At 42.6% G+C, this 72,089-nt stretch overlaps 1 protein-coding gene, 1 long non-coding RNA gene and 2 other non-coding genes across 4 annotated transcripts; 2 read left to right on the top strand and 2 right to left on the bottom strand.

Moving 5' to 3' along the window:
* Nucleotides 1-16,660: 16,660 nt before the first annotated feature.
* LOC133825409 (uncharacterized) lies at nucleotides 16,661-19,348 on the bottom strand. Its single transcript, XM_062258359.1, has 4 exons — nucleotides 18,041-19,348; nucleotides 17,707-17,806; nucleotides 17,472-17,595; nucleotides 16,661-17,363 (listed from the first exon to the last, which is right to left on the bottom strand). The coding sequence occupies exons 1-4, from the start codon at nucleotides 19,346-19,348 to the stop codon at nucleotides 16,661-16,663; spliced, it is 2,235 nt and encodes a 744-aa protein (XP_062114343.1).
* A 629-nt stretch (nucleotides 19,349-19,977) lies between these two features.
* On the top strand, nucleotides 19,978-20,084 carry LOC133827880 (small nucleolar RNA R71). Its single transcript, XR_009890530.1, has one exon. It is a non-coding gene; the product is annotated as a small nucleolar RNA R71 (small nucleolar RNA).
* A 21,112-nt stretch (nucleotides 20,085-41,196) lies between these two features.
* On the bottom strand, nucleotides 41,197-44,039 carry LOC133823426 (uncharacterized). The gene is made up of 2 exons (XR_009888333.1): nucleotides 43,681-44,039; nucleotides 41,197-41,455 (listed from the first exon to the last, which is right to left on the bottom strand). It is a non-coding gene; the product is annotated as an uncharacterized LOC133823426 (long non-coding RNA).
* Nucleotides 44,040-53,724: 9,685 nt separating this feature from the next.
* LOC133828042 (small nucleolar RNA R71) lies at nucleotides 53,725-53,831 on the top strand. Its single transcript, XR_009890688.1, has one exon. It is a non-coding gene; the product is annotated as a small nucleolar RNA R71 (small nucleolar RNA).
* The last annotated feature ends 18,258 nt before the right edge of the window (nucleotides 53,832-72,089 follow it).

Genomic DNA, 72,089 nt, shown 5'->3' with positions numbered 1-72,089 from the left:
GTACAATTTTTCTTAAGTAATCATTATAAGATCAGGTCGAGGTGCTTGGCGTGTTCTTCCTGGTTTTGCGAGTATACGAGTATGCCGTCTATAAATACGATCATGAATTTTTCCAGATACTCACCCTGTACCCTATGCATAATATCCATGAATGTCGTAGGTGCATTGGTGAGTGCAAAAGACATTACCACGAACTCATAGTGGCCATACCGAGTTTGGAATACGGTCTTGGGAATATCTGATTACTTGACCTTCAACTGGTGGTACCCGGACTTTAAATTGATCTTCGAGAATACCGATGCTCCCTAAAGTTGACTGAATAGATCATCTATTTTGGGCAATGGGTATCGATTCTTAATTGTTACCTTGTTGAGTTCGAGGTAGTCTATACACATCCTCATGGAGTCGTCTTTCTTTTTCATGAATAGTACCGGGGCTCCTCATGGAGAATGACTCGGTTGTATAAAGCTTTTATCCAGACAATCTTGTAATTGTACTTGTAGTTCTTTGAGCTCCACCAGCACCATCCAGTACGGTGCCTTTGAAATAGGTGGGGTTCTTGGAATTAACTCGATCACAAACACGACTTCTCGGTCTGGGGGTATCCTTAGAAGATCCTTAGAAAATACGTTAGGAAATTTGTGCACCACAGCTACCTCTGTCAGTTGTAGCTTAGCCTCTTTATCCTTGTCTATTACGTTTTCCACGTACCCGATACATCCATTGTTCAGTAGTTTCCTCGCCGTCAAGGTGGAGGTCATAGCAAAAAATTTCTCTCGAGTCGTGCCATGGAACACGAACGGTTCTTCCCCAGGTGGAATAAAAGTCACCTTCCTTCATTTGCAATTCATCACCACCCCGTATTTGGTTAGCCAATCCATACCAAAAATAACATCATACTCATGTAAATCTAACTAGTAAGTCCACGGTCAACTCCCGGCCTCCTATCCAGACTGGTATGGCTCTAACCTAAGACCGTATCATCATATTCTCTCACGAAGGTAAGGATACACCACATATATTAGCCATAGGCTCAGGATTCGTATCTATCTTATCAACATATGATGCAACAATAAAAGAATGAGATACACCAGTGTCCATCAATACATATGGTGAGTTATTAGCCATAGGAAGCTAATCTGACACCATATCAGAAGTCCAAACAACTTTAGCACCCTGGGTGAGTGCATAAACTGGCAGTGCAACTCATATTGGCTTTGGTTGGTCGTGTCTTTCATTTTGACCATGATTCGGGAAATGCCTAGAGAAATGACCTGGCTTTCCACAGGTGAAGCAGTTGTTGTTGCACTCACCTGGGTGGCGTCAATTGCATTTGTTGCATTGCGGCCAATAGCTGTTCTCTCTCCTTGGTTGCTTGTTGAAGTTTGAACTTCGGCTTGGTGGCACCATTCTTTGTCTATTATTTCCACCATTGGGAAACCTAGAGTTTCCTAAAGTATTGATCTTCCCCATTCTTCTATTGTCCCTGGATGCAAACCTCCTAGAAGGGTTGCTCTAGTTACTAGGGTGTCTTCCCTGGTCATTTGAGACATGTGCTCGTTCTTCATCCACGTAGGGCTCTTTCTTCTCTTGTACCAGCCATGATTCTTGGTGGATTGCTCGCTCTACGAATTCATCATAAGTATCCGAGCTGGTCTTCCTGGTATCCACAAACTAAGGTATCTCTCCTTTCAACCCCTTCATGAATTTTCGTACCCAGTTGGCTTTAGTGTTTACCAAATCTAGAGAAAATCATGAGAGTTGGTGAAACTTGTGCACATACTCTTATTCGCTAGATGACCCATGGACCAGGTTGGAGAACTCAACCACCTTCTGATTTATCACCAAACGTTGTAGTACTTTGCATTGAATAGGTTCAGGAATTCTGCTCATTCCATTTGTACAACATCACGCCCCTTCCTAGCAATATCCCACCAGATGCAGGTGTCCTTCCTCAACATATACACTGCACATATTATCTTTTCCCTTTCGGTTGCTGCCACAAAATCAAAGATTCTCTCCAGCACGTTGACCCATTCTTATGCCATTAGGGGGTCTGAAGTCCCTACGAACACGGGTGGATTTTGCCTGCTAAACCTTTCTGAGATCAGTTTTTGTGGTTCTGCTCTAGGTACATTCGGTGGCGTATTTGCTCCCACCGATGGGACTTCTTGCGCTGGGAATTCATATTATTCTGGAACGTCCTCTTGAGGTGCTGGGGGTGTGGGGTTGTGTGGCACTTTATGAAATCTTTGCATCAATGCCTAAAACATCTGAGCGTTCACTGCATTCTACTCATGCATAGTCCTTCTCAGATCCTATATCTGAGTTGCTAGATTTTGTTCCGGTTGTGCTCTTTGTCCTCGGCCTTGACCCCTTCCTCTAACTCTGCCACGACCTACATCTTGGTCAACGACCGCTCTTTTAGCTTGGTCTGGTGGATTAACAGCTCGACCTCCCCTGGCATAAGTGTTAGGCACCATCATGAGTCTCTATACAACAATGTTTACAACATTTGAGTATACAAGTTTCCCACACACAAGGAAAAGAAAAAAGGAAAGAAAAAACATAATGATTTAACTCAAAATAGTAGTCATAACATTTATGGATAGATCATGCCATAAAGATTTAGTTAGCAGAACAATAAATACAAAATAGAACCCTAGCTACATGTCGGGTTTCTACATCAACCTGCTACAACTATACAGAAGTCCTACAACCTAGTAGGTTTGAAAAGTCTTTACCAAAAGTATCAACAAGACTCTCACATCATAACCTATTCTATACTATCCATCAGCATATCCAGCTCTATGTCGGTATCTTCATCAGTCTACTCAGGATCCTCCTCTGACTGTACTACCATGCTTCGAGGTATGTTATCAACAACAGAGTTAGGCCAATCTAGCTCGATCTGGATACGGAAGTCATCCAACATGTCACGAACCAGCCACCAACGACTATGACAAAACCCTAACTATGCAAAGCCACTCAGACAAGAGAAGGCATATAGCGCTCTCTGTCGCTCGGGTGTGTTGGTCCTATCAAAGACTTCTATCATGTAATGCGTCCATTTCCAAATGGCACGTCAATACAGTCGATCGTACTCGAATTGTTGAGGGCCCTTGTCGTGAACTAGTCTATAATAATCAATCCCATGCATAAGGATCACGAGTAGGTTCCCTATCACAAGATCACCTAACTTTGGTATATTGGCCATAACCTATAATTTATAGGATTGAGGTAAATAAAAGAAAAAATAGGAAAGAATGTGAAAAGACAGTACTTACAGTGAGTGTCTGTCTAACTTGCAAAATGTACATGTGGGTTTTTCTACAGAACCGATTTAGCCCGGTGCTTTGATACAACTTGTAACAACTCAAAACATACAAAACCAAAAATCATGCGAAAATTTAAAATATTCACTTTAACTCATCATACCAAAAATCCATATAAAAAAAACTTTTAAAAATGTTGTGTGCGCACACTTTTTGTTCAGCAAACGAAAATACAAATACTCATCCACAGAGTTATAACAATGTAATTATCCAGGAAGCAATAATGAGCTTTCAACTTTTTCTTTTCAAAATGGTGATCCATCAAAAACCTCCCCAAGTCAGGCCACATGTACATATCTGCAAGCAGACTCTGGTGCTCACTGATCCACTTTGCCTTTGCAATTACCTACAACATGAAAAATTAGGTAAGTGGCAATGCTTAGTAAGAATAGGCTTAACCAATATACTAAAACCCATTAACGAGTCGACCTAAGGTAGATATAGCTACCATTTACTAGGGTATTGGAAATGTTCAAACCCTATCATACAATTTCACAGGTAATAATCATAACAAAAAATAAAGCACTTTGGTTGCACCCAACACCCAATTTTCATACGTATCATAACAACCTGCACTTAGAAAATCCCAGACATTCAATATAAATAACCATATCCGAAATAAATACTTTGGTTATTTCTAAAAACCAAGTTCACACATATCAAAATAACCTGCACTCAGAAGATTCCCAGAACATTCAAGATATATAACACATATCATAACTAATAAATAGACTAACCGGAAGGGATTAGGGCCTCAGCCCGATTCCACCATTAATGACCTAGCTCCAACTCGAACTATATTACCATTGTCCTGGCTCCAACCCGGACTATATATTTTTACCATGTAATGGCTCAAGCCCGGACTATATTACGCTAAGGTTCTGGCTCAAACTCAAACCTACTTACCATTTAGCCACATAATGCAAAAGCATTGCAAGAGTAGGTACTAAGCATACCATGGTCATAACGACCCAAACCAAACTAGTGTAGTCTACTACTACAAGCACACACTAGTATATTCATGTTATAACCAAGAAGGGAAAGGCTAACTTACTTGGAGTCTTTAGTTTCCAGCTAGATCCATAATACCACTATTCGCTTTTCCTTTTGGTGGTTATAGTAATTAGTACAGTGTATTCGGATTAAACTATGACATATTCTTATAACTAATATTCTACAATACTGCGTGCAATAAACTCTCAGAGACTCTATGTTGTACCCTCTTATACACTTCATAGTGTGTAAGGCCGGGTTTTCTTTTCAGTCTTTAAGTTATTGTAGGAAAACCAGCCTCACCGTAACACGCTCTCTGTATTGTGTGTTTTATTATTCTTTCAATAAAGAACTCTCTTATTTGATAACTTGTACTTTGGTTTTAGAAAATGGAGTTTTAACAACTCGCATCTTTAGAAAAATATCATAACTAATCAATCTTTTAGGAAGTTCACCGCTTTCTATCATATACCAAAATAAAACTTTTTGACCCTTTAACTATTATTATCTGACAAAGTTACCCTTTGTTCATAAATGTCCTTCATAACCTAAACTCCCCTTTTTATAAAAAATTTATTGATAACCTAGAATCTCTTTTTGTGGTATTTTTGAAAAGAAGGGAAATTGAACACTAATTTATAAAATGGTAAAAATCACAGTTTAGTTAACTTAAGTTAATTTTGGATTGGATAAACATCAAAATCTTTAGTTACCTTTGTAAAAGAACCATTTTTCCCATTTCTAAAATTTTACTTTCACTATTTTATTTAAAGTGAAAGTCTCATTTTAAACTTTTGCCATAAGTTGAGTTTTTTTGGCCAAAGCCCTTTAACTATTGTTTATGTATTATGTGTCACAAGGACAGAAACTAGATATAGGTTAGGAGAGCTAACCTCCAAAACAAATCAATTTTTGTTATGGTTCAAAGTTACTACTTTTCAGATTTTATGGCAAACTTAAAAAAAAAATTTCTCTTAAACCATGACACATTTTTCTCCCAACTTTTACAGGAGTCCCGATACATATCTCAACTAAGCTTCTTCAAAATTTATTAATTTTTTGGATAGCAAAACTTATTCAAATAATTAAAGCAATCTGGGTAGTGCTTGCTGCCTAGAAGTTTTTTTCCAGATTTTAGGGCAATCTTTGAAATAAAATTTCTCTTAAACCATAATGTATTTTCCACTATAATTTTATAGGAGCCCTTATAAATGTATCTAATAACATCCTACCAAATTTCATAGCTTTTATACTAGTACAACCCGTTCAAAAGATAAAGAAATCTGGGCAGTGCATGCTACACAGAAATTTTCCAAATTTGCATCACAATGCCAAAAAGAGCATAACTTGGGCTTAAAAATACATTTTTGTGATTTTCCAAAGCCTAACATCAAGTACTCTCAAGGCACTACTCAACTACAAAAATTATTTTCACAAACAAGGCATAGGGTGCAATCTGACCCGTTGGAATCTAGGGCACGAATTTTTGCAGCATGAATTATTACTCACACTTAACCGTAACAAGCATTTCTAGCATAATTCCTAGCCACATGTATGCATGTAATTCATCATATCACACATTCCAAAGCTTAAGCATAAAATAGGCTCCGAAAACTATTGACATACCCTATACAACAAAATCTGCATAAATCATCACAAAACTCAAAGAAATAACCATATATTTCTACCTTTTGAAGCCCTATCTTGGAGATGTAGTCCTTAGCTCTTCAAAAACTTCCTTTTGTGCTCTACACTCTCAAAACTGAGCCCCAAGTCCCACTTGCTGATTTTTTAAGAAAGGAGTAGGGTAGGAAGAACTTAGATGAGGAACAAGAACATGCAAACTTACAAAAACTTGTTACCTTGCTTTATTTGATCACAAAGATGCTAAATCTTTGAGATCCAACTAGTGAAAGCATCTCTTGAACCCTAGAACACAAGATCAATGTCATGCATTAATATTAGATTACATGCATGCACAAGGAAATCCTATAGGGTTTCAGGTTTGCTGGGAAAGAGAAGGAAATGCACGAGGAGTTTTATACTTACACTAGACAAGGATTTCTTCTTGAACTTCTTCCTTCTCCAATGGAGATGATGAGTGTAGATTGCTAAGACGGGAGTTTGTTGCAGCAATGGAGGTTACGAATAGGGAGGGTTTCAAGTTTTGGGAGAGAGTGATGGAGATGAAGTGTTTGAGAGAAAAACAAAATGATTAAGCTCATAACTTGTGAATAGGGTAAAAAAAACTTTATATTCTTGGCTCCTTGGGGTATGTGACTGTGGATGCCAAAAATCCACCTAGGAAAAGAGGTCTTTTCCCTTATTGAAGTAAACGACTAAGAGGCAATGAAGGCATCAAGTACGCGATAGAGGCAGAAGGTTATTTGAACCAAGTTATAAATAGACCTCCCCCCCTCATACGAGGGGGTTGGAAAATTCATTATACACTCAGGCTGTTAAGGAATATACGAATATTTACTCCATTGTTGATCTACACTTATTTTTCCTCAATTCTATTCTAAGTTCTTATTTAGTTATCTACATACTAAGCTTTGAGTTTTCCGACCTAACATCGCTGACGATTCTCACCGTCAACGGTTTAGCGGCGTCTGTAGGAAGGACGACTATCAAGTCATTGTTCTTCCATCAATTTTGACAAGAAAAAATGTCAAGGCGTTCAAAACCCCTACGAGAATCTCAGGATGCTGAGAATCACCTTGGCGGAGGCCAACTAAAAGCCTCCGGAAGAGACCCTCCGCCACCTGAGAATGGAGGCATACCAGAGGAATATTCAACCCTAGGAGAGGAGAAGGAGGCGTCACTCCCGATAGTCCAACCTAGGGGAGGTCATTGTCAGCCATCTATGACCCGAGTGGGTGGCCTGAGTATGCACCCTCCTCCTCAACCACCAATTTCATCACGCTCCGACTTCCGGGATCCATGCCCCTCCTTGCACAAGCCCCACAACAGTTTACAAGTGCACTCCATGAGTCGCAGCTCCAGAACTCGCTTCTACGAGAATGATATACCTAAGTTGCGCATAAAAAATATAAGACTGGAAGCCACAATAGAGAACATGCAGGAGGTGTGAGTGACCTGCTACAAGGAAAGTCAAGCATTCCCGTGGATGGTGAAAAAACGAAGCTCTCCACTAGTTGTACCCATCACCCAGAACGCAAGGAAGATTGTACACCAGTGGTGAAACCTGGCACGAACCCCACCTACAGGAAGTGCGAACCCATTACTACCCCCACAAGAGCTTCACCTGACTTGAGGGAGAAATTTAACTCGAGAGGGTCTGAGGTAAAAACCAAACCCCCCAGTGGGGATGTCAATTTAACCCACGGGGTAGGGTCCCTGTGAGCACCTACCCCTAAAGGGGCAAGGGCGGGGAACATGACTCCCGTCCTGAACCCGCCATGTTTACATTATAATTTATATTTTTAATATAAAGATTATTAAAAATATATAATATAATAATTTATATAAAAATATATATATTTATTAATGTTATAATTTATTATTTTTCAATTATTTTATATTAAAAAGTATTAATTATTTTATTTTATTTTATCAATTATAGAACAAAATTAAACATTTTTATTAAATGGGTACCCAATGTGGCCCTGACCCCGAGATGGGGCGAGGACAAGGGAGCCTTCCCCGACCCCGCCCCGCCGTGTTTACATCCCTACCCCCCACAGCTCCCCCGAGGGACACAACCAAATCAAGGGTTCAGTTTGAGAACCCGCAAGACTCCTTAAGCAAAAAGAGGAGGGAACTAGACATCGAAATGCAAAGCCCTCAAGGCAAGATTATCACTGCACCTGGGGGGCACAAATATGACGAAGAATTTGGCCATGATTCGCCATTCACAAGGGAGATCCAGGTTAAGAAACTCCCCACCAGCTTCAAAGAGCTTCGTATGACTCCGTACGAGGGTACTACGGATCTAAAGTATCTCTTAGACTCCTTCAATACCTTGATGAGGTTAAGGGGGGTCAACAACAGAGCAAAGTGCCATTGCTTTGTCGTTACATTTAAAGGAGTTGCGTACAAGTGGTTCAAGAGGTTAAGGCCAGGAACAATCAAGTCATGGCAGTAATTCTCTGGCGAATTTCTTCAGCACCACCATGCACTCTGTGATTATGTTATGCCTATTACTAGCCTCGCTAACATAAAACAAGGTGAGAATGAAAGTCTGAAGAGCTATATCCATAGGTTCAATATGCAAGCAATAAAGTTGGGAAGTTCAACTAAAGAGAAGCTCAAGATGGCTATTACAGCCAGAGTTTGTCCAAGAAGCAAGTTATGGGGTAACATGCTCAAGAGAGAGGTTACAAACTTAGATGGCTTCTTCGAAACAGCACAGAAGTATATAAGTGTGGAAGAGGGCCATAAGAACTTGCATGTTGAGGGATGCAAACCTTCCTCCAATAAACCTTCTAACAATACATCTGAAGATTCCATATAGAAGAGAACATCGTGATAGAGGAGTAGCTGATCAAGTTGAAAATTGGAAGAGGACTAGAAAAAGGCTTCAAAGAAGAAGCTAATAGGATTTATCAAATCATTCCAATTGGCCCCCATAAAGATCCAAATAAGTCGCCTAGTTGATTCCAGAGATCTGGAATTGTCAAAACATATCAGAGAGAACAAAAAAAAAAGTACTTGGCAAGAATGATCCGACAAAACCACGTAGGAGGTATTAGATCCGACCTTAACAAGCATCCAACCTTGTGCAAAATAGGTGCCTAGCCTCAAGAGCCTCAACAGGCACCTAGCCATGTGCAAAATAGGAGCCTAGCGTCGCGAGCCTCAACAGGCACCTAGCCATGTGCAAAATAGGTGCCTAGCCTCGCGAGCCTCAACAAGAATCCAACCTAGTGCAAAATAGGTGCCTAGCCACACGAGCCTCAACAAGCACCTAGCCATGTGCAAAATAGGTGTCTAGCCTCACAAGCCTCAACAGGCATCCTATCATGTGAAAAATAGGTGCCTAGCCTTGCAAACCTCAACAGGCGCTGTAAATGTGGAAATTTTTCCCTTGTGAATTTTATTTACAAGTGAAGCTCTATGCTACGAGGCATCCTACATGCTACTTATTGCACGCACCAGAGAACAAGTATATCACACGGCGTTGAAGGAATTGGGCTAAGAGAGCCACCCTCGCTATGCAAGGGCCCTTGGCCACTTGCCAAACTGAACGCCACCCTCGCTATGCGAGGGTCCTCGGATGGCCATCTGCGTACGCCTAGTCCCCTCAGGCATCGGGCCTCGCCTTGCCTGCACGCGGGAGAAGAAGACCAGCCACGCTACACGAGGCACCCTCGCTATGCGAGGGTGTGGCCTTGTTGCGGCGCCCATGCTGCGAGCCTCGTGTCCATGTGACCTGCATAAGCCGGCCCCGACCCCTGGCGCCTTGGCTTCTCAGGATACGCATAGGTTGAAGCCTCCTTGACATAGGCACGGGGACCACTTAGGGGTACCTTATTGGTATGCCAAACGAACATTGGGCATTGAACAGGGATTGATTAGGACGACCGGGTACAGTACACGTGCGCTGACACGGGCCGTACGGTTGTGAAGAACAGAGGCACGACCCTGTGATTTGTGTCTGAGGAGTAGTGGCGGTACGAACCTGTACAAAGAGTAGTGGTACCACTTGGACACCCCCGACCATACGCCAGAGCCGATAGTACTATGTCCTAGGCCACAACTCTGACACCATCAGGGTAGGCACCACTACACCCTGAACCACTACACTATCAGAGTACTGTTGTGTAAATTCGATACGCAAGTGCACGTAATCGTAACAAGTAATAAAGAGTAAGTGAGATCGTTCCCACGAGGACTGTATACTAAGTACCCAAACTTAATTCCTATTTCTATTTGGCTAACAATAATTGAGTCACAATAATTAACTAAAATTGTAAAACAAAAATCTAAAATTAACTTCAATCACTGAAAATAAATAACGTTACGAAAATTCAATGGATTAAAAACTAGGGCAATTAATTTCATCAACCTTCCTCTTTAATTTTCCTTAACACAAATCTTACTATTCAATTCTTCTCTTGTGATAGCAGGTCAACAATAATAACTTATATTCGTACTAGGATATATATGTCTCAATCTTATGCAAAATTTCTACATCTCTGTGATAAATAAACATAAGATAGGCATTAAGATTAACAACCCTAAAACTACACAGACCACACAGGTACTCTCGTCCTAATATGAAATCTATGTTTATTCAATTACAGCATATTCAATTCTCACTTTTCAGATTTCGAATCCAAACCATATATTTCATGTTAATGGTGATCAATCATTCACAAGCATTATGTTCGAATTGAATAAATCACAAGATAAAATTGAAATCATAAAACTTGCATTAATTTAAAATAAAGGTTCAGGAGAATCCATTAACACCCTAGAAAATTAGTTTAGTTCATGATCAAATCCATAATAACAACAGAAGAAATAAAAGACATCCAAAATACAGAAAGTCAAAGTAGAAAAGAAGAAAAACTGTGATGAGTTCTTCAATTCCGCTTGCAATCCTCTACAATGTGTCTTCAGCCGTCTCCTAGGGTTAATCCCCTTTTAAAACGTCATTAAGAAAGCTTTTATAATCCCTAATTAATTATATGCGAAAGGACAAAATTGCCCTTGAAAAATGCCCTAAATTCGGCTTTCGTACGGACAGGAGCCGCGGCGCTGCTCAATAGAGTCGCGGCTCAAGTGCAATTCGCGATCCAAATTTCCTCTCTGACTTCAAGTAGCGCCGCGGCCCCAATTGATAGAGCCGCGGCTCAAATTGCCTTTTAATTGCTGCCTTCTCTGTAACTCTCAGGGCCACGGCGCTAGTGCATAGAGCTGCGGCTCAAATTGCATTTTTTCACCAAATCTTCAATTTGATCCCCGATTTCACTAACTTCCATTCCTTAGCCCGTTTAACACCATTTCTTCAAGAATTAAGCACTTTTCCTTCAATTTCAAACTTTTTCCTTCATAACCACACTTAATCCTGAAAACACAATAAAAACCGGCATAATATCGCACAAAACCAAATAAAAGATTAAAATTGCCTCTTAAAACATGTCATAAAACCATACCAAAACTAGTCCTAACAAATTCCCCCAAACTTATCCTTTACTCGCCCTCGAGTAAAGAATACAACTAAGACTCTATAAACCTAAACAACCCAAATTGACAACCATTAAAATAGCCTCAAAATTCATGAATGCCATATGCATATAATTCTATAGAAAAGTAACGTACCACTTCAAAAATTAATCCAGAATTTCAATCAAAATACTTCATCAATTCACTGTAATTCATCGATATTCATGCTCATTCACCCATAACCAATAAATGTAAAGAATTGAACCAATCTATGCATACCAAATTCTCACAATCAATCCACTCAACACGATTATTCCATATGCTTGCTATACTTACTATTCTCCACTAATGTAAACAAATACACACTTAAAAATCAATAGGACTTTACAAAGCTTGTAATAGATGGCTTAGGTAAAGGTGGATGAGAAGACATTTTAGGCTCAAATATACCATAAGCATTCAAACCAACCAACCTATCCCATTAACTCAACTTCACATCCCATTGTTACTCTTTTTCTTTTCAAGATTGAGAAGAGTTGACTATTTATTCATCATATTTTTTTTCAAACTACATTCCCCCAAACTTAGATTTTTCAGTGAATAACTTAAGGAATGTAGTTTATTCTGAATTTGTAATAATTTTTTTTCTTTTCTTTTTTTTCTTCTTCAATCTCTCTCTTTTTTTATATATCACTGAGTAACCACATATTTCTCCATATGTCCCTTAAACATTCACTCCCCTTTTCAATCAAAAGATATGCTTTATGCTCATGGTATAAGACAAAGGAAATAATGAATATACGGATACAAGTATAGGCTCAAAACATGTGTTAAACAATGAAAAAGGTCAACTTTAATTGAAAATAGGGTAACTAGGGATAAAAATATATAAGGGTTAGCTTGAAAGGCTCAAACGTTCCAAAGATGGCCTATATCCTCTTCTTAAGTGTGTATTGTTTAGGATTTCATCTCAAATAGCAAGCAAGCAAGTTCTAGAAAAATTTCAACTTGTACAATCCACAATCCAAAATTCATCATGCATAAACAGAGTTCAATTCCCACATTTACAACTATGAGCAATAGTTCAAACAAATATCCAATTAACCATAGTGAAGTGACAAAGTATTTCAATTAAACACACGGATTTTTTTTTTTTTTTTTTTTTAAATGCACAACTTTTCCTACGGATTATAAAACACAGCAATCATTCAATCTCACCGGCAAACAATTATCAACTGGGTTTACACTCTAACAACACCTTGAAAACTAGACTCAAACAACTAAAACTGACTAAAAAAAAAAAAAACTAATAACAAAGCTAAAAATAACTCCCTTCCCCCAAACTTAAGACTAACATTGCCCCCAATGTTAAACTCAAATAGTAAGAAAAGACTTACCGGAGACTCCATAGCAAAACATTTAAAAAGGAGGAGGTGGTGGAGGTGGATACCGTGGTGGATACGGCAGGTACAGAGGTGGGGGTGGAAAGTAATCTTGCCCCGCATCATTCAAAGACCATCGATTGACCAGAGTATTCAAACGATCCATATGAGCAACATCATAATCATATCGCTGACCCATGTATTGATGCAGCATTTGATGTTGTTGAACCATATACTGATTTTGCTGAATAATGTAATCCAAACGACCCTGGGTATCTTGATCACTGGACTCAACTGGACCACCCAGTAGCAGCGGTGGATCCAGTTGCATCGGGTCAGCAGTATTATCATTGGCATTGCCCGTGTCATTCCCACCATTTCCATCTCCTCCAAGATCTGGATCTTCTTCTTGTGGAACTGCCGCAGCACGATTCCGAGGGGGAGCTGGGACATACGGAATAGGCAACGGATACTTGGATATCTTCACTCGAGTAATGGGAGGTTTCGCCTTCAGAGTCACATCGTTGTCATAAACTGGTACCTCGTAAGTAAGGCATAAATCAGTCAAAAAGTGGATATGAGGCAGTCCAATAGTAGTAGAACCACTCAGAACATGATTGATACTTTCACGAATTCTACGGCCAACATCCACATGAAGCCCCTTCACTAAAGCATAGACTAAATAAATGCGTTCCATATTGATGGTCGAAAAGTGCCCAGATGGCATCAACCGACTACTAACAAAGTATAGCCATGCTCTAGCTTCCTGGGTAAACTGACACAAATGTAACCCAGCATACTCATTATGAGTAATTATCCACTCCGCTCCAGGGAATGAAATTGTATTAAGAATTTCAGCATGATCAATTTCACCCCCAACTAACACCTCGTATTGTTCTTCATTCCCCTCATAACTAGGATTACCATAGAGAGCATTCAATGCATCCGCAGCAGTTGGCACCCACACACCCCTCACAAAGCACTTCTTTCTACCCTTCATTTCCGGATAATTAGCATAAAATTCATAGCAAATAGAAATATTTGCTCGAACGATATCCTTGTCTACAAACCCTTGCCATTGCCTTGCCGCTATATTTGCCCGGATGCGTTCATTGAGTGGGTCATTTCCATATGGTTCATTGCGATACTCAAAACCCCTTTCATGAATGACCGACTTAGTGCACAACTTGAGATATCTATCCTGCGCCTTCTTATTCACAAACGTCGCAGCATCAAAATCTGAGGGGGCTGGTGGAGGAGAAGCATCCCGAGCCCTTGACGTGGAAGCCTTACCCTTATCTTTAGTCGTATTTCTAGTCTTAGGTGCCATTATTTCACAAAAATTGGAACAAAGATCCCAAACAATCAGACTTAATTTGGACAGCACCTCTCCTTAATTTCTTAACTTCCCAAATTATCTCAATCACCCAAATCTTCCAACAATATACCAGAACACAGCCAATATCAACAATGCTCAAATCTATTTCTCTCTACAATTCACTAATCAATATCCATCCATGTACAATGAAAACAGTAGATAAATCCCACTTACTTGATAAGAAATAACTGATCTTGAATAGTAGAGATGCCCAAAATGCCAAAACTTTTCCAATACTTCTCCAAGATTCGAAAATTAGGGGTTAGGGTTTTCAAAAATGGGGATGAAATGTGTTTTAGAGGCAACTGAAGAAAATGTAGGCTGTAGAATGGAAGAAAAGTGAAGAAAACTTGGTTTAATGGAAGCTTAAGGGTGGAATGATGGCTAGGTTGTGATGGCTATGGTGGTTTGGGAATGAATGGGTCGGAGGAGAGGAAGAAGGGAAGAGAAAAACGGAATGAAAAGAGATTTAGGGAAGAAATTTAAACTGAAAAACCCTTAAATACGAATCTGGGCCCATTTGGCGTCGCGGCTCAAATTCAGAACTGGGCGAAGGCTAGGCTCGGGTTTGCTTTAGGGCCGCGGCGCTGTCCAATAGAGCCGCGGCTCAAATGCCCAATTTTTCTTGTTTGCTCTCTGACTTTTGTAGAGCTGCGGCTCCAAAGTATAGAGCTGCGGCTCAAATTCATTCCAGAAAAATTCAGCGTTTCTGACTTAGATAGCGCCGCGGCTCCAAATCCTAGAGCTGCGGCTCAAATTCCCTTTTCTTGGTGCATCCCTTCCTGATCACATTAGGGCCGTGGCTCTAAATTTTAGAGCTACGGCTCAATTTCAACTGTTATGATATAACTCCTTTTTTTCACGATTTTCACGGTTCTAATTACAGAAGCAAATCAAAATAACATCAAAATAAAATTGTTCAACTAAAACTAAAAATAATTACATAAAAATTTAAAATACGAAACATAAGCTTGAGATGCCTCTCAAGGGCGCTGTCGTTAACGTCATTTAGCCGGACGCTGGAGTCCTCATCACTGAGGACGCAAGATAATTACCGACTTAGCTTGATCATAAGGACCTCCCAAGTACGGCTTAAGTCTCTGCCCATTCACTTTAAAAGTTCCATTTTTCTCGCTGCATACTTCTACTACTCCATATGGAAATACTTTCACAATTGTATACGGCCCGGACCATCTAGACTTCAATTTTCCTGGGAAGAGCTTTAATCTTGAATTAAATAATAACACCTGCTGCCCCGGGTGAAATTCCTTGTGTACAAGATTCTTATCATGCCATGCTTTAGTTCGTTCCTTGTAGATCTTCGCATTTTCATATGCCTCATTCCGGAATTCCTCTAACTCATTCAACTGCAACATTCTCTTTTCTCCCGCGGCAGACATGTCCATGTTTAGCTTTTGCATTGCCCAATAGGCTCGATGCTCTAACTCAACTGGTAAATGACACGCCTTGCCGAAAACCAATCTATATGGCGACATACCAATTGGAGTTTTGAAAGCTGTCCTATACGCCCATAATGCATCATCAAGTCTTTTGGACCAATCTTTCCTCGAGCTTTGCACTGTTTTCTCTAAAATAATCTTTACTTCCCTATTTGAGATTTCTGCTTGGCCATTGCTTTGAGGGTGATAGGGCAAAGCAGTTCGATGTCTTACACCGTATTTAGACAACAATGCATCAAATTGCTTATTGCAGAAATGGCTCCCTTCATCACTGACTATAGCTCTAGGAGTTCCAAACCGAGTAAAAATATATTTCTGAAGGAAATTGAGAACCGTTTTACCGTCATTAGCTGGTGTTGCTGCTGCTTCAACCCACTTGGATACATAATCGACAGCTAACAATATATAAAGATTGTTATATGACGGCGGAAAAGGTCCCATGAAGTCAATTCCCCAGACATCGAAAAGTTCCACTTCCAAAATTCCGGTCAAAGGCATTTCATTCCTCCTTGTGATGTTACCAGTGCGTTGGCAACAATCACATGCCTTGACAAAATTATGAGCATCTTTAAAAAGACTAGGCCAAAAGAATCCTGATTGAAGTACCTTGGCTGCTATCCTATTCCCCCCAAAATGCCCTCCACATTGCAACGTGTGACAGTGAGACAATATGGAACACATTTCCTCTTCAGGCACACAACGACGAATGATCTGATCGGCACAATGTTTGTAGAGAATCGGTTCTTCCCAATAATAGTGTTTTACTTCAGAATAAAACTTTTTGAGTTGTTGTCTAGACATCTCCGAAGGAACTATGTTGGCCGCCAAGAAATTCACATAATCAGCATACCACGGGACACTCACCTCTTCTCTGATGGCAAATAATTTCTCATCGGGAAAACTGTCATTTATTTGTACTTCTTTCTTACCCGGTGTCTCTGTAACCCCCAACCTTGATAAATGATCAGCTACCGAATTCTATGTTCCTTTTTTATCTCTGATCTCAATATCAAACTCTTGTAATAACAGTATCCACCGTATTAATCGAGGCTTTGCATCTTTCTTTGCCATGAGGTACTTTATTGCCGAATGATCAGTGTACACTATGACCTTATTTCCAACGAGGTAGGGTCTAAACTTATCAACTGCAAAAACTATTGCAAGCAGCTCCTTTTCAGTGGTGGCATAGTTCAATTGAGCTTCATTCATTGTTTTGCTTGCATAATAAATTGTATAAAAGACCCTATCAATTCTCTGACCCAAGACGGCCCCAACTGCATAGTCACTGGCATCGCACATCAATTCGAATGGAAGGTCCCAATTTGGTGCAGCAACTATCGGTGCAGAAATCAACTTCTCCTTTAACATTCTGAAAGCTTTTAAACAATCTTCATTAAAATCGAACTTCACTTCATTCATTAACAAGGTCGAGAGAGGCTTAGCAATTTTGGAAAAATCTCTGATAAACCTTCTGTAAAATCCAGCATGCCCAAGAAAACTTCGTACTCCTTTTACTGACACTGGTGGGGGGAGATTTTCTATTACTGAGATTTTGGCTCGATCCACCTCAATACCTTTACTAGATATTTTGTGCCCAAGTACTATTCCCTCCTTGACCATAAAGTGGCATTTTTCCCAATTTAACACCAAATTTGCTTTTTCACATCGGTTTAATACATTCCTTAGATTACCCAAACACAGATCAAATGAAGAGCCAAAGACCAAAAAATCATCCATGAAAATCTCAATGCTCCTTTCCACCATATCTGAAAATATAGCCATCATGCACCGTTGGAATGTTGCTGGTGCATTACATAACCCGAATGGCATTCTCCTGAAAGCGAACGTGCCATAGGGACATGTAAATGTAGTTTTCTCTTGGTCCTCTGGTGCGATGGAAATTTGATGATAACCTGAGTAACCATCTAAAAAGCAATAATACTCATTGCCTGCCAACCTATCCAACATCTGGTCAACAAAAGGAAGTGGGAAGTGATCTTTTCATGTAGCCTTATTTAACTTACGATAGTCGATGCAAATGCGCCACCCGGTCACAGTTCGAGTTGGGATTAACTCGTTATTTTCATTCTTAACTACTGTTATTCCACCTTTCTTTGGCACCACCTACACTGGACTCACCCAAGCACTATCAGAAATTGGGTAAATCACCCCGACGTCCAACCATTTCAAAATCTGCTCAAGTACAACATCCTTCATAGCTGGATTGATCCTCCTTTGGGCCTCTATAGATGGCTTGCTTTCTGCCTCCACTAAGATTCGATGCATTACTGTTGAAGGACTTATTCCTCTAATATCCGCCAATGTCCATCCAATGGCCAATTTATGATCTCGTAAAACCCTCAACAATTTCTCCAATTCAGTTTTTGAGAGATCAGCTGAAACAATTACTGGCAAGGTCTCATTCTCCCCTAAATACGCATAACACAAATGCTCAGGAAGAACCTTTAATTCCAATTTCGGTGGCTGCTGAATGGATGTTAATGGTCGATCGGTGGCCTCTGCCAACTTTTCGAATTTCTTCGTATACGGGTGGTAAGAGTTAATCCATTTGACATATTCTTTCATCTCATCATCATCTTCATCTTCCTTCCCACCAGTCAACACTGCCGCTAAAGCATCACTACTGACCCTTCTTTTCAAAACTGCTTTATCTATCACATCCACACTGTAGCAACTGTCACTAGCCATCGGATACGTCATTGCCTTGAAGACACTAAACACCACCTCGTCCCCCTCAACTCTGAGTTTCAGCTCTCCCTTTTGCACATCTATTAGAGCTTGTCCTGTTGCTAGGAACGGTCGCCCAAGAATAATTGGGACATTTGCATCCTCCTCCATGTCCAGCACAATAAAATCTGCAGGGAAAATGAACTTGTCGACCTTCACTAGCACATCTTCAATAATCCCCCTCGGATGAGCCAGTGATCTATCGGCCAATTGTAGTGTAACAGTTGTTGGCTTTGCCTCACCCAAACCAAGTCTTTTGAATACCGATAGAGGCATGAGATTTATGCTGGCTCCTAAATCACATAGTGCATGTTTACACTCAAAGTTACCAATTGTGCATGGGATTGTGAAACTTCCAGGATCTCTTAACTTCTGTGGAAGCTTCCTTTGCAAAATAGCACTGCACTCTTCGGTCAATGCCACAGTTTCGTAATCCTCCATCTTTCTCTTCTTTGATAAAATATCTTTCATAAATTTAACGTGACTGGGCATCTGCTCTAATGCTTCTGCGAAGGGTATGTTGATATGCAGCCTCTTGAATACCTCTAAGAACTTTGCAAACTGCTTGTCAAGACGGTTCTTTTGGAGTCTCTGTGGATATGGAATTTTTCTGTGATGATCTATAGACACCGGAGGTACCACTTCTCTTGCTGGCGGAATCTCTTTAACCTTCTCTTCACAAGTCTTCTTGTCCTCTTCATTGGGTGCCTGTTGATCTTGCTTCTGCTCGACGCTCTTTTCCACATTTGTTCCCTCATACACTGTTCCACTCCTCAAAGTAATCGCTTGACACTGTTCGTTAGGATTCCCCTTTGGATTTACCTCAGTAGTGCTTGGCAAGTTCCCTTGAGCTCGGTTTGCCATAAGCGTAGCCAACTGTCCAATCTGAGTTTCCAAGCTCCGAATTGATGATCTCATTTCAGTCATAAATTGAGTCAACACATCGGCCTGACCGTCTTGCTTTGCTTGCATCGGTTGCTGTGCAGGTCTTACTGTTTGCTGCTGAAAAAAACCAGGAGGAGGTCGAGGATACTGTGGTTGATTCTGTTGAAACTTTTGCTGACTGCCCTGCCCAGTTGTCCATGAAAAGGTGATTCCGCCACCCTGGATTGTAATTCATGGAATATGGGTTGTTGGAAGGTCTTGGGAAGTTCCCTATTTCTTGCACTTGCTCCATAGGCATATCATTAAAATCCCTATTCGTGCATTGTTCAAATAAATGAGGCCCCCCACATAACTCACAAATAATCTGCATTTGCATCACGGGAGCCTGAGCATGAATGTTATTCTGCTGTAACTGTTTAGTTAATGTTGCCACTTGAGCAGACAACATTGAAATGGCATCCAATTCATGCACTCCAGCCACCTTCTTATTGGTTTCTCTTTCTGATGGCCATTGATAGTTATTCATGGCCATTTCCTCCAACAGATCATAAGCTTGGTTAGCGCTCTTACTCATGAACGCTCCTCCAGACGCTGCATCTATGATTGTACGAGTAGTACCACACAAACCATTGTAAAAAATATGGACTAACATCCATTTTTCAATTCCATGATGGGGACATTTTCTCAACAGCTCCTTAAACCTCTCCCACGCATCATACAACGATTCACCATCTTTTTGGTGAAAATTGTTGATTTCACCTCTATACCTTGCAGACAACGATGGTGGGAAAAATTTTGCTAAAAATTTCTGAGTTAGCTCCTCCCATGTTGTGATAGAATTGGCTTCCAGAGAAATAAGCCAACTCTTTGCTCGGTCCCTCAATGAAAACGGGAAAAGTCTCAATCTCACTGCATCATTTGTCACTCCGTTCATCTTGAATGTGGCGCAGAGCTCTAGGAAATTAGCCAAATGTAAGTTTGGGTCTTCCGTTGGCAATCCCCCAAACTGAACTGACGATTGTACCATTTGCAAAATAGCAAGCTTAATTTCAAAATTATTAGCCTCAACCGTTGGAGGTCTAATGCATGATTGTGCCCCCGTTACAGTAGGTAGCACATAGTCCCTCAAACTTCTTTGCATTGGTTGCAGAACTGGTGCAACTCCTATTCCTCCAACATTATCCGCTGCTATCCCAGCATTTCTATTCTCATCGTTACCATGGGAAATATTGTCAACCCCTCTGTTACCTCTGTTCTGAGCCATTTTTTCTACCCTTTTCTGTTTCCGATTTCTTCTACAGGTTTTCTCAATTTCCGGATCAACAGGCACCCTTGACTCAGACCCTTGTCGTCGCATAAACTATATGAGTACCTGAAATCACAGATTGCAACAGAAAACCAGAATGAGAATGGTAAGAAAGAAAGAAAACCAAATTAGAAAAAGAATTAATTTCTTGATATTAGTAAAAACAGTCCCCGGCAACGGCGCCAAAAACTTGTTGTGTAAATTCGATACGCAAGTGCACGTAATCGTAACAAGTAATAAAGAGTAAGTGAGATCGTTCCCACGAGGACTGTATACTAAGTACCCAAACTTAATTCCTATTTCTATTTGGCTAACAATAATTGAGTCACAATAATTAACTAAAATTGTAAAACAAAAATCTAAAATTAACTTCAATCACTGAAAATAAATAACGTTACGAAAATTCAATGGATTAAAAACTAGGGCAATTAATTTCATCAACCTTCCTCTTTAATTTTCCTTAACACAAATCTTACTATTCAATTCTTCTCTTGTGATAGCAGGTCAACAATAATAACTTATATTCGTACTAGGATATATATGTCTCAATCTTATGCAAAATTTCTACATCTCTGTGATAAATAAACATAAGATAGGCATTAAGATTAACAACCCTAAAACTACACAGACCACACAGGTACTCTCGTCCTAATATGAAATCTATGTTTATTCAATTACAGCATATTCAATTCTCACTTTTCAGATTTCGAATCCAAACCATATATTTCATGTTAATGGTGATCAATCATTCACAAGCATTATGTTCGAATTGAATAAATCACAAGATAAAATTGAAATCATAAAACTTGCATTAATTTAAAATAAAGGTTCAGGAGAATCCATTAACACCCTAGAAAATTAGTTTAGTTCATGATCAAATCCATAATAACGACAGAAGAAATAAAAGACATCCAAAATACAGAAAGTCAAAGTAGAAAAGAAGAAAAACTGTGATGAGTTCTTCAATTCCGCTTGCAATCCTCTACAATGTGTCTTCAGCCGTCTCCTAGGGTTAATCCCCTTTTAAAACGTCATTAAGAAAGCTTTTATAATCCCTAATTAATTATGTGCGAAAGGACAAAATTGCCCTTGAAAAATGCCCTAAATTCGGCTTTCGTACGGACAGGAGCCGCGGCGCTGCTCAATAGAGTCGCGGCTCAAGTGCAATTCGCGATCCAAATTTCCTCTCTGACATCAAGTAGCGCCGCGGCCCCAATTGATAGATCCGCGGCTCAAATTGCCTTTTAATTGCTGCCTTCTCTGTAACTCTCAGGGCCGCGGCGCTAGTGCATAGAGCTGCGGCTCAAATTGCATTTTTTCACCAAATCTTCAATTTGACCCCCGATTTCACTAACTTCCATTCCTTAGCCCGTTTAACACCATTTCTTCAAGAATTAAGCACTTTTCCTTCAATTTCAAACTTTTTCCTTCATAACCACACTTAATCCTGAAAACACAATAAAAACCGGCATAATATCGCACAAAACCAAATAAAAGATTAAAATTGCCTCTTAAAACATGTCATAAAACCATACCAAAACTAGTCCTAACAAATACCTGTGTACGTCCCTGTCGTCTGGGACTTGTTTGTATCCAGGGCCAATAGAGCCCCCCTATATATAGGCCCCAACCCCTCAGGTTAAGGGGTTGGAAAACTGAGTGTATGAAAGAGACTTAAGGAATATATGATCCTGGTTTTCATTGTTGCTTGAGTTTTCTTCTGTTGATTCAAGTTCTTTCTATCTGATTCAAAGCTTTCTAAAGTATCGAAATCTAAGTTTTCTAACCTTTAATCGTTGACGAGTTCTTACCGTCAACAATTTGGCGCCGTCTGTGGTAACGTAAGCACCAAGCTACTGTTCTACCATTACTTCCGGCAAGAGGAAATGCCAAGACGTTCGAAGCGACTCAAGGAGCCACGAGAGGAGGAGGTCCACCTTAACGGAGTCCAACTGAAGGCCTCCATGAAGGACCCACCTCCACCCTGAGACGTGGAGCCCCTAAGGGACCCTGAGGTTCGCGAGAATGACAGGGAGGCATCATCACCGGCCATCCCGCCCGGTGAGAGCCCTCCAAGAACAACTACCGCACCGCCCGGGAATGCCAACAAGTTCCCGCCTCCCAAACCACCGCAGATACCGAACTCCGGCCGGCAAGATCCGGGCCCCTCGACGTGTATGCGTGATAAACAACCTCGGATCCATTCTGTGAGCTCGAGTTCTAAATCTAGTTTCTATGAAGAGGAGATTCGTGAGCTGCACCGTAAAAACCAAAGATTGGAGACCACCCTAGAGAACATGCAGGAGGTGCTGAATGGCCTGTTGCAAGGTAAGTCGAATGTGACCCTGTCCAAGAGGAAAGAGAAGGGTCGGGAAACCACTGTCCCGGTAGACGACGGGAGGACCAGACACTCCACTAGTAACACCCCCAGGGAGAAGCAACATGAGCGTCCTGGACCATCGAGGCCACCCCAGGGGCCAAGGCAAGGGAACAACGGTGGCTCTCGCAACGACATCGAGGTCACCTCAAAGAGGACGCCCTCGGATCTACGAGAGGAGCTCAACAAGAAGAGGGCGGATAAGGGGACTACCCCTCCTACTGTCCCCCGGGATGGCAAAGGAAAGGAAGATGTCAACTCGTCCATGTTGAAAGACTCCCTGAAGAAGAGGAGGCAAGACCTCGATACAGAGATGAGGAGTCTGCGAAGTAAGATTGTCACCGCATCTGGAGGGCAAAACCTTGAGGAGGAGTTCGACTATGAATCACCCTTCAGCAAAGAGATCCAAGCCATCCGACTCCCAGCCAACTTCAAGGAGCCTCATATGACCCCGTATGAAGGAAGCACCGACCCCAAATACCACCTAGACGCATTCAATGACTTTATGAAGTTGAGGGGGATAAGTAGCAGGGTTAGATGCCACTGTTTCGCAGTCACGCTGAAGGGACCCGAATACAAATGGTTTAAGAGACTTCGACCAGGATCCGTCAGGTCTTGGCAACAATTTTCAGATGAATTTCTCCAGCAGCATCATGTCGTGCGTGATTATACAATGCCGGGCACCAGCCTCGCCAATGTAAAACAGGGTGAAAATGAGAGTCTAAAAAGCTACATCCACAGGTTTAACATGGAAGCAGCCAAAGTGGGGAGCTTGACCCGCAGAGAATTGAAAATGGCCATCACCGCTGGGGTGCTTCCGGGAAGAAAATTGTGGGATAATATGCTCAAAAGGGAAGTCACGGATCTAGATGACTTCTACGAGAGAGCGCAGAAGTATATTCGTGTAGAGGATGGCCACGCGAACTTGAAGGCGGGAAAGTGTGAGTCCCCTGCAAAGCCCCCAACTAATGAAGGGTCGAATGGTGCAAAGAAGAAGAGGGCGTACGAAGGGTCGAGGGATGATCAACATAGAAAGCCCAAGCGGGGAAGTGACTATAGGCAAACAGCTTATACTTTCTATATGAGCCTGACGGATACAAGGGAGCATATCTACCTCACCAACGAGAAGCGGGTTCCCTTCAAGAAACCCCCACCAATGAGGAAGGATCGGTCCCAGAGGGATCCCAATAGATACTGTCAATACCACAAGGATATTGGTCACACCACAGCAGAGTGTATTCATTTGAAAGAAGAAATTGAGGAGCTCATCCACAGGGGGCACCTAGGCCGATATGTTAGGAAAGAAAGGCCGAAGTCAGAGGGCGAACCGGTGACGTCTCAGACGCAAAGAGGAGCTCCAGAGATTCAGGGAGAAGTGAGAACTATTTTCGGAGGACCGGGGTTCGGCGGAGACTCCCGCAGAGGGCGAGATCGATATGCTAGAGAAGCCAGGCGGAGTCCACCACCCTGTGTCATGAGTTTGGAACAACGACCCCCGAAAAGCTTCAAGGGAGAAAATGACTCGATCACTTTCACTGAGGAGGACGCACGGGGGGTACACTTCCCCCGCAATGATCCGCTGGTGTTGACAGTTCAGTTGGAAAATATGCGCGTCCATCAAGTCCTAGTGGACAACGGAAGCTCGGTGGACATCCTATATCGCCCTGCCTTGGAAAAGATGGGACTGGGCATTCGTCATCTAAAGCCCTGCCAATCTTCCCTATACGGATTCACGGGGGACTCAGTGCAACCCCTAGGAATGATCGAACTGACACTCACCATGGGGGAGCAACCCCGGAAAACTACAATCATGGCTAACTTTGTCGTAGTAGATTGTGCATCAGCTTTCAATGCGGTATTGGGGAGACCATCCCTAAGAGAATTGAAAGCCATAACTTCAATATATCACTTGGTTGTCAAGTTCCCAACTCCAGGAGGGGTCGCTAGTATGAAGGGAGAACAGAAAGAGGCAAGGGAGTGCTACAACACCTCACTCCGTGCACCTGTGAAACCGCGGGAACCAATGGCTATGGTGGTACATGAGGAGCTACGTGTGCCCGCGGGGGGTCCGCAGGAGCTGGACCCTCGGGTCGTGGATGAGTCAAGAGCAGAACCAGTGGAGGAAGTAGAGGAGGTTACGGTGACGGAGGAACCGTCAAGAAAATTGAAGATAGGGAGAAGCCTGCAAAGCGACGTGAAGGAGGAGTTGATAAAATTTTTGAAGGATAATATAGACGTATTCGCATGGAGTCATGAGGATATGGTGGGTATAGACCCCAATGTGATGTGCCACCATCTGAATATCTCCCCAGAAGCAAGGCCCGTCAGACAGAAGAGGCGAGCGCTAGACCCAGAAAGATACGCAGCATTAAAAGAGGAGGTTGACAAGCTGAAGGCCAACGGGTTCATCCGTGAGTCTTTCTACCCTGTGTGGGTGTCAAACCCAGTACTCGTGCCGAAGCCAAATGGGAAGTGGAGAACTTGCGTCGATTTCACGAACCTGAATAAAGCTTGTCCTAAGGACAACTTCTCACTTCCAAGGATAGATCAGCTAGTAGATGCGACGGCGGGACATGAATTACTGAGTTTCATGGACGCCTACTCGGGATACAACCAGATCCCAATGAACCCAGCAGATGAAGAGCACACGTCATTCATTACGGACAAAGGGCTCTACTGTTTCAAGGTGATGCCCTTCGGGCTGAAGAACGCGGGTGCCACTTATCAGAGGTTGGTGAATAAAATGTTCGCTAACTAGATAGGGAGGAATATGGCGGTGTATGTGGATGATATGTTAGTGAAGACCAAGGACGCGACAGAGCTCAACAAGCACCTTGGTGAGATGTTCGACACACTTAGGAAATACCGGATGAAGTTGAATCCCGTCAAGTGCACCTTCGGTGTATCCTCAGGGAAATTCTTGGGCTTTATGGTCAATTCCAGAGGCATCGAGGCTAATCTTGATAAGATAAAGGCACTAATAGAGATGAGCTTTCCGAAGAACAAGAAGGAAGTGCAATGCCTAGCGGGGAGGGTGGCGGCCCTTAATAGATTTATCTCAAGGTCCACCGATAAGTGCCTCCCCTTCTTTGGCATCCTCAAAGGGAGCAAAAAGTTCGCTTGGGATGAAAAATGCGAAGAAGCATTTTTCAAGCTAAAGGAGCACTTGGGGAAGCCACCCCTGTTGGCGAAACCTGAGAAAGGCGAGAAGCTGTACCTATACTTGGCAGTGTCTTAGCATGCCATCAGCACAGCCTTGGTTAAAGGGGAGAAGAAGCAGCAACAACCCGTGTACTATATCAGCAAGCATTTGGTGGACGCGGAGAACCGATATCCGGAGATTGAAAAATTGGCCTATGCGTTAGTTGTGGCTTCGAGGAAGTTGAGGCCTTACTTCCATGCGCACACAATTGAAGTCCTGACGGATAGTCCTTTGAGGCAGGTCTTGCATAAACCTGAGACCTCAGGGAGGCTGATGAAATGGTCGATCGAGTTGAGTCAATTTGACATTGTGTATACCCCAAGAGCTTCCATCAATGGACAGGTGCTAGTGGACTTTATAGTAGAGTTCACCCATCAGCCGAATGGAGGAAGAAATGAAGAAAGGGAGCAGCCTGTCATAGAGGAAGAGTGAGGGGGTTTAGAGGAATGGACTTTGCATGTTGATGGGGCGTCTAATGAAGGAGGATCCAGAGTAGGCATCATGATGACCGGGCCCGAGGGACACAAAATGTATTGCGCGATCCGTTTCGAGTTTGAGGCCTCCAATAACGAGGCAGAGTATGAGGCGCTCCTGGCTGGCCTGCGTTTAGCCCAGGAGCTGAGAGTGACGCGCCTCCGTATCTTCAGCGACTCTCAATTGGTAGTGTACCAAGTAAAGGGGGAATACCAGGAAAGGGGACCCAAGATGGCAGCCTACTTGGAGAAGGTGAAGGTTAGTGGGATATAGCATAGAGCAAATCCCCAGGGAAAAGAATACCCATGCCGATGCACTCGCGAAGATGGCGTCCACGGTGATATCTTGGAGTCAATACCCGTGGAGTACCTACCCAAACCCAACATCGAAGGCGCAGATGTGCATATGATTAGTGTCCCAAAGGAGTCGTGGACCGAGCCAATCAAAAGGTACCTGGAGGAAGGAACCTTGCCTGCAGACAAAAACGAGTCCCGGAGGTTGGTGTACAGGGCCACTAGATACACCCTGATGGATGGGGTCCTTTACAAAAGAGGATTCTCCATGCCACTCCTGGGGTGTGTAGAAGGGGAGGAGGCGTTGAAAGTGTTGCATGAGATACACGAGGGAGAGTGTGGCAACCAAGAGAGCGGACTGTAACGCCCTGGCTACCCCAGAACAGTTACGGTGAATGGTGGACCGAAAATTTGACTCATTGCCTGAGTCCTTTGGTCAAAAACGTGCTCTAAGTGTAATTAACAGGTTAAGGTATAAAACCAATAAAAAGGAAATGGAGATTTTATTACAAGCTGCTCTGCAGAGCTAAACAAAACGTTTACAAGCTGTTCTCAGTACAAAAAGGTCACTACTGTTGTAAAGTTACAATCCCGCCGACCTAAGCGGCAAAAATAGGGTAAACCCCCTAGTTCCTCTGAGAACACCTTGACCGTGGTGGTCAAGCGGCTGCATACGTACACACCACCACATCAGCTCTCCACTCAAGGCTAGGTGAGCTTCTCTTTCCCTTTACCTGCACCACATAGCACCCATGAGCCAAGGCCCAGCAAGAAAACATAACACTTTATATAAACATTGTCAAATGATTATCATTATAATCACACTGAGCATAAAGCTTTCAAACAAATGAGTAAACACCACATGAGGTCCTGATAAACCACACTGAGTGACTGCCACGCATGTCACTAATTCAGATGGGAGAGTGGCTGCTGAGTAAGCCACTAGCCTCCAACAGGTTCTGATAACCGTACTGAGTGACTGCCATGCATGTCACTAATTCAGATGGGAGAGTGGCTGCTGAGTAAGCCACTAGCCTCCAAGCGCTTATTTCATTCATCGACCCTCGAGGTCGATCTGGCATTAATGCTCTTTGAGTCATTCAATGCTAGTAGTCGATTAGATCTAATCTCTGTTGGCTTGCGTGTCTTACGCAAAGGCCGTCCTGACTAATAAGCCAGCTCAACGTGATCAGTGCCCAGTTGTAACGCCCTACTACCTTAGAGCCGTTACTAAGTGAGTTCAAAACAGAAATTGTGCATTTAATTGACTCAAAGTGGTTTCTAAAACCAAAAGTGTGATTAAACCAGAGTTTAAGGCTGTATTCTTTTAAAATGGTCAACTTCATTGAAAACGTTAAATATAAAACATCTGGGATCCCAAAATAAGGTTTACAAAATGTTTACAACTCAAAAATAGATTTACACTTGATCAGCTATCAAAAGAATGGTTAAATACAGCCATATACAAAATGCCCCCAACCAAAGCAGTCGGGCAGGCCGAACATGTACGCGCCACCCCCACGCTCTCCATACTCATGGCCGGTTGACTGACTCCTTGCTTTTACCTGCCACAGGAGCACCCGTGAGCCAAAGCCCAGCAAGAAAACCCAAATAGCACATAACATAAGCAAATCAAATAGCTGGCATAATTCACTGACACATAGGAAAAACCATCATAATAAACAAGTACGGCCATGCCGCCCCAAGGCCTTACCAAAGCCTGGAGTTTCGGTTCTCACCGCGAGGATAACTCATGTATCCCTTGGGTCCCACCCTGAATATAAGCATCCCATGTGCTGTGTGTTACTTTCGGCCCTACGGCCACCCCGGCTTACGCCGTACTCGGCCCTTGCCGTTCATTTCATCATAATCACACATATAGTACATTCAAAATAAACATTCACACACATCACGGTTCATTTAAGGTTAAGCATTTGCACGTAATACAATCCAGGGCCATGCCCTACAATCACACAGTGGGGCCATGCCCTAATCTCGGGTGTTACGGTTTTCTTACCTGTAATCCGTGCTTTCTGATGCACCACGGTCACGAGCACGGTCCTCTAGCACGAGCCTCTCCGAAATCCTAGTCACAACACACATAAAACACTTTTAATACTAACCAAACCCAAAACCACTTCCCGGGACCAATCCCGCACTCTCGGGACCTCTAAAACCTTAAAACAACACCCCGGAGGCATCCCCCGAACCCCCGGAGCTAAGACCTAAAATTGCCAAAAAAAGCTATCCTGAAAATTGCCTTGTGCCGCGGCACCACATCCTTGTGCCGCGGCACCCATCAGACAGAAGCTCCCTTGCCGCAGCACACAAAAACCCTGCCGCGGCACACCTTCGCAGACCCAAAATTCTGGGTTTTTCCTGCAATTTTTCCCGAGCTTTAACCTCTCCAAATCACCCCAAACCAAAACCTAAACCCCAAAACTCAAATCCAAACCTCATATGAACAATCTAACACCCCATAAACACTAGAATCAAATCCAAAACATCAACACACACAAGATCCACTCCTTTGATTTCAAATTCAACAACCCAAACCAAAACCCATGAAAATCTTAACTCAAGCATTAAATTCCTCAACCAACACAGAAAACAAACTTAAATAAGCATAAGATCCTTACCTCAAGAGTAGAATCCACCCTAAAAGTTCCCTTGATCTCCTTCTAAGCTTCCCACTTCAGCCCCTTCTACACCTCTTCTTCTTTCTTCTTCTTTGCCCTAGCCTTTCTCTCCTCTTCTTTTCCTTCTCTTCTAATTTTATCAAAGCCACAAGTGAACCCAAATGCCCAAACCGTACCCCCTAAATCCCAGCTGCAAAATGTCTATTTGCCTTGCCAAAAGACCAAATTACCCCTCCTTACTAATCCTTCTAAGCTAAACCTTCAAGGGTACTTAAGTCTTAACACTTTCATTTCAATTCTACCACTTCCTATCTTAAAACTTGTTACTCACAGCAGTTACAAATGGTTACCAAAATACCAATAACTAATCACTCTTTCTAAACTCAACTTATAAGATTCCCAAAGTACCCCTAGGCTCCTCCCGAGCCGGGTACAACATCCCGTTGTGACTTTTAGACTAACTGGCTCACTAGGACCGTCTCGATGCGTGCATCCTGATAAAAACATCACACTCACATGGCACAATTCACATAGTACAATTATCACAGTTATGCCCTAACATGGCCAAGTTACAACCATGCTCATTCTAAGACAATCAGTTCTACATGCATACTGATTCACATAGTCATGCATCTCAAATAATCAAATAGTCATATAACGTGCAATAAATCATAATGATGCATTAAACTTAATAAAGTCACACACAAAATCCCATCATGCCCTCCAGGCACACTACTCCAGGCCCTTAAGCCTTAACACTGAATTTGGGTCGTTACACCAGTACCACCGCCGAACCTGACTAATAAGTCACAGCTTCGCAGCTGATACTAGCACCCTTGCCAAACCCGACTAATAAGTCAGTTGTAACGCCCTACTACCTTAGAGCCGTTACTAAGTGAGTTCAAAACAGAAATTGTGCATTTAATTGACTCAAAGTGGTTTCTAAAACCAAAAGTGTGATTAAACCAGAGTTTAAGGCTGTATTCTTTTAAAATGGTCAACTTCATTGAAAACGTTAAATATAAAACATCTGGGATCCCAAAATAAGGTTTACAAAAATGTTTACAACTCAAAAATAGATTTACACTTGATCAGCTATCAAAAGAATGGTTAAATACAGCCATATACAAAATGCCCCCAACCAAAGCAGTCGGGCAGGCCGAACATGTACGCGCCGCCCCCACGCTCTCCATACTCATGGCCGGTTGACTGACTCCTTGCTTTTACCTGCCACAGGAGCACCCGTGAGCCAAAGCCCAGCAAGAAAACCCAAATAGCACATAACATAAGCAAATCAAATAGCTGGCATAATTCACTGACACATAGGAAAAACCATCATAATAAACAAGTACGGCCATGCCGCCCCAAGGCCTTACCAAAGCCTGGAGTTTCGGTTCTCACCGCGAGGATAACTCATGTATCCCTTGGGTCCCACCCTGAATATAAGCATCCCATGTGCTGTGTGTTACTTTCGGCCCTACGGCCACCCCGGCTTACGCCGTACTCGGCCCTTGCCGTTCATTTCATCATAATCACACATATAGTACATTCAAAATAAACATTCACACACATCACGGTTCATTTAAGGTTAAGCATTTGCACGTAATACAATCCAGGGCCATGCCCTACAATCACACAGTGGGGCCATGCCCTAATCTCGGGTGTTACGGTTTTCTTACCTGTAATCCGTGCTTTCTGATATACCACGGTCACGAGCACGGTCCTCTAGCACGAGCCTCTCCGAAATCCTAGTCACAACACACATAAAACACTTTTAATACTAACCAAACCCAAAACCACTTCCCGGGACCAATCCCGCACTCTCGGGACCTCTAAAACCTTAAAACAACACCCCGGAGGCATCCCCCGAACCCCCGGAGCTAAGACCTAAAATTGCCAAAAAAAGCTATCCTGAAAATTGCCTTGTGCCGCGGCACCCATCAGACAGAAGCTCTCTTGCCGCGGCACACAAAAACCCTGCCGCGGCACACCTTCGCAGACCCAAAATTCTGGGTTTTTCCTGCAATTTTTCCCGAGCTTTAACCTCTCCAAATCACCCTAAACCAAAACCTAAACCCCAAAACTCAAATCCAAACCTCATATGAACAATCTAACACCCCATAAACACTAGAATCAAATCCAAAACATCAACACACACAAGATCCACTCCTTTGATTTCAAATTCAACAACCCAAACCAAAACCCATGAAAATCTTAACTCAAGCATTAAATTCCTCAACCAACACAGAAAACAAACTTAAATAAGCATAAGATCCTTACCTCAAGAGTAGAATCCACCCTAAAAGTTCCCTTGATCTCCTTCTAAGCTTCTCACTTCAGCCCCTTCTACACCTCTTCTTCTTTCTTCTTCTTTGCCCTAGCCTTTCTCTCCTCTTCTTTTCCTTCTCTTCTAATTTTATCAAAGCCACAAGTGAACCCAAATGCCCAAACCGTACCCCCTAAATCCCAGCTGCAAAATGTCTATTTGCCTTGCCAAAAGACCAAATTACCCCTCCTTACTAATCCTTCTAAGCTAAACCTTCAAGGGTACTTAAGTCTTAACACTTTCATTTCAATTCTACCACTTCCTATCTTAAAACTTGTTACTCACAGCAGTTACAAATGGTTACCAAAATACCAATAACTAATCACTCTTTCTAAACTCAACTTATAAGATTCCCGAAGTACCCCTAGGCTCCTCCCGAGCCGGGTACAACATCCCGTTGTGACTTTTAGACTAACTGGCTCACTAGGACCGTCTCGATGCGTGCATCCTGATAAAAACACCACACTCACATGGCACAATTCACATAGTACAATTATCACAGTTATGTCCTAACATGGCCAAGTTACAATCATGCTCATTCTAAGACAATCAGTTCTACATGCATACTGATTCACATAGTCATGCATCTCAAATAATCAAATAGTCATATAACGTGCAATAAATCATAATGATGCATTAAACTTAATAAAGTCACACACAAAATCCCATCATGCCCTCCAGGCACACTACTCCAGGCCCTTAAGCCTTAACACTGAATTTGGGTCGTTACATCAGTACCATGCACAAATGAGCAATACATGCTAAACATTCTATATTCAGTCCATGTCCATATTCTCGTAATCAACATGCTTCGTGAATATCCACGCATGTCACATTTGGGGTGCAGTTTTCTTACCTCTGGTTCGAGCAAGAACGAATAAAAGAACAACCCTGAGAACGATCGACTTTTTGGTCCCTTAGCGGTTACCTGGTCATAACCAAATCATGGGATTTCATCAATAAAATGAATAATAAAAGGTTCCCAAACCAAAACCTAACCTCCGGGACCTCAAACACTACTCAACCGGGTAGTAGGTTCAATCCCAAGGCCTTAGGCTTGCATCCCCGAACCAAAAAGCTAATTCTGGCCAAAAATGCCTTAAGGGTCGCAGCCCTCCTTGGCCATGCCGCGGCCCGCCCCTCAAACAGAGGCGCCTAAACCCAGCAGCTCCCAAGGGCCGCGGCACACCCTGGCCATGCCGCGGCGCAACGCCCATTTCAGCTAAAACCCCTGTTTTTCTTCCCTTGCGTTTTCCCTGGAAACCAACCCTTCAAACCCAATTTAAACACCACCCAAACCTCTCTCAAACACCCATTTAAACCTCCAAACAACACCCATAACTCTCCCCCAACATAACCCAAGTAAAACACCTCAAGAACTCCCCTTGATTCCAACTTTCCATACCAAAATCTAAAGCTGAAAACTATGAACGAAAACAGAGCATACATGGAAACTAATGGCATAAATCTTACCTCAAGTTCAGGTTATGGTGCTCTTCCACTGTGGAACACTCTCCCAAAGTATCAAGGCTTAGCTCCCAAGCTCAAACCTTCAACAAGTTCACAAAACTCACAAGGAAGAAGAAGCAAGAAGAAGGTATGGGAAGAAGAAGAAGGGAACTCTGTTTTGGGTTCTGTTTCACAGCCATCTATACATCATATATATCCAAAACACAAATGACCATTATACCCCTAGGTCTTTAAAAAGTCTCTAAAGCCAATTCAAGGGCAATTTTGGTATTTTCCACCTACACCGTTAATCATAACTAACGCTTCCCAATTCCCGTTAATCTCAATATCCTCAAACTTCAATATTTCACATCCCGCTACCTCTTTAATGCCCAGTAACACTCTAATCATTAAAACACCCCGAGACTCACCCCAAGCCCCGAGCTTAAGCCCGTTATGACCAAACCGATATTTAACATTCCTTGATCGTCTCATGCCAAATGGCTCGAACAAACCCACATCATAATGTGGTCTCAAATTATATCACCAACATGCGAATAAATAATCAATTCACCCTTAACGGGCCAAATTACCATCACACCTCTGTAATAATAAATATGGACTCACATGCATGCATTTCACATCATATCATAATATAATCAACACATACATGCATTTTATCATTTAATAACATAATTAAGCAGGTATGGCCCTCCCGGCCTACTGTTCATGTCGTCAAACACATCGGGGAATTCGGGGCATTACACGGACCCTCCACAGCTAGGAAGGCCATGAGACAAGGATACTACTGGCCCTCCATGGAGAGAGATGCGCATGACTTTGCCACGAAATGCGACAAATGCCAAAGGCACGCCAACTACCCTCGGAAACCCCCAAGTGAACTGATCATCATGACCAGCCCCTGGCCCTTCGCTATCTGGGGAATAGACTTGATTGGCGCTCTTCCTGCAGGCAGGGGTGGAGCGAAATACGCGGTGGTGGCAGTGGACTACTTCACTAAGTGGGTAGAAGCAGAACCCCTCGTGCAGATAACAGCCAAGCAGATCACCGCTTTCGTCAACAAATTCATTGTTTGTAGATATGGAGTACCCTACAAAATTATTTCTGACAATGGTACCCAGTTCGAGGGGGGAGCTTTCGAAGAGTATTGTAGGGGAAGGGGCATAAGGAGAAGTTTCTCTGCAGTGATACACCCACAGGCCAATGGACAGGTGGAGGCCATAAACACGATCCTTAAGAAGAACTTGAAGGCTAAGCTAGAAAAGATGAAGGGAGCCTGGGTAGAGGAGCTACCAAATGTGTTGTGGGCTTACAGAACCACCCCACGCACGACTACTGGGGAGTCCCCATTCTCCTTGGCCTATGGATGCGAGGCCGTACTCCCGGTCGAGATGCAGGTTGAGTCCCGCAGGGTACAGGCGTATGGAGATGAGGCCAACCGCGTAGCTCTGGCTGAGAGCTTGGATATGCTTGAAGAGAAGAGAGAAAAAGCACAAATAAGGGTGGCAGTATACCAATAGCGCGCCGCAAGGTACTACAATTCGAGGGTGCGAGAGAGAACTTTCAGAGTTGGCGACTTGGTGCTGAGGAAGGTACTTCCTAACACGCGAGACCCAGGAGCAGGAGTGCTGGGGGCGAACTGGGAGGGGCCCTACCAGGTTGCTCAGTGCATACCCTCGAACACCTATAAGCTGGCGCGCATGGACGACACCGTCATACCTCGAGCGTGGAACGCGGAACACCTTAGGAAGTATTACCAGTAAGACTTCCACTCCCAGCGCAAGCAGTAGCTGTGTTTAGTTTGTTACAGGTTAGGCTATCTTAGTAGACGAGAATCAAAGAGGTTACCTACATAACCTCCCAAGTAGATGTAAGCCTTTTGTAAATGTGGAAATTTCTCCTTGTGAATTCTATTCACGGGTGAAGCTCTATACTACGAGACATCCTAAAAGGGCGTCACATGATGGTGAGGAAGTTGGGATAAGAGAGACACCCTCACTAGGCGAGGGCCCTCGGCCACTTGCCCATCTGAACTTCACCCTCGCTATGCGAGGGTCCCCAACTGGTCTTCCGCGTGCGTCCCGTTCCATCAGGCATCAGCCTCGCCTACACTCGGAGGAAGGATGTCAGCCTCGCTATGCGAGGGTGAGGGCTTTGTTTTGGCATCCGTGCTCCTAGCCTCGCGACGTTGCACCCGGAAGGAGAAGAGGCAGCCTCGCTATGCGAGGGACCCTCGCCATGCGAGGGACCCTCGCCATGCGAGGGACCCTCGCCATGCGAGGGACCCTCGCCATGCGAGGGACCCTCGCCATGCGAGGGACCCTCGCCATGCGAGGGACCCTCGCCATGCGAGGGACCCTCGCCATGCGAGGGACCCTCGCCATGCGAGGGACCCTCGCCATGCGAGGGACCCTCGCCATGCGAGGGACCCTCGCCATGCGAGGGACCCTCGCCATGCGAGGGACCCTCGCCATGCGAGGGACCCTCGCCATGCGAGGGACCCTCGCCATGCGAGGGACCCTCGCCATGCGAGGGACCCTCGCCATGCGAGGGACCCTCGCCATGCGAGGGACCCTCGCCATGCGAGGGACCCTCGCCATGCGAGGGACCCTCGCCATGCGAGGGACCCTCGCCATGCGAGGGACCCTCGCCATGCGAGGGACCCTCGCCATGCGAGGGACCCTCGCCATGCGAGGGACCCTCGCCATGCGAGGGACCCTCGCCATGCGAGGGACCCTCGCCATGCGAGGGACCCTCGCCATGCGAGGGACCCTCGCCATGCGAGGGACCCTCGCCATGCGAGGGACCCTCGCCATGCGAGGGACCCTCGCCATGCGAGGGACCCTCGCCATGCGAGGGACCCTCGCCATGCGAGGGACCCTCGCCATGCGAGGGACCCTCGCCATGCGAGGGACCCTCGCCATGCGAGGGACCCTCGCCATGCGAGGGACCCTCGCCATGCGAGGGACCCTCGCCATGCGAGGGACCCTCGCCATGCGAGGGACCCTCGCCATGCGAGGGACCCTCGCCATGCGAGGGACCCTCGCCATGCGAGGGACCCTCGCCATGCGAGGGACCCTCGCCATGCGAGGGACCCTCGCCATGCGAGGGACCCTCGCCATGCGAGGGACCCTCGCCATGCGAGGGACCCTCGCCATGCGAGGGACCCTCGCCATGCGAGGGACCCTCGCCATGCGAGGGACCCTCGCCATGCGAGGGACCCTCGCCATGCGAGGGACCCTCGCCATGCGAGGGACCCTCGCCATGCGAGGGACCCTCGCCATGCGAGGGACCCTCGCCATGCGAGGGACCCTCGCCATGCGAGGGACCCTCGCCATGCGAGGGACCCTCGCCATGCGAGGGACCCTCGCCATGCGAGGGACCCTCGCCATGCGAGGGACCCTCGCCATGCGAGGGACCCTCGCCATGCGAGGGACCCTCGCCATGCGAGGGACCCTCGCCATGCGAGGGACCCTCGCCATGCGAGGGACCCTCGCCATGCGAGGGACCCTCGCCATGCGAGGGACCCTCGCCATGCGAGGGACCCTCGCCATGCGAGGGACCCTCGCCATGCGAGGGACCCTCGCCATGCGAGGGACCCTCGCCATGCGAGGGACCCTCGCCATGCGAGGGACCCTCGCCATGCGAGGGACCCTCGCCATGCGAGGGACCCTCGCCATGCGAGGGACCCTCGCCATGCGAGGGACCCTCGCCATGCGAGGGACCCTCGCCATGCGAGGGACCCTCGCCATGCGAGGGACCCTCGCCATGCGAGGGACCCTCGCCATGCGAGGGACCCTCGCCATGCGAGGGACCCTCGCCATGCGAGGGACCCTCGCCATGCGAGGGACCCTCGCCATGCGAGGGACCCTCGCCATGCGAGGGACCCTCGCCATGCGAGGGACCCTCGCCATGCGAGGGACCCTCGCCATGCGAGGGACCCTCGCCATGCGAGGGACCCTCGCCATGCGAGGGACCCTCGCCATGCGAGGGACCCTCGCCATGCGAGGGACCCTCGCCATGCGAGGGACCCTCGCCATGCGAGGGACCCTCGCCATGCGAGGGACCCTCGCCATGCGAGGGACCCTCGCCATGCGAGGGACCCTCGCCATGCGAGGGACCCTCGCCATGCGAGGGTGCTACCTTGTTGCGACGCCCGAGCCATGCCCATACCGGAGGGAAAAAGACTAGCCTCGCTACGCGAGGTACCCTCGCTATGCGAGGGTGTAGCCTTGCCACGGCGCTCTTGTTGCTAGCCTCGTGTCTATGCGATCCGCATAAGCCAGCCCTGACCCTTGGCACCTTGACTTCTCAGGACATGCATAGATTGAAGTCTCCTTGACATAAGGCACGGGGTTACTTGGGGGAACCTTGTTGATATGCCAAACGAACATGGAGCATTGAACGGGAATGGATGAGGACGACCGGGTACGGAACACGTGCGCTGACACGAGGTGTACGGTTATGGAAAGAACAGAGGCACGACCCTATGATCTGCATCTAAGGAGTAGTGGCGGTACGGACCTGTACGAAGAGTAGTGTTACCACTTGGACACCCCCGACCACACGCCAGAGCCGACAGTACTGTGTCCTAGGCCACGACTCTGACACCATCGGGGTAGACACCACTACGCCCTGAGCCACTACATTATCAGAGTACCTACGTACGTCCCTGGGGTTTGGGACTTGTTTGTATCCAGGGCCAATAGAGCCCCCCATATAAATAGACTCCAACCCCTCAGGCTAAGGGGTTGGAAAACTGAGTGTATGAGGGGAAATTTTAGAAATATATGATCTTTGTTCCATTGTTGCTCTGGTTTTTTCTATTGATTGAAGTTCTTTCCTCTTGATTCTAAGCTACCCTTACTATAAAAATCTTAGTTTTCTAACCTTTAATCGTTGACGAGATTTCACCGTCAACACCTTTTATATGCATATCGTTGTAATCTGACTGCTATGAATGAAAATGTTCACAACTTCACATGTGATTTTTCTTTTTCATGCGAGCATCAACCGAACTGCCTACTGAAATAAATCTCACCAAACACTTAGGGAGTAGGACAGGAGGCATGAGCAAAAAAAAAAAAATCTCTTATATTCAAAAGGATTAGCTACCCTTATGAATATCAAGGGAACAGTTTAAAATGATGACCTCTAACTAAAGGCCGACACCCCAAGGGGTGAGGCTGTAAGGAGGGAATCACCTGATAAGTCTAGATCGGCCATTAAGCCGGCTAGCCCAAAAAGGGTCTTACAAGGGACCCTTGGAAAAAAAATAGTACTATGTATAAGGACGAGAAGGACGCTTCTCGCAGAAAGTAACAAGCGCGCGCAATGAATATAAAAGGACCCCAACAGCCCAACGGGTTAATGTGTCCTTACAAGTATAATCAAGGTGCACCAGAAAGATTATCGCCATCAGATCAAAGAAAAATATGTAATCCACGAACAGCAGTAATAAGAGGGACTTACCAGAGCCCCTTAAGTTTGAAAAAAAAAATAATAATAAAGAAAGAGAAAAATAAAAGAAAGGGCACCACAAGAATGCTTTGGAGGAGGATAGAACCCTTGGACTCTTGAAAAGAAGTTGGAGAGCATGCCACTAGACTAGGCAAGTCTTGGTGTGGAGAAGTGGCTTCAAGCCTTGGGGGTATTTATAGGGAAAGTCAATGCTCCCTAGCCATTGGATCTATCTCCCTATGAATGGCGGAGATCAAGAGTATGAGTGACCTTGGGATCCGCGACTGAGGATGATTGGTCCTTATGCAATCTTAGGAACTTTCATGGATCCCCCAAGTGTTAGGTGGCTGTTGTGTTCCTTTGGACACCAAAAAGAAACACAACTCCAAACCTCACCTCGTACTTCTTCGAGCGACGTTGGGAAAATTTCCAAGGCTAAGTCCCCCAAGGTTGGCCGTACCTGTCAAGCGAGAGAAATAGAGAGAGTCTACAAGCACACTTAAAAGTGTACTTATAGACTCGGGGGGAAGTGTAAATGTGGAATTTTTTCCCTTGGGAATTTTATTTACAAGTGAAGCTCTATGCTACGAGGCATCCTACATGCTACTTATTGCACGCACCAGGGAACAAGGATATCACACGGCGTTGAAGGAATTGGGCTAAGAGAGCCACCCTCGCTATGCGAGGGCCCTTGGCCACTTGCCAAACCGAACGCCACCCTCGCTATGCGAGGGTCCTCGGATGGCCATCTGCGTACGCCTTGTCCCCTCAGGCATCGGGCCTCGCCTTGCTTGCACGCGGGAGAAGAAGACCAGCCTCGCTACGCGAGGCACCCTCGCTATGCGAGGGTGTGGCCTTGTTGCGGCGCCTGTACCCCGAGCCATGCCTACACCCGAGGGAAAAGGGCCAGCCTCGCTACGCGAGGAACCCTCGCTATGCGAGGGTGTGGCCTTGTTGCGACGCCCATGCTGCGAGCCTCGTGTCCATGTGACCTGCATAAGCCGGCCTCGACCCCTAGCGCCTTGGCTTCTCAGGATACGCATAGGTTGAAGCCTCCTTGACATAGGCACGGGGACCACTTGGGGGTACCTTATTGGTATGCCAAACGAACATTGGGCATTGAACGGGGATTGATGAGGACGACCTGGTACAGAACACATGCGCAGACACGGGGCGTACGGTTGTGATGAACAGAGGCACGACCCTGTGATCTGCGTCTGAGGAGTAGTGGCGGTACGGACCTGTACGAAGAGTAGTGGTACCACTTGGACACCCCCGACCATACGCCAGAGCCAACAGTACTATGTCCTAGGCCACAACTCTGACACCATCAGGGTAGACACCACTACGCCCTGAACCACTACACTATCAGAGTACCTGTGTATGTCCCTGTCGTCTGGGACTTGTTTGTATCCAAGGCCAATAGAGCCCCCCTATAAATAGGCCCCAACCCCTCAGGTTAAGGGGTTGGAAAACTGAGTGTATGAAAGAGACTTAAGGAATATATGATCCCGATTTTCATTGTTGCTTGAGTTTTCTTCTGTTGATTCAAGTTCTTTCTATCTGATTCAAAGCTTTCTAAAGTATCGAAATCTAAGTTTTCTAACCTTTAATCGTTGACGAGTTCTTACCGTCAAGAGGCGCCTAGCCATGTGCAAAGTAGGGGCTTAGCCTAATGAGCCTTAATAGGTGCTTGGCCAAGTGCGAAACAGGCGTCTAGCTTTGTGATATATATATATATATATATTAGTACTTATAATACGTATATGTGAGAGCAGTGAACCTTATGAGACAACATTTGAATCTATAAGGAATAGCTACCCTTATAAAATCTAAAAAAGTCAAAACACTACTACAAAAATGGGCTTTCCTAAAAATTTTAACAGTCGCTATTGACAACAGTCGACTAACTGTCGTATTTGCATATGTCGGCGTAGGGGTAGCTACGTCGACAGTTAAACACTGTTGCTATTGCTGGCAACGCCCACAATTAATAAGTGTCATCATTACTAGCTACACCGACAGTTATTAGGCGTCGCCGTTGCTGACAACGCCGATAGTTAGTAAGTGTCACCGTTACTAGCAACGCCGACAGTTACTAGGTATCGCTGTTAATAGCAACGCCGACAGTTAATAAGCGTTGTCGTGCTAGAGATGTCGATAGTTATTATGTGTCGTCATAACATTAAATTTATATATAAATAATAATTTTTCGATATATATTTTTTAAAACTTTTTATTATATTTTTAACAATTGAAGTTTCATATAAATTTAAATAAAAAAATTACTCACATAATTAATTATTATTACCATAACTTGTAAAAAAATATATATTTAACATGATAAAAATTCATATACATACAACATTTATTCATACAATTGAAATGTAAATAATACATCAAATCCCCATGAGACTAAATAATTCTAAATAAAAATTCATTATAATATTATAAATCCATAAAGTTCAAAATATATAATACAACAACATAATTCCCTTCTCAAAATCAGTGCAAACTCAATCATATTTCTTTTCTCAATATTCTTCCTAATAAATCCAGGTATCCACCTTAAAAGTCAATCCTATGATATTCCCTGCACCAATAAATTAACGACTTCAAATTATAATTAAATAACATATCTTACCATAATATATTAACGAATAACTGAGAGAACCAACAATAAAAATATGTAAAATTAGTTGATTAATCCATCTTAGATATTATTAAACAAAAACTGACCTTGTAAGAATGCCGATAAGGTTTGAGACAGTTGAGAGACAAATGATGTTGTGAATTACAGTATAACAAAATTCTCAATTTAATAATAAAATATCCCTAATTTAATCATCATAAGGATTTCACAAAGAAAAAGAATGACTTATTATGGGCATTTATGACATTTTGTATGCCTTTAAAAATATAAGAGCACAATAAGTCCTATAATCACCAACATAATAAGCATACTCATTATTTTAAGGCAAAAAAAAAAGAATACCACCCTAAGTAGAAGAGAATCAACAAAATTAATAGATATTTATATTTATATATATAACCTATTATAAATAAGTCTGAATCCACCATCCTAAGCAGAAGAGAATCAACAAAATTAATAGATGTAACTCCAATATGAATTCTAAAACTATAAGAACATGAAAGAATACAACTATGAAGAAAAACACAATAGAATTAAAAACTTGTAATAGCAAACCTCAACCAGACACTAGCCTAAATAGACTAGAACAACTTATCACCTATGTCTAATACAAATAAGTTGGAGGAAAAATCCTTTTTCCTGAAGTCCAATTAATAGAAAAGACAAGTTAAATTAAACTTCAATACACCAAAAGCAAGTTGAAACTCACAAATCAATAGGAACTTTCAGAACTAAATCAAACAACTTATTGAAGAAACACTATGGATAAAAGAAGTTACCATATGAAACATCTTTATACCTTAGAGATAATGCAGGACAAGAAGATCTACCAATATGTTAGTATCATAATTTTTATTTCAAGCACACAAACCTATTGCCAAGTAACAAACTAAAAAATAGATAAGCTTCATACAAGTTACACAAGTTTCAAACCATACAAGACACTAATTAAGAAAGGACATAAAACCAACAATTGGATTCGTTGGCCTTCTTCCATCTGTAAATTAAGACAAAAAAACATGTAATTTTGAAACAAAACACTATCTTTGGACAAGGAAGAATAAAGAAACAAAATAGACTGGATTTAAAAGGCTGCAAATTTGGTTAACATAGAGAGCATATAACCACAAAAATAACAATATGCTTAATATGAAACACTAACTTATATTTTATATTGATCTAGTAAAAACAAATATTGTACTCCTCCAAAACATGTTTTAAACTTCAAGAATGAGATTCTTGATTACTAGACTTTGGTTCACCCAAAAAATTTAGTACAATGAAAACTAAAATAAAGTCAAGTCTCATATAATTGGAAAAACAAAGCATGTGGCACTAACACCAATATAAGCAATCAAACCACACTAATAAATGTATTTACTTGTATATATAATATCAATCTTGCAAGTATATAGAAACACATATGAGAAATGATCGCGTATATAAAAGTTTCCAGCCCACCAAATCCATTAACTAATGCAATGCTTTTCAGATAGGATCAGAAATTTCTTGCAAGTAGAAATCAAAGCTATAAACAAAACCCAAAAATAAGCATGACAATACATACATAAATATTATAGATTAAACCACACCGTGCATTGAAATAAAGGCCCAAGCGGCCATGAAAACACACAAATTACATAGCAGTAACCAATAAAAACCCACTAGCACCAACAACTACCCAATGACTCAGACTTCCACAGCGAACAAAATGAACAAGTGCCAATATAACACAACCGCCTACCCTTCATCAAACTACAGTGTGGGAAACTTACCCAATACCTTCTTGATTAGAAAGATCTCACATAATAAACAAAACTAAAAATAAAATGAATGATGCAGAATAGTACCAATTTCCACATAAAGATTTAACATACTAACTAATCCATAGAAGCAGCATCTAGCCAAATAATGAGTGTATACATCTATGATCGACACACCCAAAGACCAAAAGGAAAAAAAAATTAAAAAATCAAATACCCAATTTAGTTATTGACTTAAAATTTAGAAACAAAATCCAAAATCAAATACCCAATAAATCTATACAATCAAAGAACATATCTTTAATTTCTTCATCAAACTAACAAACTCTAAAACAAACAAACAATTATTTATTCTTCATTATATATATAAGAATGTATATAACATCATAAAAATAAAATTACCATGGTCGACATAACCTGGTACTGTGGTCCTTTGTCGTCCGATAACCCGCGTTCCCATTCCCCTGCCGCAAGCCTAGCTCGCCGTCTACCCCTCCACTATCCATCCCATCCCCTGCCGCAAGCCTATCCTGTTGTCCTCCTCTTCGAGTCTTTGACCCAGGAAGAGTGTTGCCTTCGAATAGAGGACATCAACATAGATGGTGAGAGAAGGAGGCAGAGAGAAAATGAAATGGGTATGAGGGGAAGAGAGAAGAGAACAGGCAAAGAGAGAGGAGAGGGAGGCGGCTGGTTAAGAGAGGCAAAAACTTTGTGGGAGAGAGAATAGGGTTCTAATTTTTTTTTAAATAATAATAATAATAAAAGATTCTGATAAAAAAATAATAAAAGATATATATATATACATTTAATTATATAGAGAGAGAAAAAAAACGTGGGAGGTAAGAGGTCTAAATTTTCATTTTTTTTTGAAAAAATTTAAATTTTGAGATAAAAATTATTATAAATACAAAAGTTAATAAGATGAAAAATTTAAAAACTAGTTTTGATAAATAAATCATTTTTATAAATATATATTTACATAATTTAGATTATTTTTAAAATTATACTATTCATTAATCTTTTTACAATATTTTTCCAATTAATAAAACAACTATTTTTTTAACTAATTCAAATTTTATAAATATGTTAAAGAATAATATAGTTAATTTTATAAATATGTTAAAGAATAGTAAATTTAAATTTCGATATAAATATTTTTATAAATACAAAAGTTAATAATATGAAAAATTTAGAAACAAAAAAAATCTAGTTTTAAAAGTTTTTAATAAATACATAATAATTATAAATATATATATTTACATAATTTATTTTATTTTTAAAATTATACAATTCATTAATTTTTTTATAATATTTTTCCAATTAATAAAACAACTCTTTTTTAACTCATAAAAATTTTATAAATATTTTAAAGAATAATATAGTTAATTTTATAAATATGCTAAATAATAATAAATTTAAATTTTGATATAAAAATTATTATAAATACAGGAGTTAATAATATGAAAAATTTACAAACTAAAAAATCTAGTTTTAAATTTTTTTAATAAATACATAATTTTTATAAATATATATATATTTACATAATTTAGTTTATTTTTAAAATTATACTATTCATTAATTTTTTTACAATATTTTTCCAATTAATAAAACAATTCTTTTTTAACTTATAATTTTTTTATAAATATGTTAAAGAATAATAAAATTAAATTTTGAGATAAAAACTATTATAAATACCAAAGTTAATAATATGAAAATTTTAGAAACAAAAAAAATCTAGTTTTAAAAGTTTTTAATAAATACATAATTTATATATATATATATTTACATAATTTAGTTTATTTTTAAAATTATACTAGTCATGAATTTTTTTACAATATTTTTCCAATTAATAAAACAACTATTTTTTTAATGAATACAAATTTTACAAATTTGTTAAAGAATAGTATAGTTAAATTTATAAATATGTTAAAGAATAATAAATTTAAATTTTGACATAAAAATTATTATAAATACAAAAGTTAATAATATGAAAAATTTAGAAACAAAAAAAATATAGTTTTAAAAGTTTTTAATAAATACATAATAATTATAAATATATATTTACATAATTTATTTTATTTTTAAAATTATACTATTCATTAATTATAATTTTTTATTTGAATTTTGGCGACATTTTATGACTTTCGGCCTTGGACTTTTATTAACTATCGACGTTGGGGTCAATAGCGGCAACGTTTAACTATCAGCATTAGTCTTGAATTAATTGTCAGTGTTGGGGTCAATAGCAATACCTTTTAACTGTCTGCATTGGTCTCCAATTAACTATCGGTGTTGGGGTCAATAGCGACACATTTTAACTGTCGACATTGGTCTCGAATTAACTGTCGGCGTTGGGGTCAATAGCGACAGTCAAAAGCAACAGTGACAGTTATTAGATGTCGGGGTTGGTCTCCATGCCTACAGCTTTTAACTGTAGGTGTAGAGTCCCGCTAAGCAATTACGATAGTTAACTCGTGATTGGGTGTCGGGAAAGCTCAGTTTTGTAGTAGTGAAAGGTCCCTCAATAGATACCTATTCACGAGCAAACCCATCTTTCAAAGGGACCACGTCGTAGAAGACGAAAAGGGAGCCCGAAGAGATCCCCAAGTGTAGATCGACTAAGTCGCCTTACCAAGGGAAAAAGGGCCATGAAAATAGGTGTTCGTAGGTTTCACAAGGACCATCTCCTTATAAGGGTCCCGACTCGAGGGGAGATCACCTCAAAAACCAAAAAAGTTTCTCAAAGAATGTGCTTATGAAAAGGGTCTCAAAGAAGACGCTTGCAAAAATAGTACTATGCCTAATGATGAGAAGGTCACTTCTCGCAAAAAATAAAACGTACCTGTAAAAATTTATAAAAGAATAGCGAGAGCCCAAAGGGCAAACATATCCTTACAAGTAGTCAAGGTGCACCAATAGACACGAATCACACATAGTAGAAAGGTCCCAGAGGGAATCCTTTCAAAATAAAGGGGTGCTAGTAAGAGACCCGCGTGCATAAAGGCACATGATAATGCTCTATCACGAGATAAGGAAAGACCTAGCGGGACTCGTTAAAAGTTCCTCATGAAGAAAACACGAAATCCGGAAAAACCTCTCAGGTAAAATAAGTCAAGCAACATTAAAACCAAATCAAAGTAAAAATAAAGATGCTGCTGATGTCGCCCAATAACTCCTAAGCGATCGCAGTAGTAATCAAGCTATGTCGTATCCACAGAGAGGTGAAATACAAAATTAAAAGAAAGATTAGTAAATTAAAAATAATAAACTTTTGAAAGATGTAAATTTGAAAAAGAATATAAACATTAAATGAATAAAATCGAGGAATTAGAATCAGAAAGAAAGTATGGAATAAGTTTCATTCATGCAAACATATATATATTTTAATAAAATTGATCCATTCTACTCAACTATAATTCTCCACCATTAATTATAGTTGGAAAATATATATAATAAAGCTCACCTTAAAATATGTTCTTTAATTAAATTATACTAACTTCTAATTTTAAAAACCTATCATATTATATACCTTAGAGCAACAAAATACCAATGGCAGAATGCAGTAAAAATCATATAATAAAACAAATATCCTAAATTAAATTAAAAGCATAAATTACATAAGAAGAGCATGACTAGACTTATGTAAAATACACTAATAAATTTAGAATAAAAATTAGAAGAAAATAAATTTAATTGTAACAAATATATAGAAATGAAGAACAAAATAAAGAATCAATATATTAAAAATATAATGTTAAACATGAACTCCACTCTAGCCTTTCCACAAGAGAATTTAGCCTAAAATAGGCATTGTTTTCACTCACAAAAATGTAAAAGAAAAATAGGAAAAATAAGTGTTTTTCTCTCCAACAATACTCTCTACTCTCCTTCCCCAATCTGATACTTTTTTACTCCATTTGGTCCTCTATTTATAGTGTAAATAGGACTCAAAAACGTGTAGAACCGTGTACAAAATAGTGGGAAAAATGGCTGCAAAATAGGTGCAAAGTGGGGAAAATGTTGTTCAGCCATGGGAGATAAAGGCTGACAACGTGGGGAACATGTGGGCGACGTGGCAGGCTTCGGTTGGCTCGTCAGGCGCATGTGTCAGGCGCGTCAGTCGTGGTCGGGCACGTGGGGAACACTCGCAGGTGAGTGGGATGTGTGTCCTTCTCTGATTGGCTCGGGAGGCGGCTGTCAGGCATGGCAGCGTGTCAGACAGTGGCAGGTGGCAGCTGTTGGTGGCTCGGTTCGGCTGGCTCGGGTGGACGAATGGCAAGCTGCCATGTGGCAGCGTGGGGGAGCGGATTTTGGCTTGGGCTTTGGCTATTTGGGCTTAATTTTGGGCCATTCCATCTTCAAAAATGCCATTTTCTTCATGATTTCTTCAATTTTAATTCTTTCTTTCTTCTTTCTTTTTCTTTGTGTCAAAATACATTTTATTTCCTGAAAATTAAATTAAAATTAATATTTTCAAATATAAAAGAAACGACAATAAATCCATGAAAATATTAATTAAAACTTAATTAATTTTACACTTTTAAGACTAATAAAATGATATTCTTGAGCACTAATCACAACCCCAACCAGCTTATTGCTAGTCTCTAGCAATTCAAGCGAAATGATAAATGTCAACATGATATATTTCTGGTCAAAAATTATAAAAGAACTTAAGTATTAACACAAAATGTCAGTAACAAGTCAACAAGAGTTGTCAAAATTACTTTGAATAAATCTAGAGTTGTGAGTGTGTGCACCAAACTTGTACCTTCTTACTCCAAACCATAGCACATAAAGCCTTTGAAATTATGCCAAGTAAAGGTCTCAACTCCATTAACCTCTCATGTAATTGAAAATATTTAAAGTTTAAGGGTTTCACTCATGGAGTTGGAAAAGAAGTAAGCACTCATCAAATGGGTATATATTTAGGACAAACTCTTAAATAATTATTGAAACAAAGATAGGAAATAAACTATTTGGACAACCACTATAAAGAATACCACAAAACCAGTTTTTCGGAATTTTAAGTTAAATAGACAATCTTTACATTTATTCTAAGAGCCATTAAATAAAACATGAAATTAATAAACACACTTTTTTTTTTTGGACACAAGAGACAACATAATTGAAAATGATAGAAATATTGCTCTTGTGTCTTTCTCCCTTTCTTTTTTTTTTATATTTTTTTTTTCTTCTTTTTTTCTTTTCTCTTTTCTTCTTCTTCTTCTTCTTTTTTTTTTCATTTTCTTTTTCATGAACAACATAATAAAAGGCTCTCTAATAAGATTTGTCTATAAAAAATATTATCCCTAAAACATCATTCATTCATACCACAATACCTTGTCCAAATAATTATAACCATTTCTAAGAATCAATAAAAATTTAAAAGTTGTTTTCTCAAGTCTCACTTCTCAAAAGAATGAATTACTTAAACATGGCAAATTTCTAAGCAAATATGTGCTAACAACCATCTTACCAGAATAATTGGCATGTGCATTAGGTAACTCTAGAGAAACTCTTAGTAATACAGATAACAAAAATTGACTCAAAAGTACCATTTTGCAAAAATAAATAAGTAATTTTTTTAAAAATTTGACCATGAAAATATTAATATGACAAAAATCAACATGAACGTGCATGAATATGCTCACCACCCCCAACCAAAATCTGACAGTTTCCTCAATGTCTCAAAAGATAATAAATGTAAAAGAGCAGGGAAAGAGAATACCTGGATAGCGAGCGTCGAGTGGTAGAGCAAATATTGATTCTCTAAAACATGAAAAACTGAAAACACAAAATTATAACAAATAAAATAAAATGACAAAAGGGAAATAAACAGAAAACAAACCTATGTACAAACAATTTGGAACACTACTCAGACTTGGTAAACCGGTTCCACAAGAGTGACTTCTTCAGGCTGGGTCACCCTCTCTATGTAGTGTTTCAGTCGTTGGCCATTTACTTTGAATTCTCTCCCATCAGTTGGGTCTATGACCTCAACAGCACCGTTGGGAAAGACGGTTTTCACAACATATGGGCCAGTCCACCTTGATCTCAGCTTGCCAGGGTGGATATGCAGACGAGAGTCATAAAGATGCACTCGTTGGTTTGGCTCAAATTCTTTTCTTAGGATATGCTTGTCATGGGTCGCTTTCATTTTAGCCTTGTAAATCCTAGAGTTGTCATAAGCATCGTTCCTTAACTCTTCAATTTCTGACAACTGAAGCTTACGATTGAGTCCTGCCGCCTTGAGATCAAAATTTAGGCTTTTAACTGCCCAATAACCTTTGTGTTCCAGCTCAACAGGAAGGTGGCAGGCTTTACCATAGACTAGCCTATAAGGAGACATACCAAGTTGAGTTTTGTAAGTAGTGCGGTACGCCCAGAGAGCATCGAGAAGTCGTGAGGACCAATCTTTGCGGTCAGGATTAACCGTCTTTTCTAAGATTTGCTTAATTTCTTGGTTGGCTAACTCAGCTTGGCCATTTGTCTGTGGGTGATAAGGCAATGCAACCTTATGAATTACAGCATATTTTTGCATTAAGGTCTCAAAAGAATAGTTGCAAAAATGGGTGCCTTGATCACTTATGATAGCCCGAGGTGTGCCAAACCTAGATAACACATTTTCCTTTAAGAATTTCACAACAGTTGTGTTATCAATATTTCGACAAGGCACAACTTCCACCCATTTTGAGACATAGTCTATGGCGAGGAGAATGTAAAGGTAGCTAGAAGAAGGTGGAAATGGTCCCATAAAGTCTATCCCCCAACAATTGAATATTTCTATTACAAGAATTGGGTTTAATGGCATCATATGTCGTCGAGACAGGGCACCTAATTTCTGACACCTTTCACATGATCGGCAGAAATTGTTAGTGTCTTTGAACAAAGTGGGCCAATAAAGATCACACTGTAAGATTTTTGCAGCAGTCTTTTTCATAGAAAAATGACCACCACAAGCTTCATTATGACAAAAGTTCAGAACACTAAAAATTTCAACATCTGGAATGCAATGTCTCATAATTTGGTCGGGGCAATACTTGAAAAGATATGGGTCGTCCCAATAAAAGTTACGAACCTCGACCAAAAATTTACGTTTATCTTGTGCACTCCATGCAGTTGGAAGTTCGCCAGTCACTAAGTAATTGACGATATGAGCACACCATGGCAACTTAGTGACCGCGAAGAGATGTTCATCAGGGAAGTCATCTCGAATGGCTGGGCCATCAGCGGAATCAGAAAATTCAAGACGAGATAAGTGGTTCGCTACCACGTTTTCAACTCCTTTCTTGTCTTTTATGGTCAGATCAAATTCCTGTAACAGAAGGATCCACCTAATTAAACGCGCCTTAGCTTCCTTTTTGGAAATGAGGTATTTTAAGGCAGAATGGTCCGTAAAGACTGTGATAGGTGAACCAATCAGGTAGGAACGAAACTTGTCAAGTGCGAATACTACAGCAAGTAACTCTTTTTCAATGGTAGAATAGTTCATTTGAGCACTGTTAAGAGTTCTACTTGCGTAATAGACAACGAAGGGCTTCCCTTCCCTTCTTTGACCTAAGATGGCCCCTATAGCATAATTGCTATCATCACACATGACTTTGAACGGTAAGTTCCAATCTGGTGGCTGAATGATAGGGGCAGAAGTGAGTTTTGCAACGAGCGTTCAGAAAGATTCCTCACACTCAGGTGTCTAATTGAACACAACATCTTTTGCTAGGAGGTTTGACAAAGGGCGAGCAATTGTCAAAATTTTTTGTATGAACCTCCTATAGAATCTTGCATGCCCAAGAAAAGATTGAATGTCTTTAACAGTCTTGCGGGTGGGCAGCTTTGATATGAGTTCAATCTTTGATTGATCAACCTCAATTCCTCGTTCCGACACGACATGCCCCAAGACTATGCCTGATGCTCCCATGAAATGACACTAGAGCATTGCACAGGCCAAATGGCATACGCCGGAAGGAAAAAGTACCAAAAGGACAAGTGAATGTGGTCTTATCCTGATCTTCTAAGGCAATCTTGATTTGGTAATACCCTGAATAACCATCGAGAAAATTATAGAAAGGATGACCTGCCACAAGTTCCAATATTTGATCAATGAATGGAAGTGGAAAATGGTCTTTGCGGGTGGCTGCATTTAACTTTCTATAATCAATGCACATGCACCACCCAGTTGTGACCTTGGTAGGAACAAGTTCCCCTTTTTCATTTTTTACCACTGTTACCCCAGATTTCTTGGGAACAACCTGAGTTGGGCTGACCCATTTATTGTCAGCAACAGGATAGATTATGCCAGAATCCAGAAGTTTCAAGACTTCAGTCTTTACTACTTCCTTCATCGTTGGGTTCAATCTTCTTTGAGGGTCACGACGTGGTATATCCCCGTCTTCCAATTGAATGTGATGGGAGAAAATTAATGGACTAATACCTTTGATGTCAGCTATCGTCCATCCTAATGCATCTCTTTGTTCTTGCAACACATTGATGAGTTGGCGTTCTTGTGTGGCATCAATCTTGGAGGATATTATGACAGGAAAAGTGTTGTCAGCTCCTAGGAAAACATGCTTAAGACCCTCGGGAAGTTGTGCCAACTTTGGTTGAGGAGCTTGTTCAATAGATGGTTTTGGTGTTTCTCGATCTTGAGGGAGTTCCTCAAAGATTGGATTCCAAAACATGGTTCTTTTAGCTTGTGAGTGTTTGACGATTTCAGGGTTGATGTAGACTCATCGGGCTTAGAACTTTCTGAAATTTGGAAAAGGTGATTAAAATGACTAGACGTGTATTTCGGTTCGACCTCTTCCGAAATAAGTGTATCGATCAGATAGGATTGGAAACACTCATCGTTGTCGGGTGGTTGTTTGCCGATGTGGAAAACATTCACTTCTAAAGTCATGTTCCCAAAAGAGATTTTCATGAGACCATTCCTTCAGTTAATGAGTGCATTTGTTGTTGCGAGGAAAGGTCTACCAAGAATTATGGGAATTTTGGACTCTATACTCACTTCAGATTGAGTGTCCAAGATGAGAAAATCAACAAGGTAATAGAATTTTTCAATTTGAATCAAAACGGCTTCTACTATTCCCCGAGGTTTCTTAACTGATCGATCAGCCAGTTGTAGCACCACAGATGTGGGCTTGAGTTCTCCTAGACCTAATTGCAAGTATATTGAATATGGCATGAGATTTACACTTGCTCCTAAGTCTAGAAGTGCTTGACCAAATTCATGTTCCCCAATTTGACATGAGATGGTGGGACAACCAGGATCTTTGTACTTAGGCGGTGTTTTCCAGTCAATTACCGCGCTAGCTTGTTCTGCCAAGAATGCAGTTTTCTTGACATGGTGCTTTTTTTTAACGGTGCATAAATCCTTGATAACCTTGGCATAAGCCAGTACTTGTTTGATCACATGCAACAATGGCAAGTTGATCTTCACTTGTGTTAAAAGGTCTAGGATTTCACCATGATTTTCCAGTGGATTTCAAAGCTTGAGGAAAGGGTGCCTTTACTGGAATGCTTATTGGTACATCATCATCTGGAGCGGGCATTGACGTACTCAATGTCTTAGTTAAAGGTGAAACCGTACTTTGACCACTTCGAGTAGTGATGGCATTAACCTCTTTGAAATTTGTATTTGCAGAGGAGGAGGTTTGTGCCATGTGTTGCCCTTTTTGATGGATTAAAGGTTGAGCGGGAAGTCTCCCATGCTCTTGAATCGCCAAAGTAGTGTTTAGGTTTGTCATTTGGATTTTCATGTCCTTCATTTCCTCTACCATTTGTGTGAAACAAGATTTGAGCTCTTGAGTTGAGGCTATTTGAGTTTGCGCAAGCATTTGCAAAGTATTCTCAAGAGAATCACTTGACTGCATGTTATTTTGAGGAGCAATGTATGATTTTGGTGGTTGTTGCTGCTCAGGCCTCCATTGACTTCCAGATGATTGGTTTGAATCCTTCCAGCTGAAATTTGGATGGTTGCGCCAACCAGGATTGTAAGTGTTTGAGAAAGGGTTATAAGGCTTCTTGTAATCCCCTAAAGCATTGCAGTGTTCCTCATTTCTTCCTCTTAGCTCACCAAGAGTTGGGCACTCTTGCGGTTGATGTTCCGTCCCTCCACAGATGAAGCATGGATCTCGTATCTCTACCTTTGCAGCCATGTGGATTCCTCTACCTTCTTGAGATTTGAAAGCCTCGAATTGTTGTCTCAATGATTCAATTTGGCTTTTGACGTTGACATCTTCCCTCCATTGGTAGATTCCAGTTGATCGTGGCTTGTCCATAGGACTCGGTCCATTCCATGTGTAGGACTTTTCAGCAAGATCGTCGAGGTACTCGAAAGCTTCATTGGGATCTTTTTGAAGGAATTCGCCATTGCACATCATTTGTATGAATTGTCTTTGTCCGGTTGTGAGACCATCATAGAAATAGCTGATCAGACGCCAGCTTTCGTATCCATGATGTGGGCATTGATTTATCAAATCTCTAAACCTCTCCCAGACCTGATGGAAAGTTTCATGGTATTTCTGGATGAAGGTAGAGATTCGCCTCTTATGGTCGCTAGTCTTATGGGGCGGGAAATATTTGGCAAAGAATGCTTTTGTCATTTTGTCCCATGTTCCGATAGATCTAGGCCTTAAGGAATACAACTAGCTTTTTGCTTTGTCTTTGAGAGAGAAAGGAAAAAATTTCAATCTCACAATGTTGGTGACATCAGCTCGGTTGTTGAATGTAGCCACCACCTCTTCAAATTCCCGTATATGCACGTACTGTAACGATCCAAATTCACTAATAAGGCTTAAGGGCCTTGATTAGTGTGCCGTGAGGGCATAATGGGAATTATGTGTGATTTTTATGACTTAGATGCATGATTATGATTTTAAGCATGTTATATAACTATGTGTACTATGTTATGTGATAATTATGATATGTGAATCGTACCACGTGGGTGCGGTGATACCAATGTGATGCACGTGTCGAGACGGTCCTAGAAAACTAGATAATGGTAACTGGTGATTTGGTAACTTGTGTGACTGTTAGTAACCATAGAGAGTAACATGTTTTGTTGGAGAGGTGGTAGAATTGTAAGCCAGTAAAAGGACAAGTAAGCCCTTGAGGTCTAGTTAGAAAGGGATATTATTAGAGGGATAAATTGGTCTTTGGCAGTAAATAGATGAGTTTGAGCTGAAGGAAATACATTTACGTATAACATTTTGGGAGTTGGTTTTATGCTGAATATTGGAGACCTAGAAGTAGAACAAAAGAAAGATAGGAAAAGGGAAGCTGAACTTTAGCTCTTGGAAGGAGAATCAAGGGGTGTTTGAAGTTATTAACCAAGCTTAAGCCAAGAAAACTCAGAGGTAAGGATTTAGCTATAATATGTTTAAGTTTCAAGTCTGGTTTTTAGATGATGAATATGAATTGAAGCAAGTTGGTGGCTGGTTTTGCATGAATTTAGAGTTGGAGTAATCAAAAGGAGAAGGTGATTTGAAGCTAGAGTTGAGGAGAATCCAAGCTGAGTTCTTGACTGAGGTAAGAGTGTATCATGTTTAAATTTTCGTAGCTGTTATGGTTTAGGAATCTAAAGGGGCTGGTTTACACATTTCTCAAGCTTTGGTTCAAAGGTCTGAATATGAATTTAAGTGTGAATTCTGTGGGTGATTGTGTAGTTGAGCTGGATTATAGTGTTTATAGGTTGTTGGTTGGTCTATGTGGGGTTTTAAATAAGTTTTGGGGCTTGGGTATGAAGTTGGGATGATTTGGAGTGATTTGGGTTCGGGGAAAACGCAGGGAAAACCCAGATTTTCTGGGCTCGCGAAGGAGCGCCGCGGCGCGAGGTTGATTTTCTGGGCAGGGCGAGTCCCCTGACTTGCTGGGCGCCGCGGCCCTATAGGGCTGCGCCACGGCGCAAGGCCAATTTCAGGATAGGAATTTTTGCAATTTTGGGCCTTTGCTTCGGGGGTTCGGGGGATGTCTTCGGTGTATAGTTTTAGGGATTTGGGGGTTCCGAGAGTGTGGGTTTGGTTCCGGGGAGGTAGCTTTGGATTGATTAGTGACAAAGGATGTTTTATTTGTGTTGTGATTAGGACTTTGGAGAGGCTCAGGGTAGAGGACCGTGCTCGCGGCTTCGTGGCATCGGAAACCAGTGAATTGAAAGGTAAGAAAACTGCACCCGATTGTATGATTGAGATGGGACTAAGTGCTCCCGAGGATGGTATCGTGTCAACGTTGGTATTATGCCATGGGACATGTAAAAGCGGCCTAAGAGTGCCGTACATGAAATTAGCGCACAGAGCGCAGATTGGCCACTGGTAGCCAAGAATAACAGGATAACAGAGGGAGCAGCCTGTGAGCGCCAGCCCTGGTTATCGTTTGTGAATTGTGTATTATGAATTGAAATGCCTAATATGTGAAATACTTGATTATACCGACTGATGATATATCTGAGTTTATGAGATGCGATATGAGTTATTGATTTGTTTGTTAATTGCTCATGCTCTGTGGTTGTTGTGTTTTCTTGCTGGGCCTTGGCTCACGGGTGCTACGTGGTGCAGGTAAAGGCAAGGGCAAGCTAGACCAAGCCTGAGGTGGAGAGCTCCGAGGTGAAATGTGCATAGCCAGCTGTTCGATCACCATGGTCGAGGAGTGAGTCAGGACAGGGATTGCCTAACTGCTCGTTTTGCCTTAGTATGGCTGGTTAATGTATTTAAACCTTGTAACTTTTGTAAATAGCCTTTATACTGTTATTTTTGGGATCCCGTGTAAATAAACAATGTTTCTTAATGAAAACGTGACTTTTGAGACCAAAACAATTTTAACCCTAGTTCCTTTACAATTTCAGTAACATGATCTTATACTAATGCCTTGGTTAGCAAGTCTGGCACTTTATAAACACACAGTGTAGTGGTCTTGGCTATCCAGGGCGTTACACGTACAGACTCTCATTTTCCAACCCATAGAAGGTTGGTAAGAGGTTAATCATGCTGGGTTTGAAATCGAAATTTGGCGTATTGTTGGGATACATTATGCATGAAGGTGTGGCTGTACGCGTAGGATGTAAATAATCCTATAGCGTTCTTGGTTGGACTTCATCTTGATGAGCCATCGTGGGTGGTTCAGGAAGTCTCAGTGAATCGGGAGTGTTTGAACGAATGGAAGAAAACGACGAACTAGGAGAGTTTTCTAAAGTTTCTACTTGTTGTCTCACAAATCTCCCTAGTGCGTCTCTGTTTCGTGGCATAAATATATATATTTTTGTAAGTATTATAAGCGCAAGTGTGTAATAATGTAATAAGTATACACCAAAATGTTCCCAGGCCAATTGGAAAGGCTGCCAAGGTACCACTTTAGGCCCAAGAGCTTTTCTAGAACTCCTCGAGGTTCTTAGAAAAGATTGGAGGGTAACGCAAACACAGACCTTATTTAAGAACCAATTTTTCTAAGACAGAACAAGTTTGGTTTTTACTAATTTTCAAAATTACACAAATGTTCTCAATACTTTGTTTGATTTTTTTTTTAATTTTATGATTTAAAATTTTATGCTTTTTTCGGAAAAAAAACCTAAATCTAGAAAATAAAATTATAAACCTAAAAGTAAAATGAATAAAATAAAACAATAATAAAAAAATAAATGAATAATAAAAAAAATTACTAAGGAAAAATAAAATAAAAGAGAAATAAAAAATTATACTACTTTTTTTTTATATAGAAAAAAATAATAATTTACTAGGCAAACCTTTAATTGTAGAATTACCTCCCCGGCAACGGCGCCAAAAATTGATGTTGCCCAATAACTCCTAAGCGATCGCAGTAGTAATCAGGCTATGTCGTATCCACAGAGAGGTAAAATACAAAATTAAAAGAAAGATTAGTAAATTAAAAATAATAAACTGTAACACCCTAAGTTGCTAATAAGGTTTAGGACCTTAATTAGCGTGCCTGGAGGGCAACAAGTGAATTAATATGATAATATATGAATTTAAATGAATATGTGATTAGAATGCATGTTTAGGTGGTATAAATATGCATGTGGGCCTCGTTTGCATGATAGGGGTAAATTGGTAATTTTAGCCCGTTGAGGGCATAAATGTGATAATTATACTGTGTGGTTTATACCATGTGGGTGTGGTGATATTAATGTGATGCACGTGCCGAGATGGTCTTAGAGAACTAGATAGCTCAAAAGTCACAACGAGATCTAATACCCGGCTCGGGAGGAGCCTAGGGGTATTTTGGAGATTTTGTAATTGGGTTCTTGTGAGTTAATGGTAACTGGTAATTTGGTAAATTGTGTAACCATTAGTAACTGCTGAGAGTAACAAGTTGTGACAGGAAAATGGTAGAATTGCAATAGAGATGAGTTGACAAAAGTGACCTTGAGGTTTAGTTAGGAAGGGATATTTATGGAAGGGTAGAATAGTCATTTGGCAAGGGATAGATAGCTTCAGCTGAAGGGAAAAAGGGTGATCACGTATAACACTTGGTTACATTTTGGTTTATGCTGAATTTGGAAGAAAGAGCTAGAAGGAAAGGGGAAAAAGAAGGAGGAAGCTGAATTTGAGCCCTAGGAGGAGAATTGAGAGGTTTGAAGTAACCAAGATCAAGCTTAGGCCAAAATTGTTCTTAGGTAAGAACTACTCTTGTTTTACTGAGTTTTAAGCTTGATTTTAGAAAGTAAAAGTGGGAATTTAAGGATAGCTATGGCTGGTTTTGTGAGAATTCAGCTAGTGGAATTAAAAGGCTTAGCTTGGAGCTGGAAGCAAGGGAGCTTAGGGTTGGATTCTTCATTCAAGGTAAGGATTCTGTGCAAGTATAAAGTTTATTTCTGTTATGAGTTATGGAGTTTGAAGTGTGGTTTAGGTTTGGGTCTAAGCTTTTAACTTTCTGGTTTGAATTATTAAGGCATGAAACTAAAGTGTGATTTATGGGAGTGATTGTGTAATTGAGCTGGGTAATGATGTTTATAGGTTGTTGAATGGTCTATTTTGGGTTTTGGATTGGTTTTGAGACTTAGGTATGAGTTTGGGATGAATCGGGAGTGTTTTGGCTCAGGGAAATACAGGGGAAAAACCCAGATTTCTGGGTTCGCGAAGGAGCGCCGCGACCCTGTTCTTGGGCGTCACGGCGCGAGGCTGTTTCTGGGAAGGGGAGGCTTTCTGACTTGCTGGGCGCCACGGCCCTCTAGGGCAGCGCCGCGGCGCTAGGCCATTTTCAGAACATGAGATTTTGCAATTTTGAGCCTTTGCTCCGGGGGTTCGGGGGATGTCTTCGATGCATTGTTTTAGGGATTTGGGGGTTCTGAGAGTGTGGGATTGGTTCTGGGAAGTGGTTTTGGGATTGGTTAGTATTAAAAGTGTTTTATATGTGTTGTGGCTAGGTTTTCGGAGAGGCTCGGGATAGAGGACCGTGCTCGTGACCTTGGTGCATCGAAAGGCTCGGGGTACAGGTAAGAGAACTGTAGCACCCGTAGAGCAGGGCTTGGGCCCATAGTTTTGTTGCAGGGCGCGGCCCTAGATTGTATTATTGCTAGGATATAGCATTACATGAATAATTATATACTTGATTGTTATTTGAGAATGCTAAATGTGGAAATAGCATAATGAACGGCAAAGGGTCGGGAACGGCGAAGGGCCGAGAATACCACTTAGCACATGGAGTGCTCGTGGTTAGAGTGAGACCCCAGTGGATACATGGGATATCCTTACGGTATAGATCGAGATCCCAGGCTTTGGTAACGCCTCTGGGACGACATGGCCGTATATGTGTTTGATTATATGGACTGTCTGACTAGTTATGAGCTATCCGTTGTAGTGACCGTATATTATGCATATGTTATGTACTGTGTGGGTTTTCTTGCTGGGCTTCGGCTCACGGGTGCTCTGTGTTGCAGGTAAGGGCAAAGAGAAAGTCAACCAGCCATGAGTATGGAGAGCGTGGGGGCAGCGCATACATGTTTGGGCTGCCCGACTGCTTGGGTTGGGGATATTTTTGAGAAATGGTTGTACAAACCCTAGTTTTGATGGTTAACTACTTATAAACTTGTTTTGAGTTGTAAATATTTTATAAACCAAGTTTTGGGATCCCGAATGTTAAACTCTTGAACTTTTAATGAAATAAAGTACTTTTAAAGGTTACAGCCTTGTCTTTTTGTTTAAATCACACTTTTGTTCTAAAAACCTCGCTTAACGAGTTAATTGCACATTTTAAACTCACTTAGTAACTGCTCTAAGGTAGTAGGGCGTTACATAAACTTTGGAAAGATGTAAATTTGAAAAAGAATATAAACATTAAATGAATAAAATCGAGGAATTAGAATCAGAAAGAAAGTATGGAAGACATAAGTTTCATTCATGCAAACATATATATATATTTTAATAAAATTGATTCATTCTACTCAACTATAATTCTACACCATTAATTATAGTTGGAAAATATATATAATAAAGCTCACCTTAAAATATGTTCTTTAATTAAATTATACTAACTTCTAATTTTAAAAACCTATCATATTATATACTTTAGAGCGACAAAATACCAATGACAGAATGCAGTAAAAATCATATTATATAACAAATATCCTAAATTAAATTAAAAGCCTAAATTACATAAGAAGAGCATGACTAGACTTATGTAAAACACACTAATAAATTTAGAATAAAAATTAGAAGAAAATAAATTTAATTGTAACAAATATATAGAAATGAAGAACAAAATAAAAAATCAATATATTAAAAATATAATGTTAAACATGAACTCCACTCTAGCCTTTCCACAAGAGAATTTAGCCTAAAATATGCATTGTTTTCACTCACAAAAATGTAAAAGAAAAATAGGAAAAATAAGTGTTTTTCTCTCCAACAATACTCTCTACTCTCCTTCCCCAATCTGATACTTTTTTACTCCATTTGGTCCTCTATTTATAGTGTAAATAGGACTAAAAAACGTGTAGAACCGTGTACAAAATAGTGGGAAAAATGGCTGCAAAATAGGTGCAAAGTGGGGAAAATGTTGTTCAGCCGTGGGAGACAAAGGCTGACGACGTGGGGAACATGTGGGCGACATGTTAGGCTTTGGTTGGCTCGTCAGGCGCGTGTGTCAGGTGCGTCAGTCGTGGTCGGGCACATGGGGAACAGCCGCAGGTGAGTGGGACGCGTGTCCTTCTCTGATTGGCTCGGCAGGCGATTGTCAGGCATGGCAGCGTGTCAGATGGTGGCAGGTGGCAGCTGTTGGTGGCACGGCTCGGCTCGGCTTCAGTGTCTCGGCTGGACGAATGGCAAGCTGCCATGTGGCAGCGTGGGGGAGCAGATTTTGGCTTGGGCTTTGGCTGTTTGGGCCATTCCATCTTCAAAAATGTAATTTTCTTCATGATTTCTTCAATTTTAATTCTTTCTTTTTCTTTGTGTCAAAATACATTTTATTTCATGAAAATTAAATTAAAATTAATATTTTCAAATATGAAATTGTTATCCCCATTTCCTGCATGGGCTCGGGGCCTTCGTCCTGGCCCACCGTCAGGGGCCAGGTCAGCACGCGGGCCCGGCCTAAGGCCTCTTGGTATGGAGAGTGTCCAAGGGGATGGATATGGACCGGTGTTTCATGTCCGGGCCCATTGGAGGGGTCCGGAATGTCCCTCCGGGTCCGTCCTCCGCGATGATAGTCCGGGCTGTGTACAGAGCGTTCGGACCACCGCGGCCTATGTGTCCCGATCCCAGACCCTGATACGGTCCGGGCCTATGGTAAACGAAGCGGGACAAAGGTAAACGGACCCGGATCACCTCGCCCCCGGTTGAAGGGGCCAGGCGTCCAGGACCCTGATGCCGCCTCGCTCCACGTGGGCGTTGTCCCCCACTTTTCACCTGCAGAAAAGGCCACCTCGGGATTGCACGCCGATGTGTCAGGACTGCGCAGCCAAGTACTCTGACTGGTCTTGTCCCCTGAATCTGCCTCGTGACCCGAAGTGATCAGACCAAAAGCGCCGTTTTGTCGGGCGAGGCGTAGCTCTAAGGTCAACCTGTTGGGCCTTAGCTGGCTTGGAATTCATGTATTTTTACCTTTTGTATTGGGCCTCCACTAGAAAGGCCACCTATATCCATTCCTCCGATGGGCCTGTTTCGGACCGGGTGCAGACCCGGTGTTCCCATACGCCTATAAATATAAGCTACAGAACACTGTAGAAGGGGTCTCCTTTCACCAAAAAAGACAGGAACTCTGTCAAAATATAGAGGAAATACTCCATTGTAAAAGCTTCTTCAAGCTCTAATAATATAGACTCGTGGACTAAGGCTAGTTAACGCCCCAACCACGTAAAAACCCCGTGTTAATCTTCTGCTTTCTTTATAATTATCAGCAAATATTAGTTATTAATAGAGTTGCTGAAAATCTCGGTTAACAAAAATAAATGACAATAAATCTATGAAAATATTAATTAAAACTTAATTAATTTTACACTTTTAAGACTAATAAAATGATATTTTTGAGCACTAATCAGCTGCCTACACATGGGACCAAAAGATGGGGCAGGAGAAAACTTCATGGTTTCCCATCGCGAACCCTCCACTTGGCAACCTTAGCAACCTCGCAGTCACCGAATGAGGAGAATTCGGGGCCAAGATTCTATTCCACATAAGAACTTTAGCTTCCGCTCTTTTCTTACTCTTAGACGGTGATGAAGTCTTCTCTACAACTACTCTTATCTTGTGTATGGCCTCAACAGACTGTTTCTTAAGTCTCTCAATCTTGGCAATAAGCCGATCATTCTCCGCCCCGGCCAAAGGTAGATCTTTTCTCGATATCACTCATACATCAAGGGTATCAATCGATGAGCAAGTAAAAAAGAAGAAGTCAACAAGACGAAGGGGCTACAAGAAAGAATGGCTAAAACCTTCTTCACTCTGAAATCTGACAAGCACTTGATATGCATAAAGCACCCAAGGTAACAGCTTAAGAGCACCACCCGAGAGCAAACCCTGTCCGAACAATGCTTTTTTGGCTCTCCGGGTAGAAGTTCCTCAAGCTTCTTCCTATGGCCGGACATTTGTACAACAACGACACCCTTGGGATCTATATAGAAGAACGATTGGCAGTAATTAAGCTTCAAAGGAGTCATAAGGATCGCCACTCATGAAATATGTTTGACCATATCTTGTACATGGAGACAAGCACTTGTACCATGAATGTCAAAAAGATGGCACAAAAAAAAGAGAATAGTCAACAAGAACGCCTAAAGGCCTACCTATAGACTGGGGGCCAAGTATGGATGCCTAAAATCCACCAAGGAACAAGGGTCCGGTCCCTTATTGAAGTAAACGGCTAAGGGGCAGCGAAGGCATCAAGCATGCGATAGAGGCCGAATGTTATTACGTGCCACCAAGAGGCCACACATTTGCGAGGCCCCAGGCCTCATGAAGTCATTCCGTGCCAATGGGAGGCAAGAATTCCACACAGGTAAAAGACCCACATCACGTGTCTAAGGTCCCTTGCAGTCCAAAGCAATCACATCTAAAGCCCCGTAAGGTCCACTCTGTTGATGAGTGAGGCCCTAGAGTCCCACTCGCATTGCAAGAATATCACACAAGGCATCAAGTGACTTGCGCACACCCACCGCCTCGCACGTCCCTGGAGCCTTGCGCGCACCAGGCGCCTAGCGCACACCAGGCGCCTCGCGCACATCAGGCTCCACATGCGCGCCTAGCATCTCACGCTCACTTGGTGCTTTGCATGCATCAGTCGCCTCCCGTGCGCCTCACGCCTCGCGCGCACCTAGCGCCTCATGTGCACCTGGTGCCTCACGTGCATCAGTCACCTCGCGTATACCTAACGTCTCGCACGCACCTTGCACCTCAAGTGCACCTGGCGCCTCGCATAGTGAAGCCCAACTCATCCAGGTGCCATGACACCTACCTGATGCGAGTAATGATGCCAAAGCCCCTCATGCCTTATGCTGCGAGCTCAGCATAAGGATTCCCAACAAATGCCTCAATATAGGGAACACGGGGTCCGCATAAAGGGAACGCACACTACCCCATTGAAGAACCTATAAGTTCTTAAACACATAGTAGAAAATAACAATATATATTGCAAAGACATATTTTAAAGACGTGAGACCCACCACGTATGAGGTACCCGGACGAGTACGGGATGTACGAACCTGAGGAGGACAGAAGCGTGACTCTGACATCTGTGCCTTACAAGTAGTGGAAGTATGAGGAGTGGTGGCATGACCTGCATCTCTCCGACCACGAACAAGCATCGACACCACAATCCTCTGCTCCACCACGACCTGTGCCACTACCATGACAGTGTACCGACGTACTTTCTTGTCCCCTAAGACCACCTTGTATCAGAGGCCATTAGAGGCAAGTTATAAATAGACCTCCACCTTTCATACGAGGGGGTTGGAGAATTTATTGTATACTCAGGCTATTAAGCAATATACGAATGTTTACTCCATTGTTGATTTGCACTTATTTTTCCTCAAGTCTATTCTAAGTTCTTATTTAGTTATCTTCATACTAAGCTTTGAGTTTTTCGACCTAACAACGTTGACGAGTTCTCGCTGTCAATAGCGACCTAGCTCATGAGAGCCCTAGGGTCTACCATCTAGCCTTGCCGCCCATGTCTCTCTCCCCCCTTGGAATTTACCTTTATGCCCATGCTTATTTTACCCCACACATAAAGAACTCAAGGGCCATTCGGTAATTTTGTGCTCTAAATTTCCCTTAATTTTTAAATCTCCAAGCATAATTAAATAAATTAATTTGTGAACAAAAATTAAAATTTATCGCAATATCACATAATTTTGGAAATTTATCACATATTGACCAATATGTCCTTATAGCCCCAAGCAAAAAAATTTCATTCTTAAGCCCGATTGATTGGAATTCAAACCTCAATCAATTCTCTTAAAATTTATTGGTTCGACTATAATGTCCCTGTTGCCAAAAATATTTTTATGCCATAGTGGTATCTCTGTTTCCCCCGGGACACATGGCATGACGCAATGGGTATGTGGGCCCCCTTAAAGAGATCCAGGCCCATCCTGAGCCCGATGAACAGGGAAGAAGATAGTCCTGATAGCCCAATCGTCAAAAAGCCCAACAACGTTCGATGGGCGCGACCATAATAAGGGAATCGGGACCAAGATGCAGGCCCAACTCTTCTTCCCAGTCCCAAACAACCCATATCCTCCGAGATGCCAATAGAGGTGGCAGGCTCACTAGTCTAGGAATAGACCTTGTTAAGAATGAACCTGAGTCCTAGGGAACGAACCAAGATTTCGGTAAATAAACCGGGACATTAGTGGATGAACCTGGACAAGACATCCGGGTAGGATAAGCCAGATCTTCCCTGACACTGACATGTCCCTAAGAAATATGGAAGTTGATCTCCTCAACTAACCTACAGAAGAGGGTACACATAGAACGTACACTATTCCTAGGAAACAGTACTACCACTACTCTGACAGATCCTGTCCCCAGGATCTCCTTAAAAGACGACGCACAGCAGTCCAAGCTAACGTACTATAGGCAGTTGCGAGGCTTGGCCATGGAACACAAGTCTCAAAGCCCAGTCCTAACCTGTACATACATGGTCCAGAGGTCTCAAAACCCAATAGGGCGCAAGGCTAAAAGCCCAGTCTTAACTTGAACGTACATGGTCCGGGGATTCAAAACCCAATCAGACGTAAGGCAAAAAGCCCAATCCTAACCTAGACATACATGGTTTGGGGGGTTCAAAACCCAATAAGATGTAAGGCTCAAAGCCTAGTCCTAAACAAGACATACATCATCCAGGGGGTTAAAAACAAAATAGGTTGGAAGGCTAATAGCCCAGTCCTAACCTGAACATACATGGTCCGGGGGGTTCAACACCCAATAGGACATAAGGCTCAAAGACCAGTCCGAACCTGAACATACATGGTCTGGGGGGTTCAAAACTTAATTAGATGCAAGGCTCAAAGCCCAGTCCTAACTTGGACATACATGGTCTGAGGGGTTTATAACCTAATAGGACGCAAGGCTCAAAGCCCAATCGTAACCCAAACATACATGGTCTGGGGGTTCAAAATCCAATAGAGTGCAAGGCTCAAAGCCCACTCCTAACCTGGACATACATGGTCCGGAGGGTTCAAAACCCAATAGCGCGCAAGGCTCAATGCCCAACCCCAACTATGATACACATTGCCCAGAGCATTCAAAACAAAATAGGGCATGGCACAAAGCCAAGTCCTAACTCGGACATACATGGTCTGCGGGGTTCAGAATCAAATAGGACGCAAGGCTCAAAGCCTTGTCGTTACCCGGATATACATAGTCCATGAAGTTTAATACCCAATAGGACGTACAGCTAAAAGCCCAGTCCGAACCCGGACATACATGATCAGGACGGTTCAAAACAAATACGTCGCAAAGATAAAAACCCAGTCCCATGCTGGACTTACAAAGTCCGGGGGGTTCAAAAACCAACAGGAGGTAAGGCTAAAAGCCTAGTCCCATCCGGACATACATGGTCTGGAGGGATCAAACCCCAATAGGGCGCAAGGCTCAAAGCCCAGTCCTAACCCGGACATACATGGTCCGGGGGGATCAGAACCCAATAAGACGCAAGGCTCAAAGCCCAGTCCCAACCCAGACATGCATGGTCTGGGGGTTCAAAACCCACTCGGACGCAAGGCTCAAAGCACCGTCCTAACTCGGACATACATGGTCCGGGGTGTTCAAAACCCAATAGGGCGCAAGGCTAACAGCTCAAACCCAACCCAGACATACATGGTCCGGGGGGTTCAAAACCCAATAGGACGTAAGGCAAAAAGCCCAATACCACCCGGACATACATGGTCCGAAGGGTTCAAAATCCAATAGGGCGCAAGGCTCAAAGCCCAGTCCTAACCCGAACATACATGGTCTAGGGGGATCAAAACCCAATAGGACGCAAGGCTCAAAGCCCAGTCCTAACCCAGACATCCATGGTCCGGGGGTTCAAAACACAATTGGATGCAAGGCTCAAAGCCCTGTCCTAACTCTGACATACATGGTCCGGGGTGTTCAAAACCCAATAGGGCGTAGGGCTAACAACCCAAACCCAACCTAGACATACATGGTCCGGGGGGTTCAAAGCCCAGTCCCAACCCAGACATACATGGTCTGGGGGGTTTAGAACACAATAGGACGCAAGGCTCAAAGCCCAGTCCTAACCCGGACATACATTATTGTCAGGGGGATTCAGAACCCAATAGGTTGCAAGGTTCAAAGTCTAGTCCTAACCCGAACATACATGGTCCGGGGGCTTCAAAACCGAATTAGACGCAAGGCTCAAAGCCCAGTCCTAACTTGGACATACATGGTCCGGGGGGTTTAAAACCCAATAGGACGCAAGGATCAAAGCCCAGTCGTAACCCAAACAAACATGGTCTGGGGGGGTTCAATAACCAATAGAGCGCAAGGCTCAAAGCCCACTCTTAACCTGGACATACATGGTCCGGAGGGTTCAAAACCCAATAGGGTACAAGTCTCAAACCCCATCCCTAACCCGGACATACATTGTCTGGAGGGTTCAAAACACAATAGGGAGCAAGTCTCAAACCCCAGCCCTAACCCGGAAATACATTGTCCGGAGGGTTGAAAACCCAAGTGGGCGCAAGGCTAAAAGCCTAGTCCGAACGCGGACATACATGGTTCGGGGGGTTCAAAACCCAATTGGATGCAAGGCTCAAAGCTCAGTCCTAACCCAAACATACATAGTCTGGGAGTTTCAAAACCCAATAGGACGTAAGGCACAAAGTGCAGTCTAAACCTGGACATACATGGTCCGGGAAGTTCAAAACCAAATAGGGTGCAAGGCTCATACCCCAGTCCTAACTAGGACATATATGGACAGCGGTGTTCAAATTCCAATAGGGCGCAAGGCTCAAAGCTCAGTCCTATCCCGGACATATATGCTCTAGGGGGTTCAAAATCCTATAGGGCGCAAGGCTCAAAGCTTAGTCCCAACCTAGACATACATGGTTTGGATGGTTCAAAACCCAATCGGGCGCAAGGCTAAAAGCCCAGTCCCGACCCGGACATACATTGTCTGGGTGGTTCAAAACAATATAGGGCACAAGGCTAATAGCCCAAATCGAACCGGGACATACATGGTCCGGGGTGTTCGAAACCCAATTGGACGCAAAGCTCATAGACTAGTCCTAACCTGGACATACATTGTCCGGGTAATTCAAAACCCAATAGGACATAAGGCTCAAAGACCAGCCCTAAATTAGACATATAATATCCGGGGGGGTCAAAATCAAATCAGACGCAAGTCTAAAAGACCAGTCCTAACCTGTACATACATGGCCCGGAGGTCTCAAAACCCAATAGGGCGCAAGGTTAAAAGCCCAACCTTAACCTGAACGTCCATGGTCCGGGGATTCAAAATCCAATCAGACGTAAGGCAAAAAGCCCAATCCTAACCCGGACATACTTGGTTTTGGGGGTTCAAAACCCAATAAGATGTAAGGCTCAAAGCCCAGTCCTAACCAAGACATACATCGTCCAGGGGGTTCAAAACAAAATAGGTTGCAAGGCTAATAGCCCAGTCTTAACCTGAACATACATGTTCCGGGGGGTTCAACACCCAATAGGACGTAAGGCTCAAAGACCAGTTCTAACCCGAACGAACATACATGGTCCGGGGGGTTCGAAACTGAATTAGACGCAAGGCTCAAAGCCCAGTCCTAACCTGGACATACATGGTCTAGGGGGTTTAAAACCCAATAGGACGCAAGGCTCAAAGCCCAATCGTAACCCAAACATACATGGTCTGGGGGATCAAAAGCCAATAGAGCGCAAGGCTCAAAGCCCACTCCTAACCTGGAGATACATGGTCCGGAGGGTTCAAAACCCAATAGCGCGCAAGGCTCAATGCCCAGCCCTAATTAGGATACACATTGCCCGGAGCATTCAAAACATAATAGGGCGCAAGGCACAAAGCCCAGTCCGTACTCAGACATACATGGTCTGCAGGGTTCAGAATCAAATAGGACGCAAGGCTTAAAGCCTTGTCGTTACCCGAATATACATGGTCCATGGAGGTTAATACCCAATAGGACGTACAACTGAAAGCCCAGTCCGAACCCGGACATACATGATCAAGACGGTTCAAAACAAATACGTCGCATCCAGACTTACAAAGTCCGGGGGGTTCAAAACCCAATAGGACGTAAGGCTAAAAGCCTAGTCCCATCCGGACATACATGGTCTGGAGGGATCATACCCCAATAGGGCGCAAGGCTTAAAGCCCAGTCCTAACCCGGACATACATGGTCCGGGGGAATCAGAACCCAATAAGACGCAAGGATCAAAGCCCAGTCCCAACCCAGACATGCATGGTCCGAGGGTTCAAAACCCAATTGTACCTAAGGATCAAAGCCCAGTCCAAACTTGGACATACATGGTCCGAGGTGTTCAAAACCCAATAGGGCGCAAGACTAACAGTCCCAACCCAACCCAGACATACATGGTCTGGGGGGTTCAAAAGCCAATTGGACGGAAGGCTCAAAGCCTAGTCAAAACCCGAACATACATGATCTAGGGAATTCAAAACCCAATAGGGCGTCAGGCTCAAAGCCCAGTCCTAACCTAGACACACATTGTTTGGGGGTTCAATAACCAATAGGACGTAAGGCTAAAAGTCCAGTCCCAACACGGCCATTTATGGTCCGGCGTGTTTGAAACCTAATAGGGCGCAAGGCTAAATGTCGAGTCCCAACTCGGACATACATTGTCCATGGGGTTCGAAACCCAATAGGGCGCAAGGCTAAAACCCCAGTCCCAACCCCGACATACATGGTTCGGGGGGTTCAAAACCCAATAGGACGCAAGGCTCAAGCCAGTCCTAACCCAAACATAAATGGTCCGAGAGTATCATAACCCAATATGACGTAAGGCTCAAAGCCTAGTCCAAATCCGGACATACATGGTTCGGAAGGTTCAAACCCCAATAGGACATAAGGCTCAAAGCTCAGTCCTAAATTAGACATACAGTGTCTTGGGGGGGGGGGGTGTCAAAACCAAACGGGTGCAAGTCTCAAAGCCCAGTCCTACTCAATGCATACATGTTCCGAAGGTTTCAAAACCTGATAGGGCGTAAGGCTAAAAGCCTAGTCTCAACCCGGACGTACAAGGTTTGGAGGGTTCAAAACCCAATAGGACGTAAGGCTAAAAGCCCAGTCCTAACCCGGACATACATGGTCAAGGGGGGTTCAAAACCAAATAGGACGTAAGGCTCAAAGCCCTGTCCTAACCAAGACATACATCTTTTTGGGGGTTCAAATCGAAATAGGTTGCAAGGCTCAAAGCCCAGTCCTAACCTGGACATACCTAGTCCGGGGTGTTCAAAACCCAATGTCGCGCACGGCTCAAAGCCCAGTCCTAACTCGAGCATACATGGTCCGGGCAGTTCCAAACCCAATAGGGCTCAAGGCTCAATGCCTAGTCTTAACCCGGGCATACATGGTCCGGGGGTTCAAAACCCAATAGTACTTGAGCCTCAAAACCCAGTCCTAAATTAGACATACATGGTCTGAGGGGTTCAAAACCAAATACGGTGCATGGCTCAAAGCCTAGTCCAATCCCGGACGTACATGGTCTGAGGTGTTTAAAATCCAATAGTGCGCAAGGCTCAAAGCCTAATCCTAACTCGGACATATATGGTGCGGACCATTCAAAACCCAATAGGGTGCCAGGCTCAAAGCCCAGTCCTAACCCGGACATACATGGTCCAGGGTGATCAAAACCCAATAGGGCACAAGGCTCAAAGCATAGTCCTAACTTGGACATACATGGTCCGGGGGATTCATAACCCAATATAATGGAAGGCTCAATGCACAGTCCTGTCCTAGGCATATATGGTTTGGGAAGTTCAAAACCCAATAGGGTGCAAGGCTCCAAATCCAATCCTAACCTGGACATACATGGTCCGGGGGTTCAAAGCCCAATAGGACACAAGACTCAAAGCCTAGTCCTAAGGCGGACATACATGGTTCGGGGGGTTCAAAACTCAATAAGACGTAAGGGTCAAATCCCTGTTCTATCCTAGACATACATTGTCTGGGGCGTTCAAAACGAAATAGGGCGTTATGTTCAAAGCCAAGTCCTATCCTGTACATACATGGTCTAGAGGGTTCAAAACCCAATAGGGTGCAAAGCTCAAAACCCAGTCCTAACTCGGATATCCATGGTCCCGGGGGTTCAAAACCCAATAGGATGTAAGGTTAAAAGCTGAGTCCCAACCCGGACCTAAATGGTCTGGAGTTTTCAAAACCCAGTAGGGCGCAGGGCTAAAAGCTCATTCCTAACCCAGGCATACATTGTTCGGGAGTTCAAAACCAAATAGGGTGCAAGGCTCAAAGCCCAGGCCTAATCCGGACATACATGGTCCGAGGGTTTCAAAACCCAATAGGGCGCCAAGCTCAAAGGCTAGTCCTTACCCGAACATACATGGTCCGGGGGTTCAAAACGTATTACGAAGGAAGGCTCAGAGCATAGTCATAAGTCGGACATACATGGCCTGCGGGTTCAAATTCAATAGGGCGCAAGGCTCAAAGCCTAGTCCTAACTGGGACATACATAGTCCAGAGGGTTAAAAAGCCAATAGGACGCAAGACTCAAAGCCCAGTCCCAACCCAGACATACATTGTCCAGAGCGTTCTAAACATAATAGGATGAAAGGCTCAAAGCCCAGTCCAAACCTGGCCATACATGGTTGAGGGGTTCAAAACCCAATTGGACAGAAAACTCAAAGCCTAGTTCAAACCCGAACATACATGGTCCAGAGGGTTCAAAACGAAATAGGACACAAGGCTCAAAGCCCAGTCCATACACAAACATACATGGTCCGGGGGTTTCAGAAACTATAGGACCCAAGACTCAAAGCCTAGTCCGAACCCGGACATACATGGTCTTCGAGGTTTAGAAACCAATTGTACGTATGGCTCAAAGCCCAGTCCTAACCTAGACATACATTGTCTGGGGGTTCAAAACCCAATAGGATGCAAGGCTCAAAGCCCAGTCCCAAACCAAACATACATTGTTTGTGTAGTTCAAAACTCAACAGGGCGCAAGTCTAACAGCCCAAACCGAACCCAGACATATATTGTCCTGGCGGTTCAAAATCAAGTTGGACGCAAGGCTCAAAGCCTAGCCTTAACCCGGACATACATGGTCTGGCGGGTTCAAAACCCAATAGGTAGTAAGGCCCAAAGCCTAGTGTTAACCAAGACATACATCATCCGAGTGGTTCAAAACCAAATAGGTTGCAAGGCTCAAAGCCCACTCCTAACCTAGACATACCTGGTCTGGGGTGCTGAAAACCCAATAGGGCGCAAGGACCAAAACCCAGTCCTAACCCGAACATACCTGGTCCAGGGTTTCAAAACCCAATAGGATGTAAGGCTCAAACCATAGTCCTAACCCAGTGATACATGGTCTGGGCGATTCATAACCTAATAGGGTGCGAGGCTCAAAGCCCAGTCCTAACCTGAACATACATGGTCCAGGGGGATTCCAAACCCGATAGGACGTAAGGCTTAAAACACAGTCCTAACCTAGACATACATGGTCCGGAGGGTCAAAACCAAATGGGACGCAAGGGTAAAAGCCTAATCCAATCCCAGACATACATGGTCTGGGGTGTTAAACACCTAATAGGGCGCAAGGCTCAAAGCCTAGTCTTAACTTGGACATATATGGTCCGGGGGGTTCAAAACCCAATAGAGCACAAGGCCCAAAGCCCAGTCCTAACCCGGACATACATGGTCCTTGGTGATTAAACCCAAATAT

The sequence above is a fragment of the Humulus lupulus genome, chromosome 3 (genome assembly GCF_963169125.1).
Source record: "Humulus lupulus chromosome 3, drHumLupu1.1, whole genome shotgun sequence".
NCBI classification, from domain to species: Eukaryota; Viridiplantae; Streptophyta; class Magnoliopsida; order Rosales; family Cannabaceae; genus Humulus; species Humulus lupulus.
Note: the sequence above shows the minus strand (reverse complement) of the source record. Positions and strands in the feature narration are given on the sequence as shown.

Coding starts and splice junctions, on each gene's coding strand:
- LOC133825409 (XM_062258359.1), bottom strand. CDS start 19,348: ATGAGATCATCAATTCGGAGCTTGGAAACTCAGATTGGACAGTTGGCT. Junction 17,807..18,040: donor AATTGGAGAAATTGTTGAGG/GTTTTACGAGAT, acceptor AGTCCAGTGTAG/GTGGTGCCAAAGAAAGGTGG. Junction 17,596..17,706: donor GCGCATTTGCATCGACTATC/GTAAGTTAAATA, acceptor ATGGTTACTCAG/GTTATCATCAAATTTCCATC.